General features: G+C 34.2%; 4 protein-coding genes, 1 long non-coding RNA gene and 2 pseudogenes across 12 annotated transcripts; 5 read left to right on the top strand and 2 right to left on the bottom strand.

Annotated features, from left to right (window-relative positions):
- Nucleotides 1-2,984: 2,984 nt before the first annotated feature.
- LOC114747314 (ABC transporter C family member 3-like) lies at nt 2,985-6,496 on the top strand (annotated as a pseudogene).
- On the top strand, nt 5,877-6,590 carry LOC114747419 (probable non-intrinsic ABC protein 5; annotated as a pseudogene).
- Nucleotides 6,591-9,601: 3,011 nt separating this feature from the next.
- On the top strand, nt 9,602-10,297 carry LOC114747349 (uncharacterized). The gene is made up of 2 exons (XR_003740381.1): nt 9,602-9,890; nt 9,995-10,297. It is a non-coding gene; the product is annotated as an uncharacterized LOC114747349 (long non-coding RNA).
- Nucleotides 10,298-13,617: 3,320 nt separating this feature from the next.
- Nucleotides 13,618-28,342, bottom strand: LOC114747323 (mediator of RNA polymerase II transcription subunit 19a-like). Of its 8 annotated transcripts, none has more exons than XR_003740371.1 (8): nt 28,234-28,341; nt 26,876-26,946; nt 25,503-25,792; nt 25,191-25,418; nt 24,801-24,860; nt 24,508-24,657; nt 14,161-15,590; nt 13,618-13,945 (listed from the first exon to the last, which is right to left on the bottom strand). XR_003740371.1 is itself a non-coding variant. In XM_028935647.1 (6 exons), exons 2-6 carry the CDS (start codon nt 26,904-26,906, stop codon nt 24,607-24,609), a joined length of 660 nt encoding a protein of 219 aa, XP_028791480.1. In that variant the 5' UTR covers nt 26,907-26,946; nt 28,234-28,341; the 3' UTR covers nt 24,220-24,606. The 8 variants fall into 8 exon arrangements, 1 of the variants encoding a protein (XP_028791480.1); XR_003740373.1 differs by having other exon boundaries at nt 14,161-14,199; XR_003740379.1 differs by lacking the exon at nt 14,161-15,590.
- Nucleotides 18,225-20,120, top strand: LOC114747408 (uncharacterized). The gene has a single exon (XM_028935737.1). It carries the CDS (start codon nt 18,225-18,227, stop codon nt 20,118-20,120), a length of 1,896 nt encoding a protein of 631 aa, XP_028791570.1.
- A 34,668-nt stretch (nt 28,343-63,010) lies between the features above and the next one.
- LOC114747391 (protein FAR1-RELATED SEQUENCE 5-like) lies at nt 63,011-63,922 on the bottom strand. Its single transcript, XM_028935716.1, has one exon. It carries the CDS (start codon nt 63,920-63,922, stop codon nt 63,011-63,013), a length of 912 nt encoding a protein of 303 aa, XP_028791549.1.
- Nucleotides 63,923-66,050: 2,128 nt separating this feature from the next.
- Nucleotides 66,051-66,599, top strand: LOC114747374 (uncharacterized). Its single transcript, XM_028935695.1, has 2 exons — nt 66,051-66,133; nt 66,203-66,599. Exons 1-2 carry the CDS (start codon nt 66,051-66,053, stop codon nt 66,597-66,599), a joined length of 480 nt encoding a protein of 159 aa, XP_028791528.1.
- The last annotated feature ends 5,490 nt before the right edge of the window (nt 66,600-72,089 follow it).

Here is a 72,089-nt window from a genome sequence, read left to right as displayed (position 1 = left end):
GATGCTCAGATGTGTTTTGTTTGTAGATTTTGAACACTTGATGAGTTGATTTTGAATTGTTGATGATAGTGTTGTTGAACACTTTTAATTGTTTATTTGTTTTTGAATGTTGAGTTTTGTATTAGGTGTTGAATTGAACAACGATTATTAACTTGTGCTTGAAAATCAGGTTTAGTCCTTGGCTTGCTTCAGTTGTGTAACAGAACAGTAGGTTTGTTTCTACAAAAAGGTATTGCCAGCGTGCACCACTTTCAACTTGTATCGCCCGAATTAACCTGTATCTGCATCACTAACCCGCTTTACCAGGTCTAAATTATGGATCACCAAAACTCGCGAATGATCACTTAAAAAATCTTGCAAATGACAACAAAAACAAAATTATGTAAGGGTACTTTTGTCGCGTGTTAAGTTGTCCTTTTGATATTGTAAAATAACTTTAATTTGTAGATAAGTTCTTCAACATAATTCTTCCTTTTTTTTAATACCAGCAAATAATTAATATACAACTTGAGTGATTAAACAAAGGGACAAAAGTCGGTTTCTTTGTGGATTACACCTCCACAAAGTCTATTCTACATTACTATAATGTTGGGGTGGTTAGTTTCAAAACAATTATGTACGTATGGCACTAGCAACCAATGTGTTGTTTGATATACGATAAAACATTTCTCATATAACAGGACTTCTCTATTATGTACTAAAAGCGAGATTTGATTTTGTTGACCGTGAAATACAATTTGGTTATCGTTTATCAACTGCAATAAAAAAAAAAAAGAGAGATTTACATTTTATTAACGATCTGACACTAAATGGAAGAACTAATTAAAGAGTTGATTTTGATTTTAAATGTAAGGCCCTAATTTATTTTTCTCTCATATTTATTATTTTTTTAAAACTAATTTATCTAACTTATATATTACCACTTATTCTTAATATAAGATCTATTTAAGAATTAAATTTAATACTAAATATAAGATTTAATTTACTTTATCTCTTAGATTTATCATTTTTTTCAAAACTAATTTACTTAATTAATAAACTTATATATGTGCTAATATTATACAGGTGTATTTTATGAAGATTATGTCATATTTATTATAATTAACTAATATATTTAACTTCTTTAATTTTCACACAATTGTTAAATGGTTCTTATATTAAGGACAAAAACTAGTGTAATTTAAGGTTATCTAGGAATATCTACAGAAATCAAGCCATATTTATTAAAATTAAGTAATTCTTTAGCTTATTTAATTTACTCAAATTAATTAAGTAATTCTTAAAGCCAAAGAATATTATTTAAACTATAAGATAATTTAAGTTTTAGGTAGAAAGACGTAAAGATATCTCAAAATATGAAAATCATAATTTAGGACTTCAAAATGGCCTGATCATTGTGAGGTTCTGCTGGTTAGTCTAGAATTAAATTTTGGAGCAAAATCATCTAAATACCCTTAATTGGAAATCTGAAAAATGAAAAAAAAAAATGACAAAAGTTTAACAAGTAATAACTTTAACTTATCAAGTGACAACAACTAAGACAATAACAACTAATTTAACAAAAATTTCTTCCTAATATCAACGAAAACAATGATCTAACTTGAAATCTGAAAAATGAAAAAAAAAAAAAACAGAGAAAAGAAATGGCAACGATTTAATATGTAACAACTTTAACTTATCAAGTGACAACAACTAAGACAATGAAAACTAATTTAACAAAAGTTTTTTTCCTTCATATCAATGACAACAGTAATTTTACGAGTAATAACAATTAAGAACAAAAATTTCTCACTGAATATTAGCAACAACAATAGTTTAATAAGTTACAATTTACCTTTGCAAATGACATCAACAATTAAAACACTGAGAAATCATTTTGGGATTTACATATTTTGGTCTTGGCAGTCTTCCTACTCTCTCCCTGGTATCCATCCATATGACCCTCTAAAATAGTACTTCTTTCAGTTCTAAATATAAAAAATTACACTACAAATTGAATCTTATATTTAAGACAGATGAATAATTCATATTATTTGCATGCATGTTTAAAATATTCTGCTGATTTTTTTTTTTGACCGGAAAAATATTCTGCTGATTGAAGCGTGGAACTTGATGTTTTATAATTCCATATTCTTTGACCAAAACGAATAAACGACTCCATCGTCAACAATTTATATTAAAATTAGGAGTATTTTTTAGGGAAAATTACACTCAGGTCCCACAGAGTACAATTAATATCAAAAAGGTCCCACGAAATCGCGAAATGATTCTGAAGTCCCCAGGGACCTGTGTGTAATTAATTCTAATTGTGAAATTACCTACTTACCCTTGTTAATTTTATTGCAACAATTCGTTTACAATCTCAATAGTGGCTGTTAACAATCCGAGAAGACATGATTGACAACCTCGGCAGTGCTCATGACAACTCACTTTGTGGAATACCAGGGGCGTTGTTGAGGTTATTAACCACCTCTTTTCGAGTTGTTAACAGCCACTGTTGATGTTGTAAATAGGTTCTAATTTTATTTACAATCTCAACAGTGCTGTTAACAACCCGAGAAGACGTGATTGACAACCTCGGCAGTGTTCATGACAACTCACTCTGTGGAATACCAGGGGCGTTGTTGAGGTTGTTAACCACCTCTTCTTGGGTTGTTAACAGCCACTGTTGAGGTTGTAAATAGGTTCAAATTAACAAGGGTAACTACGTAATTTCACAATTAGAATTAATTACACATAGGTTCCTGGGGACTTCAGAATCATTTCGCGATTTCGAGGGACTTTTTTGATATTAATTGTGTTTTGTGGGACCTGAGTGTAATTTTTCCTATTTTTTAATTCACCAACCATTGATGGGAGCATATGCCAAACATCTCTAAATCGTTCATCCCATATTCTCTCCAATTCCCAGTCAGCAGCATACACATTGAGGTTTTACTTAATTCTCAACGAAGCTCTCTGTTTCAGAATCTCGTCCCTTTCCAGGAAATTAGCTTCACCTGTCTTCATGCTTCTCCCTTGGGATCACGTTAACTTATCCCCAAGACATCTGATCTAAACTTTCACTCTCTCTTTCTCACCTCCCTCTCCTTTTAAGCTGGAAATTTCCATTTTTCGATGTTGTAGAACCAGAAATTGGATCCACTACTGAACCCTCTGGCCCAGAAAGCTCCTTATTTGACGGTTAGTTTATTCCAGCTCATCAAGTAAGCTATGTCGTTCGCTTTGGCGGATCATCTCCTAAAACCCATTTTCTTCCATTTGTTGTCTGCTTCTCTCCATTCAGTATTGTTACTTGCGTTTTTCGGTTTATGGATGCCGAACAAGATTGCAGAAGGTGCTGGAGATGGTGCCAAACAGAGAGTTAGAAGCACTCTGCATAAGAGAACTCTGTTTAGTACTTTGGGTGCTTCAGCATTTAATCTTGCCATGTGTCAATTGTTTTACTTCTATTGGCATAGAAACGGTTGCTCGGATGAGATGTTTGTGACCCTTTTGGATGTGGCGCTCAAAATAGTTGCTTCCAGTGTTATTTTCACTTGCTTGCGCACAGCATTTTTCGGTTCAGGTTATATGAAGTTTCCATTCTTCTTCAGAACTTGGTGCGCTTTATCTCTTCTTAGTTCCTGTTATTGTTTTATGCTGGATGTTTTTTTTTCCTCCACAGAAAAGACGTTCAGTTAACCATCCAGTACTTGATTTCTGATGTTGTCTCCTTAATTGTGAGTGCATTCATTTGTTACTTGGGATTGTCTGAGAAAAATGAGGGTGGAGATAGTATTCTTCGGGAGCCTCTTTTGAAGGATAACACTGATCTTAATACTACGTCAGAGTCAAAGAAAACCAAAGGGGCAGAAACTGTTACCCCTTACTCAAATGCTGGAATTTTCAGCATTCTTACCTTCTCTTGGATGGGCCATTTAATTGTGGGAGAAAGAAGATTTTAGACCTTGAGGATGTTCCACAACTAGCTAGTTGTGACAGTACAGTTGGAGCTTTTTCTGCTTTCAGAAATAAAATTGAGGCTGAATGTGGCACCATAAAGAGAGTGACCACAATTAAGCTGGTGAAGTCGTTAATTGACTCAGCTTGGAAAGAGATTATTGTTACAGCTATTCTTGTTCTTTTAAACACGTTGGCTTCTTGCGTTGGTCCATATCTCATTGACTCCTTAGTTCAATACCTCAATGGCAAAGAAACTTCTGAAAATGAAGGTCTTCTTTTGGTGGTAGCATTTTTTATTGCAAAGCTTATAGAGTGCCTGTCACAAAGGCAAAGGGTCTTTAGGTTACAGGAAATTGGAATCCGGATCCGAGCACTGCTTGTGACAATGATTTACAGTAAAGCTTTGACTCTTTCATGCCAATCCAAGCAGGGCCGCACTACTGGGGAAATGATCAATTTCATTTCCGTTGATGCTGAAAGAGTTGGTGACTTCTGCGGTACATGCATCATTTCTGGATGGTTATTCTGGAAATTGTGTTGGCCTTGTTTATTTTGTATAAGAATCTTGGGCTAGCTTCCATTTCAGCTTTTATCGCAACTGTTATTGTAATGCTCACAAATGTTCCTTTGGGAACATTGCAAAAAAGATTTCAAGGCAAGTTGACCGAAGCAAAAGATAGAAGAATGAAGGCCACCTCTGAGATTTTGAGGAACATGAGGATTCTGAAACTACTAAGGCGGGAAATGAAGTTTCTATCTAAGGTTATTGAGTTGAGGAAAAAAGAGGAAAGCTGGTTAAGGAAATATGTTTCTACAACTGCTATTACCACTTTTGTCTTTTGGGTTGCACCCACATTTGTATCCGTCGTTACTTTTGGTACTTGTATACTTAGAGGGATCTCACTTGAATCTGGGAAGGTCTTATCTACACTTGCAACATTTCAAATGCTTCAACAATCTATTTATAGTCTTCCGGACACAATGTCAATGATAGCACAAACTAAGGTATCTCTAGATAGGAGTGCATCATTCCTTTGTCTCGATGACTTGCAGTCAGATGCTATAGAGAAGCTTCCAGAAGGTAGTTCTGACATAGCAATTGAAGCAATTAACAAAAATTTCTCTTGGGATTTATTTTCACCTAATATGACACTGAAAAACATAAACCTTAAATTCTTTAAAGGCACTAGAGTTGCTGTTTGTGGTACTGTTGGTTCAGGCAAGTCTAATCTACTTTCTTCTTTTTTAGGAGAAGTGACAATGACATCTGGAATATTGAGAATATGTGGATCAAAAGCCTTTGTTGCTCAATCTCCATGGATTCAAAGTGGCAAGATTGAAGAGAATATACTATTTGGCTAGGAGATGAATAGGGAAATATATGACAAGGTCCTTAAAGCATGCTGCTTGGAGAAGGACTTGGAGATTCTGCCATTTGGGGATCAGACAATTGTTGGAGAGAGAGGAATCAATTTAAGTGGTGGGCAAAAGCAGAGAATACAAATTGCTTGAGCTCTTTACTAAGATTCTGATATATATCTATTTGACGATCCATTTAGTGCTCTAGATACTCATACGAGGTCAAACCTCTTTAAGGTAGTAGTGACAATTTTGTTTACTATATGCAATATGGATTTGGCTATTCTAACTTGTATAGTATTCTATGCTTACTCGTATGTTCTTCAAATGATGATCCTTACATTGGCATCACACTTGTTAAAATATTATAGTGATTAGCTCTTTTATTACTTCTATATGGAAGGAATGTTTGCTGGGCCTTTTAAGTTCAAAGATGGTCATTTATATCACTCATCAAGTAGAGTTCTTACCTGCTGCTGACCTTACCTTAGTGAGTGATTCTCAAAATTGTATCCTTATAAAATCAAAGAGGAATTACCATGTCTTGTATCCTTTGATCTTTTCATATCATATCTAATGTTTAGGTGATGAAAGAAGGTGAAATTACTCAATGTGGAAAGTACAATGATTTACTTAACTCAGGAACTGACGTTATGAAATTTATTGGTGCCTATAGAAAAGCTTTATCTGCCCTTGATTCATTAGATGGGAGGGAAGTATTTGATAAATTAAGCACAGCAGAAGAGGTAAATATCTCTAGTGCAAAAGTTGAAGAAAAAGAGGTAGAAAAAGATACACGATATGGAAAAACAAATGATGTAATTGAACCAAAAGGCGAGCTTGTTCATGAGGAAGAAAGAGAAAAAGGTAAGGTTGGGCTCTCATTCTATAGGAAATTTATTACAACAGCATATGGAGGGGCTCTTGTACCATGTTTATTGTTGGCACAAATTCTATTTCAACTTTTTCAAATTGGTAGCAACCATTAGAGGGTATGTGCAACTCCCACTTCATCAGATGTGAAATCACCAGTCACAACTTATTCTCTTATTACTACCTATGTTGCTATATTAGTAGGAAGTTCTCTTTTTATCCTCGCCACAGCAATACTTCTTTCTATTGCTGGTTACAACACTGCAGCTATGCTCTTTAGTGAAAGGCACTTATGCATTTTTTGTGCCCCTGTGTCATTTTTTGATGTCATTCCTAGTGGAAGAATCATTAATAGAGTAAGTATAAACCTAGAATTTCCAATTTTCTATTTCTTGTTTTCTTATCTAGGCTAAATCGTAACAAAATATCATAGTTCATGTATTTTAGATAACTTTCTCCTTTAAATTGATTGTCCCTCTCATCTCGTTGGTTTTTTTTTTATTGTCAACTATATATCAAGAACAATCTACTGAGTCATTAACAATCTTTCATTTTCATTTTTATTTTCTTGTAGGCTTCTATAGACCAAATTGCCGTGGGTTTAAGCGTTCCCTATCAAGTAAGGCCATTTGCCTATACTATAATCCAGCTCCTAGGTAATATAATAGCAATGTCTCAAGTTGCATGGCAGGTTTTCATCATCTTTATACCTGTGATATCAATCAGCATTTGGTATCAGGTATTTTGCTTTAAGCATGTAATCTTACATTATATAAGCTTTCACATATTTCTTGTGTGTACATCATTTGCTTTCCTACATTGGCTTTACGGCTCTGCCAACAAAGATTATGCACTTATTTGACAAATTTATGTTACATATGATCAATACTTTACCATGTTGCATGTTTGACAAACTATGCCTTACAATCTTGTCATTCTGAAGCAATATTTTATACCAGTTGCTTGAGAACTATTGCGATTAGTTGGAATATGTAAAGCTCCAATCATCCAACACTTTGCTGAAACCATTTCAGGGTCAACCACCATAAGGGGGTTTGACCAACAATCAAGATTTTCAAAAATAAACATGAAATTAATGGATAAGTATTCTCAGCTGATGTTCAATATGGCGCTATGGAATGATTGTGCTTCCGCTTGGACATGTTGTCTTCTATCACTTTTGCCTTCTCCTTGGTATGTTTGGTATTTATGCCAAATGGCACTATAAATCCAGGTATCTAATTCAATTCTGTTAGCTTAACAGATTGACAAATACTATGCTTGCATAAAGGAGGTATGGAGGGAAATTATTAACCTTCTATTTTGTTTCTTATTTCTAAAGGTATTGTGGTTTAGTTGTTACATATGGACTTAATCTGAACTTGCTACAAGCTTCATTGATGACATCTTTATGCAAGATGGAGAACAAAATGATATCAGTAGAAAGAATACTTCAATATAGTTGCATTCCAAGTGAACCTCCTCTTAAAATAGAAGAAAATCAACTAGATTATTCTTGGCCAGCACACAGAGAAGTTGATATTTGTGATCTACAGGTAGTGTGATCTAGTGATGAATTCAACTCCAAGTCCATATCTGAATCATATGTTGCATGTTAGGATCTTGTTTTCTGGTTATTTTGTGGCAAATAGTTTATAACACTTAAGTTTTCCATCTATTGAGGTTTGGAACATATCTTCAAAAAGCTATGGTTATGCTGATAAAAAGATCCATTACATCCAATCCTCAATATAAGAGCTAATTAGGAGGTTAGATTCATTCCTAAATATAAGATCTCAATCCACTTTGTCTTCCATCTTTTCCCAAAATATCTCTATTGAATGCCAAGGGTTTCCACCAAGGGATAATTCTAATCATACAATGCATATGATTGAAGATGATAGTTTAGAGAGATCAACACACATTTGTGACAAATAACCAACTTCTTTTAATATTCCAAAATTAGTAATCTAGCTTTTTATATTACGGACTAGAGGTAGTACTTTTTTAATGCTTTTATCATTACATGTTAATAATATAAGTATGCATGCATATGATGAAAGTTCATTATGCCCCACATTTGCCACTTTTGTTGCATGGCATGGCATGTAAATTTCGTGGAGGACAAAAAGCTGGCATTGTAGGGAGAACAGGAAGTGGTAAAACATCTCTCATACAAATACTTTTTCGGATCATTGTGCCAACTTTTGGAAAAATTATAATTGATGGCATCAACATCTCATTACTTGGACTTCATGATTTAAGGTCTAGACTTGGTATTATTCCTCAAGAGCCAACAATGTTTGGAGGGACAGTGTGAAGTAACCTAGACCCATTGGATGAGTACGATGATGAACAAATTTGGGAGGTAAGAATGCTTTTATTTGATAAAAACATGCATACAAGGAAATATTTATGTTTGTTTCTTAATGTGGTTTTGCCTTTTATGGATTGACACACTTTTAGGCTTTGGATAAGTGTCAACTTGGAGATGTAGTTCGAAAGAAAGAAGGAATGCTAAACTCTGCAGGTTGGTCTTTTATTTTATTTTATTTTTTTGAGAAAACAATTGATACGCAAATTCTTGAAATTTCATATCATTCTTAATTAAATCTTTTGAGGTTTTTTTTTTTTAATTACGCCCTTGTAGTTTCCTCAATTTATAGGTGTTTTTCCTATACTTGCAATTTGTTAGTTTCTAATAAAAACCTCATCAGTAGCTAATGACTAGGTTCTCACTCTCCATACGCTTGAATTAATTTTGCCACATGGATAATAAAATAAAAATCAACTAGATTATAGATTATGTAGTGTAAAGAGATGATTACAAGCATAGTAATTTCTTATTCTTATGTTAATAATAAATAAATCTTATTCTATCGTTTTGTTTTCAAGAGAACCTCTTTTTTATCTTGTATATTGTGACAACTTATGTGTCACTTAGTCAGCAATCACATAAGCCCCAATTAATACTACCTTCGATGTTTAATATAAGATTTAGTTGACTAATTTGAAGAAACTAAGGAAAAAGTTAAGTTACTTATTTATAATAAATAAGTGTTGTTTTTCTTAGAATGTCCTTGCTAATTATGTGAATTAGCTAAAATTACTATTTGATAGAACTTTTTTTTTTGGGTGAAGTACTATTTGATAGAACTTTTAACATATTCAACTACTACAAAGACTATTTTGAAAAAAATAAAATAAAAGACAAAGCGTATTGAGTTCTTGTATTTATGACCAAATTGAAAGTCAAACTCACTTTTATATTAAAAATCGGAGTACTAAATTGCTAGCATGGTGATTAATGCCTATGATTGAGTAAACTATAAGATCTAATTAAATTAAAAGAACTATGGGGATTTGGTTAAAAATTAGGTGAAACTACAAGAAATGATGAATTAATTTTCTGTTTTTTCTTTTCATGAACAAAAACATATAATGTTGCTCTTGACCAAAGAACTGAAACTTTATTGCTTTTGTGAAAATGGTAAGAATTGGAGCATGGGTCGGAGGCAATTGATTTGTCTTGGTAGGGTACTACTTAAGAGAAGGTGTTAGTGCTTGATGAAGCTACTGCATCAGTTGATACTGCCACAGATAATTCGATCAGCAAACTCTTCGGCAACACTTCTCTGACTGTACAGTCATTACCATTGCACATAGAATAACTTCTATTCTTGATAGTGATATGTTTCTTCTTCTCAATCAAGGTTAGTTGAGATTCTTTTTTTACTCTTCTTTGAACTTTATTCGTTTCTGTACTTTGTGATGTGCCTTTTCAATTTACATACAATTTCCATGGACATTGATGCAGGAATGGTTGAGGGGTGTGACTTACCCTCAAGATTGTTAGAGAACAAATCATCGTCTTTTGCCCAACTTGTAGTAGAGTATACCATGAGATCCAAATCCAGTTTAGACTAAGGAGCTTCTCACTGATTATTTAGTGAAATAACATAAGATGGTTTCTAAGATGATGAGAAGAATTTAGGGAAATCTTCCCTCTGTGACATAAAAATCCTACACAGTTACTATGTTTCACCTCATGATCATTTGTTTGTATACACTGAAATCACTTGTTGATTTTGTGTTATTCTTAAAGCAGGTGCTCTCAAAATCTGACATGAGAAGTTAAAAATTTTCTAGCTCAAATCATTAAAAATATGGCGATTCAATCTTTTAATTTAAAAAAATATGAAATATATACTAACATTGCTTATTAGATTTAGAGAAAAAGTTAACATTGCTGAGAAAAAATGATTTGTTAAGTACTCTTCTAGTCTTATTTATAGGTTACTTCCAACATGTTTCACACAAATAAAAAAAAACCTTAAACTTCATTAACTCTCATTTAAAATTCAACAATTTTTCAACTTTATCTCTATTTAATATATATTATATTTCATATAAATAAAGTCAACATGATAATAAATTAATGATAAAATTGTACATCCATATAAATATAAATGAAAGATAAATAGGACCAAAAAATAGGACCAGAAAAGTAACGTCTAGATACTTGCACATATAAATAGTGAGCATTAAGTCAATTAACAGTAATCTTTGCGTTCTTTAAAATCATAACTCACTCATTAATACTCATCTTTTTCTGAACCCTTTTTAAGGCCAATCATTCAATATCGATAAATATGAACATTAAATAAACTGTGAGCCAATTAGAGAAGTTTTCCCAATGTGGTTTAGGACAAAGCCAGGCTGAAATCCAACTAATTTGAATTCAAATTCAAACTAGGTCAAATTATTAACGGAGATTGTCTTCCAATGATATTTTCTACATTTACATGGATTCAAACTCAGGACGTCAGTGTTTAAACAACTCCAACCTCTTCCGCTGGGATCATGGTTAAAAGATGTTGAATTTCTGAATCCTCTATTTGATCCAACTGTCATTGGTTATATTTTACTTTTGGTTATCAATTTACATATCAATTACAGTAAGAAAAATATGGAAGAAAAAGAACTATATTTTAAAAATAAAGAAATCTCTGAGGAGAATTTGAACCCCGATTTCAAAGGACTGAAAAATAAGATAAATTTTCTTAGGATTATAGTAGTTATTTGATATCCACATCATTCAGCTTTACTTTGGATGAATAAATTAACATAAATTTGTGTCCCCAAAGAATATGATGGAATAACTCCGACCAGCACTAGGAGAGATAAATGGAAGTGTTGCTTGAATTGGAAATTTGTTACAAACACCCATAATTCGTAAACTAGCAATTTACTCCCTCCTTAAAGTTTTATCAATTGTTTTTCAAAGAAGTTGTTTCTATTTATTTGTCATTTTTAAAATTTAAGACTTAATTTCTTTTCTTCTTTTTTTTTTCCTTTTCAATTATATACCCTTATCTTTGATCAGACAATTCTCAACCAAAGAGCTCCCTTCTTCCATGATAAATGCATGAACCAGTAGAAATGTTTATTTTAATGCTAAATATAAAATTTCAATTCACTTTATTTTTCAAATTTATAATTTTTTTTGTCAAGAACAAAGCTTTCCATTAATGAATATTTTTAATGCAAATAACTAAGACGAACCATTTTAGAAAAATCACTAGAATTTTTTAACAAACAACCAACATTGAAGAAAGTTTAATTGTATTCTGTGGACACTCGAATGCATTGGCGAATAGCATGCTCGCTTAGCTTGGTGAATTGTGCAAATTTTTTCTTGACCAGCGCGTGGATTGTGCAATTGAAAACTTGCTAAAAATAGTTTTATACTACCCCTATCCTAAATATAAAAACTAGTTAACTAATCTAAATAAATTAAGAACAAAAATTAAGCTAAGTATTTATAATCATAGGTATTATCTTTCCTAAAATATCTTTATTAATAAAATGTATTGGATAAAACTATCATTATTAGAAAAACTATCTTTAAAAAAATATAAATACGAGAGATAAAATAAATTGAGATTATATATTTAGGACTAAAATAATAATCAAACAAAACCTTATATCAAAAACCAGAGGCGATATACAAATTTTATTTGATGAATCATTCTCCATTGCAAAATACCACACCCTCCTTGATACTACTTCAGTTCTTAATATAAAACTCAATTCATTAATTTAGAAAGATTAAAAATGTTACTAATTTACTTTAAAATATTTAGGATTGTCATTTTTTTAAACTAAATTGCATTACTTATATATATATATATATATATTCTAATAATACACATAATATTTAAAAGATTACAAAACATAAGCTATAATTATGTAATTCAGTAAGGAATAAGATGCTTAAATACCCTACAAATATCCACTCAATTTTTTTTTAAAACTTTCATATGCCCTTAAAGCTTTCCTTCACAACATTTTTTTCCCATAATTGTTATCCATCATTAAATTCGCCATTAAATTTGATCATTTAAAAAACCAATCAGACCACATATTTTTGCTACAAAAATGAACTTCCAGTACATAAAAAAGCAAAAAAAAAAAAAAAAAACTTTCAGGTACTAAATACTCCCTCTACTCACAAGGTATTTAAGCATCTTACCTCAATTTAGTAACTTTTTTAATCTCTCCAAATTAATCAACTATGTCTTGTATTAAGGATTCAAGCTAATGTAAGAGTTAGATAACTAATTTAGTACCTAAATAATCATCTACAAATGATTTAAATTATAATATTAAAAAAAAAAGAAAAGAAACAGCGTGAATTAAGCTGTAACCAAACCCTCTATTAGTTTTTGCACAAAACACCCGAGGTAATACTATCAGATTATTTTTAAGACCCTATTTACGTTGACATGCTTATACATGCATATACGAGGGTTGAATCATTACCAGAGGTCCCTTAAAGTAGCCAAAAGTGCAGCAAACATCTCAATTTCACTCTATTCCGGCGATATGGAACAAGTGGGACAAAGCAATGTCTCATTTACATGGAGAACCCCAAGATCTATGGTTTATGTTACCTTCTAATTATAAAAACTCATTATGTATATTATATACGAGGTGTTATAAAGATCTTATAATTAGAACTAGTAATATTATTTTTAAGAGATCCTACAGATAAATTGCTTTGGCACAAAATGAAAAATAGTCCAGTACCAAATGATAGGGAATCCACATTCTCATCAATCTTTGGTAAAATGAAGTCCACCACAAACATTCATAAACCGCTTTCCCATAATTCTTAGCAAATAAACCCAGATTTGATTTTTTTTTTTTTCCTTTTTTGCCAACAAACCAAGATTTGATTTAATTATACATTCCAATCAATTTATCTCTCTCAACTTCATTTCCGTGAAGCAGACTTTGGAAAGTTTTAGAACAACGGATTTGCAAATCCTCCATACATAAAATTGTTAAATCCATCTTTATAGTTTATACCAATTATTCCATGACTAGTCCCTGTAAATGTCAGCAAAACAATCCTCCAAAATACTGACAATAACATTTCATGAGACAAGACAAGAACAATATAACTCATTTTGTAAACTCCATATAATATGCTGGACGGGTGTTATGCTTTAAAAACTAAAAATTAATAAATAATACTCCTCTTGTCCTAAATGTAAAACCTATTTTGTAGTGTAACGAATCTCACATTTAGGACCAGATAAGTAATAATTACAAGAATAACAGAATATAATAGACAGAGCAGAACTGTTGCCTTCTTTTTTCTTTTTCTTTCTTTTTTAATTTCCCTTTTCATTGACAAACTAAACATGCTCCTAAAATTCCATAATTTTTGAATGAGAAATCATCCGCAGTACCCACCCCCCTGAAAACATTAGAGGGAAGAAAATCTTTGCATGATATTTCTATCGCTACTTCAAAAGCAGAAAATCTACAGTGGAGATCAAGATTATTATACAGAGATATCCAAGGTCAAAACTGGGAACTACAAGGAAGACGAAGGCTACAGTTTTGCAAAAATTAGTGAAATTATATCAAATAATCAATCTACAAAAATAGTTCAATTTCAGCAAATTTTACCTTGCATCCAACTTTTCGTCAATCAACAGCTAAATTCACCTTCAGGATAATATTTGGTCAATTCAGTACCAATTCTGTATATAAAATTGGAAATATCATGCATACTACGACCATCAAGATCCAAAAGTTCTTATGATGAACTAAACTATGAACAAAGTCAATCATTGCTAGCAATCAAAAACTGACAGTAACAATGGGGCATAGATTAAATGCCAGACACAGTAAAGAAATTTATACCACTCGTGAACAGAATAAAAGGTGAGGATATCAAGATGGCAATTTTATAACTACCATTTTACTACACCTAATGCTTCCCAAAAGAACCAAACCCATGTTGAGGATTTCTCACCAAGCTTGATTCATTTGCGTATACCACAAGATTTTAGGGAATGAATGAAAACATTCTATGTTGAAAAGTCGATTATTTATGGGGTTTTTGCAGAGGTAAAAGGCACCCCTTAAGGGATTTTGATAAAGAAAAATCAGTGTTATATGTCTCATAAGTAAGAAGATTGCTACAACAAAAGCAACTCCTGCCACTTGGCTTTAAAAGGTTTTAAAAGGTTTGGACGTTCATAATACAATCCCTTGAATTTGCTCGACCAGGTTTGACAAGGTAAAAGCATGTTTTTAAAGCTCATAGCCCCAGAAACGAAGCAAAGCATTTTCCCCAGAACACTGTAACTTGTATGAGAAGGAAAAAGAGCTAAAGCCAAGAATTTTCAAGTTCATAGCCACAGAAACATTGATATGCTAACTCTCAGGGACAAAGGCCTCCCTTAGTAGCAAGCCCCTCAGATCTTATTTTAACTTGTTAATAATTTGCAATTAATACGCATACTCTCGTCAAATACCATACAGAACTCCTCTTGCAATTCAGCCATCGCTTTTCTTAACCATACTGCTTCAAAACCTCTAAAGAATATGTCTCCAAGTATCTTATATCACCATGGCAATGCAATATTAAAAACAGGCGCGTTAATTTGAAACACTAATATCACAATATTCCTAGAGCAACTAATTTGTTGTTATAACGACTGTCCTACTGGAACCAAATTGTAATCCCAATAAACTGATATTACTGGATCCAGCAATGTATACATATTAAGAAAAGGCCCGTTACAATATGCTTTTTACTTGCCAAACACGTAAGAAGAAAGAATGGGATCAGGGACGAGAACTGAAAAACCAGCCTGGCTCTGTCCTCATCCCTGCCCAAAACTGTTGATGAACAAGAAGCCATAACAGCTACCCATGTTAGAAATCATGCCATTAATGACTCATAGTGATGTGCTTCTCCTTTTAACAAGGTGAAACAGCCCCTCCACTGGTTATGACAGATCATGATCATTTCCTATTACTCTTCTCTATTTCCATCTTTTATGTAATCTATTTCTTTCCTTCCTGCTGTAATTTTCTTTCCTTCTTTGCTGCAGACAAACAGCCAATTCTTAGCAACTGCTTCAGTAATTTGGGACTTGTTTGGATTTACGTTTACAAAATTGACTACTAGCCCAACTTCATTTTGCAAAATGAAGGCAAGGCAAAAGTCAATTGGTGCAATTTTGGATAAGCTTTTCTTAAGAGTCAATTTGACAAATCAAACTTGCTTGGATGTTATAATCAAAATGTATGTTTGGATGTGAAATGACTAAAAAGAACATCAGTTTTATAAAATATATTTACGTGTGTTGGTTATAACTTTAAGATAGAAATTAAACTAATGTATTATTTAGAGAAACATTTGTAAATGCTAACTTGATATATTTCATAGATAAAAATGTATGTGTATATATATATATATTACAAAACAAAAGAATGTCAAGTTTTTCTAAACAATATTCGATAACTAGTTGGATTTCATATGCTCAGTAAGTTGATCTCTAATAACGTCATGAATACGATTCATTTGTCTTGAAAATGATATAGTTCAATTTGACAAGGATACCTCACCAACTTAATTATTCTCTTGTTCAACTATATATTCATTTCCAACTTCTATAACTTCCACATCAATTTCAAGATTTCTCCCGTTAAATTATTGACTGCCATTGTTGCACAGATTATGTGAACCTCAGCACAAGCTGTGAGATTGCAAACTTCTTCCAAACCCCAAACGTCATTTTTATAGTGCAAATCTCAATTCTCACCTCAAGTCTGAAAGGTGATAGCACTCACATTTGTTCTCAATAGGTGTTGGATAGATAGCATTAACCAAATAATATTTTGCTAATAAACAATGAAAGTATTTGACAACAAGTGTGAAATTAATGCAAATATAAAATGAACTGAAGCCAGAAGAAATAAACTTTAGGTGAATGGAAAAAATTCATAGATGAAATCAAGATAGTAATATCAAGCACACGAGCATCATGTGCAGTACCTTCTTATCCCGCTAACATGAAAGTAAAGCACCTACCCTAATCACAGACAGTCATGATGTTCTATGTCGCATATCCATTTATTTCAATAAATTTTGGCTACACAGAAAGACTAACCACACATCATATCATATGTGAGTGCCACCAGTTGCTCCTATTGATCCCAAAAAAATGGCCAATATTGTGAATCATTTCTTATTTTTGCATGACATCAAAAAACACAGGATCACGTAGCTTGATGTTTTCCTTAGATAAAGGTAAGCACCTAGCATAGCATGAAATTACCTACTTACAGTTTTTCCTTAATGTTGAACTCTTTCTTGTATCATTCTATTATCTATTCCATGTCTAACAACATTGAAACCATTTTTTCAGCTCCCATGTGCTTAAAACCTTATAACCCATGTTCAGTCAGTTTGAAATATAACTAATTGAATATTTGTTTTTCCATCTAAAATATTTTATGACAACATCATAGATGCCCTAATAAAATTTCTTCGGCACACATAAAGTATCACATATTAACACAGTAAGCACACCTCCTACATGTGATGCCTTATTTGCACCTTGTGCGCACAAAGAGCCACGTAGAACTAGTGAACAAACAGGTAGTCACATGTCAATAAATTTTACAAGCGCATCCATTATACTGTCATGAAATGTTTCAAATGAACAAACATATTTTCAACTAGTTATGCTCTAAAATGGTTGAACATGGTTACAGAACTCTAAGTACAAGAGAGTTGAAGAAATGGTGCAATGTCATTGAACATGGTTAAACATGGAATAGGTAATAGAATGATACAAGAAAGATTTCAACATTTGAGAAAAACTATAAATAAGCAATTTCACATCACATTAGACACTTACACTATCTAAAAAAAATATATTAAGCCACATAATCCTACGTTTCATGAATACCATGCAAAAATAAGAGATATTTATTATATTGACCATATTTCAAAGATGCAATAGAAACAATTGATGGCACTCACATATCATGTGCTTCTAGTCTTTTTGTGCAGCCAAAGTTTATCTTGTGCAGCCAAAGTTTATCGGTGAAAAAACATATGCAAAACAGAATGTTGTGGCTTTATGTGATTGAGTATGTACATTACTTCCATATTAACTGGCTGGGAAGGAACTGCACATGAAAATGACACTCATTTATTTGACAATGCTATCCCAACTCTATTCATGAGTTTTCCCCATCAACCTCAGGCTTCCTTCAACTTCAATTTATTTTATATTTGCATTGTTTCACATTAATTGTTACAATAATTCGAATATTTATTAGTAAAATATTATTTGGCCAATGCTAGCCACCAATATCTATGTTCGTAAGGATACAAACTGTTATGTAATTATAATTCGTGTTATATAAGTAAGGGTAGTTAGGACATTTTAATATAGCCGTTAGATTATCATTTTCCGAGACTACGTTAGTTAGTTAGTTAGTTTCCTTCTATAAAAGGATGATTCCAGGATCAAACCGAGATGTACTGACTTTGAGTGAATTCCAGGATTATCCACCAAACTCCCCTGTTCTTGTTTCTCTCTTCTCTCTCTCTCTGTCACTCTTTTCCCTCTTTCTCCTTTTCTATCCTCCTAAAATTCAAGAACGTACCAAGTGGCATCAGAGCCACAGGTTCTCGGCCTATCCCTGCCAACCTCTGATTCTGTATGCCGGAGACACGATCGAAATCCAGCAACAAGGTTATGGACGAACGACTTCAAGCAGTTGAACAGCAATTGACTACGGTAACGACACTGCAAGAATCGGTCTTCCACATGACAACGCAACTTCAGGCAATGGCGCGAAATTTAGAAGAGGTCACCACTGTTCTCCAGAACCCAGAACAGCCTCGGCTTACCGGCAGACCAAATGGGAACAACAATGGACGATCGCGCGCAACCCAGTTTACCAAGATGGAGTTCCCAAGGTTTTCAAGGACAGACGTAGTGGCTTGGATTCTAAAGTGCGAACGATTTTTCGAACTGGATGAAACGGCAGCCGACGCGAAGGTTAAAATCGCCAGCCTACATCTTGATGATCGCGCTTTTCAGTGGCATATAGCGTGCGAAAAACAATGGGCAGGAAACCCACCGTCATGGGAGGAGTATGTCGCGCTTCTCAAAGATTGTTTTGGACCGGCTTACGAGTCTCCAATTGGCGATCTTCTGCGACTGCGTCACAAGGGAACTCTCGCCGATTTCAATGAGGAATTCGATTTAGTCTCGGCTAAGGTGGGGTTCAACGAAACTCAATTAGTCGACGCCTACTTAAACTTGATTAAAGAAGAAATCGCTGGCCCAGTCCGAATGTTCAAGCCCAAGTCCATGCGAGAAGCCAAGAGTCTTGCAAGAATGCAAGAACTCACGAATGAACGCCTCGGTGAGAAGAAGCCGTGGGATAAGGGACCCAAGATCGCAACACCTGTGAATTGGGTGGCACCAGCGTCACGTAACACGTCCTCTTGGAGTAAGGAGGGACATGCAAACAGTGGGCCCCATCCGAAGGGAAATTTCAATTCGGCCACGACTAAACCCCAATCTTTTGCCATCAAGAATTCTCCCAGGGTGTCCAAAGCATCGACCGCGGAAGAAGAGGCTGAGCACCGACAGAAAAACCTTTGTTTTTATTGCCATGATAAATTCTCCAAGGATCACAAATGTCCCCAGCGAAGGAGGATGCTTCTGCACTTTATTGAATATGAAGAAGCAGAAGTGGAAAATGACCCCGACCTAGAGCTAGTAGCAAAAGATGACGAGGTCACTCCTACCATCTCATTGCATGCTATCAGTGGGGTTGATGATGCAGATTCAATGAGACTACAAGGCTACGTTGGGAGACGTCCTATACAGATTTTAATAGACAATGGGAGTACACACGACTTCCTTGATCTAACTATAGCTCAAAAATTGGGTTGGAAAACTGATTATGTACATAATTCACATGTACAGGTTGCAGGAGGCAAGATGTTGAAGGTTCACGGACTCTGGAGGGACTTCAAGTGGAAGATGCAAGGATTGGACTTCACCTTTGACTTTAGGATATTGGACTTACATACCTATGATATGGTGCTGGGCGTGAAATGGCTAAAAAGCATCAAAAATGCCTTTTGGGACTACGAAAGGATGGTCATGTATTTCTGGAAAAATGACCAGATATGCAAATTGCAAGCGAATCCTCCCAATACGTGGCAGATCATCCAATCTCAGAAGGCTGAATTGAATTTTCTACAGCACAGCCAAAAATTTCTGGTGCATCTAGTTCAGGCTAATAACAGGGAGTTGGAGTGTTTTTCAGTTTCTAGTATTGATGAAAATGCCACTGCTCTAATTCAAAAAACGTTAGATGGTTTTCAGGACATATTCAGAGAGCCAAGGGAGCTTCCACCCCTTAGAGAGGGTCATAACCACCCTATTATATTACAGGAGGGCACAGATCCTATCAGCATTAAGCCATATAGATATCCAGCTGCGCAAAAGGATGTCATAGAGAAGCTGATTACAGAACTACTCCATCAGGGGTTTTGCAAGAGAGTTCTTCTCCTTTCTCAACACCAATTGTCCTAGTAAAGAAAAAGGATGGCTCGTGGCGTATGTGCATTGACTACCGAGCCTTGAACAAAAAGACTGTCAAAAACCAGTACCCGATTCCACTTGTAGAGGACCTACTTGATGAGCTTAGTGCAGCTCGCTGGTTCACCAAGCTAGACCTAAGAGCAGGCTACCATCAAATCAGAATGGAGCCCAATGACGTTTACAAGACAGCTTTCAAAACTCATTCTGGGCATTATGAGTGGCTGGTTATGCCCTTTGGCTTAACCAATGCTCCAGCCACATTTCAGGGAGCTATGAATGCTATTTTCAGACCTTACCTTCGTAAATTTGTACTAGTCTTTTTTGATGACATATTGATTTATAGTGCTACTTTTGCAGAACACCAATCTCATGTCAAGGTGGTGCTGCAAATACTAAGAGACAACACCTATTATGTGAAGAAGGAGAAATGTACCTTTGCAGCTACTTCTGTGGAGTATTTAGGACATATTATTGGCAATGGGAAAGTCTCCACAGATCCAAAAAAGATTCAAGCAGTCAAGGATTGGCCTGAACCCACAAATGTCAAGCAATTGCGTGGATTCCTTGGCTTGGCAGGCTATTACAGACGTTTTATAAAAAATTACGGCTCTATTGCTAGACCTCTCACTAATTTGTTGAAGAAGAATGGGTTTCAGTGGTCACCAGCTGCTAGTGGAGCTTTCCAACAGCTTCAAGATGCTCTCACTTCCGCTCCAGTGCTTACTTTGCCTGATTTTTCTAAACAATTCGTGGTGGAGGCAGACGCATGTGGATTAGGCATTGGGGCAGTGCTTATGCAACAGGGGCAACCTATTGCATTTTTCAGCAAGGGTCTGTCTCCACAGCATCAAAAGCTCTCGGTTTATGAAAAGGAACTAATGGCAGTGGTTATGGCTGTCTTACAATGGCATCAATACTTAGAAAGAAGGAAATTTATTATTAAGACTGACCAGCAGAGTCTTAAATACTTACTAGGACAGCAACTCAACACTCCTTTTCAACGATTTTGGGTAGCTAAACTTGCTGGGTTTGATTATGAAATTCTCTACAAAAAGGGGAATGATAACTCAGCAGCAGATGCTCTTTCTAGGGTACCACGGCAGCAACTACTGCAGATGGCATTTGATACATCTTCCCCTGAACTTCTGAATAAAATCAAAGCTAGTTGGACTCAGGATGATGCTGTTTCAGCCATTAAACAGCGGGTTGAGGAGCAAGACGGTCAGTGGAGCCATTTTTCTTGGGATGGTGACTTATTAAGGAGGAAAGGCAAGCTGTTTATAGGGGCTGATCAGGCTCTAAGACAACAGATTCTGGAATGGCTGCACACTAGTCCCCAAGGAGGGCATTCTGGTATTCAAGCTACCTACCAGCGTGTTAAAAGCCTTTTTTGGTGGAAGAAGATGATCCATGATATTGCAGATTTTGTTAAACACTGTGACACATGTGCACGGTGCAAATATGAGACCACTGCTTCTCCTGGATTACTACAGCCATTACCTATTCCTAGTAGGATTTGGGAAAGCATTGCAATGGATTTTATTGATGGTCTTCCTAAATCTCATGGGAAGGATGCTATATGGGTCATTATTGATAGAATGAGTAAATATGCTCATTTTATTCCCCTTTCTCATCCATATTCTGCATCTAGCTTGGCCCAATTATTCATGGATCATGTGTTTAAACTACATGGAGCTCCAGCAGAGATCATTAGTGATCGGGACCCCTTATTTGTGAGTAATTTTTGGAAGGAGTTTTTAAAAGTGATGGGAGTAGATCAGAAATTATCTTCTTCATACCATCCCCAAACGGATGGCCAATCCGAAGTCCTTAACCGGTGTTTGGAGACTTATTTAAGATGTATGTCTTGGGAAAAACCTAAAGAGTGGTGCAGATGGTTATCTCAAGCAGAATGGTGGTACAACACCAATTTTCACTCATCTACAAAGGCCTCTCCCTACGAATTACTGTATGGACAAAAGCCTCCTGTTCATTCCCCTTACCTACCTCATAATTCGGTACTAGAAGCTGTAGACAGAAGTTTTTCAGCAAGAGAAGAGATGTTAGCTATCCTCAAACATCATTTACACCGGGCTGCAAATATAATGAAACAAAAAGCTGACTCTCACAGGATTGACAGAGAATTTACTGTAGGACAATGGGTTTTCCTAAAATTACAGCCTTATAGGCAAATTTCTGCAGCCTCAAGAAGTTCTCAAAAGCTGGCTCCTAGGTATTTTGGGCCTTACAAAATCCTAGAGAGAATCGGGAAGGTTGCGTACAGACTGGATCTTCCTCCTGAAACCAGAATCCATTCTGTTTTTCACATTTCCATGCTTAAATTGTGTCCTGACCCCACTGTTAGACCCCGACATCCACCAGTTGATTTTCCTGAGTTACCTATCGTTCAGGAACCTGAGCAGATCTTAAACAAAAGAATGGGCAGAAGGAAGCAGCGCATAATCACTGAGGTTCTAGTCCAGTGGAAGGGGAAACCTGATGAAGAAGCTTCATGGATGCCTCTTTTTCAGTTTCAACAGCAATTTCCTAATTTTGTAATTCCAGATCCTTGAGGGCAAGGATCTTTTGAAGGGGAGGGCATTGTTATGTAATTATAATTCGTGTTATATAAGTAAGGGTAGTTAGGACATTTTAATATAGCCGTTAGATTATCATTTTCCGAGACTACGTTAGTTAGTTAGTTAGTTTCCTTCTATAAAAGGATGATTCTAGGATCAAACCGAGATGTACTGACTTTGAGTGAATTCCAGGATTATCCACCAAACTCCCCTGTTCTTGTTTCTCTCTTCTCTCTCTCTCTGTCACTCTTTTCCCTCTTTCTCCTTTTCTATCCTCCTAAAATTCAAGAACGTACCACAAACACTATCAACTAATTGGCAAATGATAGCAAGATTTTAATTATTATCATTCAAGGTGCACTATAGACAAATCTTTAGAATTTGAAAAAATAGGTTTCTAATCTTATGATATATGCATAATTCAAGTGTCAAGCACAAATACATAAAAAATTTGTGCAACAATGACTATACATGATTTTATTAAAAAAAAATTCTGGAACTGAGGTGTAATTCATATAAGTTGACGATGAAAGTAAAATTGAGCCAGAGAATAATTGTCAAGTAGGTGAAGCATCCTTAACAAATTTAGCTAAATCATCTTTAAGACAGATAAATTATGTTTGCAACATAATTAGAGACCAAATAGCACGATATCTAATTAATTATATAATATCATTTGGTTAATTTCACATTATTATGATTTGTGACTTGTATACATTTGCATCCATTAAATATATCTATTAATATTTCAGTATTAACATTTTTTTCCAATAATACATTAACTCTCTTATCTTTATAATTTTAATATCCTCTTAAAGTTATCAAATTATCCACATGATACATATTATAAAACTCATGCTTCTCAATTATTTTACATCTAAACTTGCTTTTCAATTACATCATCCCAAAAAAAAAAAAATTCCATTTTTGTCAAACTAACACTTTTTAAAAGTGCATTCAAACATAAATTGCATTACACTAATTGACTTCTATCCCAACTTAAGTTTGCAAAATACAATTGGGAAAAAGCCAGTTTTACAGTCATTAATCTAAATAAGCCCATAATTTTTGGGCTCAAATTGGCTTTGAAGCTTTTAAAGTTGCTTTTGGGATAACAAAAGTCAACCCGAAGCTCCTATTCTCTCCCTCCTTTTTGCTGTAATTATCTGTCAAGGAGTCTAAGCTTTTATTTTTCAACCTATATTCCGATTTATACCAGCTGAACTCTATCAAAATCAAACAAAAGAGTACTCTATATTATTTTTTCCCTCTTCTGCCCTAAGATGCTGAAATGCCTAACAGTACAAGCTCTATGCAAAACAACCAGACCACCCGATTCTAAGATGCATACCATTTTTTTCTCACTCGTACTCAATGGGAAGAATGAGTCAATAAATCATGTCTTAGAATCACGACAGGGAAAGTTAAATTTATGCTGAAATTTTCCGTAAATGATGATTCATGATTGCAAATCCATTCTCCACTTTCCATTGTTTCAAAGTACCAAAAAATGGTAAATCTTGCTGCTAGGTTCACAAATTTTGTCCACTACACAACCATGATAATTATACAACTACAATCAGGAATTCAATGAATAGCTGAAAAGATAAGCAATTTCTTTCTCAAAACAAATGGCGTACATAATAAACAAAGTTAATGCTTTGAAACCCAAAGGAAAAGAGAATTGAAGATGAATAATCAACTGCCACCATTCCTAAAACAAAAGGCAACTCTGAAAGCCACTAAAGCACATAAACAGCATAAAGAAAAATTGAGATTGTGGCAAATATAATAAGTACCTCAAGAAATTTGATAATTTCTAGCCAAAGACGCCTCCAGACTTTAGAGAAGACAATAACCGTATGAGGAAAAGAAGTGAACTACAGCATGTGACCATTCTAGCCGGCTACCTTTATTGCCCCCAATTCGCTGATTTTCGAGCTCTTGTGCTGCAATAAAATTTTTAAAAAAATGAAAAGAAAAATTCAATAAAGAAACAAGGAGAAGCCACAAGAAAATAGTATTGATGTACAAAGAAGGAAAAGCACCAAATAAACAGAAGGAAATGCTACAAAGGTTTTCACTTCATTACCTTACTTTTTTTGTGTTTGTGTACATCAATAATATCTTCATCTCCATCATGCTTCCTTTTCTGTAATCATACGGACGGAAAAAAACAATTGTACAGAACAATGTTTTCCCATAATTTTGAAACACAATAAAACAAATCCTCTTATTTCCTCTTCAAATGATGACATCAAACCAAACCCACGTCCTAAATTAGATCTTTATTCACAAGCAACTAAGGGTTGACGATATCAATAAAACTTAAAATTCATAGATAACCAAAACGCACAAATTTCATAAGATATTCAATGAAGAAACTAATTCATTTAATCATAATGTGAAATGACAGCATCAAGATCTAATACTTCAGAATTCTGAAAGAGAAAAAAGTATCAGCAGAGAAAAATTCCTCAACCTTTTCATGGTGCTTCTTGCCATGATCAGCACTGGAATCATGATGATCACTCTTATCCTTCTTTTTTTCCTTGTCTTTATCTTTGCTTCGGTCTTTATGACGATGCTTGTGCTTCTTATGCTCCTTGTCCTTCTCTTTGTCCCTGTCCTTGTGCTTTTTATGCTTCTTCTCCTTGTCTTTAGACTCAATTTTTGATTTTCCAACAGTGGTGGGAACCCCCTTCTCGGCCTATGAATAAGATGACAAGAACAATAGTCTATGAGGTATATAGAACAATCATGTAATGGCAAAATGAAGTTCAAAGTTTCTTACCGGAGGCAAATCAATGGAACCTGTTTCCCTTAGTTGAAAGGCTTCCTTTAGAACATCTAAGTCAAAAGGCCGTATACAAGCACTTGTATCTCTAGAAAAGGATGAATTTTGAATAAGCTGATCCAACTGCAAATTATCTCCTCTTCTAATTTCTGTGTCTCCCACGACATTGTAAAGATAATGTGAGTCCAAAATTGACTCAGGAAGTGACCTTTTGCAGAAAAAGTCATAGTGGGGTAGTAATTTGAAATGATTTACAAGATCTGCAGCCCCTGTCAATTCCCTCGGTCCTAATTGTTGAAATAACATTGTACGAATTCAATGAGAAATACGTTAACCAAAGAAAAAGCTGTAGGTGATTTCACCCATAAATTGTTAAAAGAAGTCAGATCAAGAATATTAGAAGGGTCCAATTCAAATTGGAAAAGCCAACACAATTAAAATGAAACAATGGATTTTAAGCAAAATGGAGAGGACTCATTAGACTAAGATAGGATTTAGCTTTGGCTGAAATTCCCAAAACAGATTCTTATGGCGTTCTATATTTACAATTTCCTAGAGTCTTCAAACAAAATATTCAAAAGAAGAATACAAAACATGAGAAAAAATACAGAACAATAATGATAAAATGTATTTCATGACCCAAAAAAATTGAGGAATTTCATTTATTATAAACATGCGTCACACAAAAATGCTTCAGTCCACTCATACTGTCAATTACGCAGTAAACTTGATAAGAAGAGCATCACATGCATAACCTACACACATTAATATGAAATTTTATGCTGAAAGTAAAAGGATTATGATGTACCTCTACAAGCTTCTACTTTATTTATGATATAAAAACAGATATTAAATAATAAGTAAATTAGAAAATAACTGACTAGATCCTAACCAGCATTGACTCAATAATAAACAAATCCTAATTGAGATATTTATAAATAACATCTTTATTATTTGTAACAGAAAATAAATTAACAACTCCTCAAAATTATGCTACACTAATTTCACCCACAATGCTATATTATATGGTACTCTATCAAAGGCTTCAAGAAAACTAAAAGCCTATCATACTCATTATAGCCAAGATATCCCCAATGTCCTCATAAACCACTTACGGCTGGATCAACTTCAAGTGAAGGGACGTAAGGATCTCTAATAGATCACACGAACAGCCTATTATCCCTCAAAAAACTTATTTACAATAAAAAGATCCTGTTCAAAATAAATCAACTAAAAGAATATTGAAAAGAAGAAAAAACAATTCAGGACAGCCAAAGCATCATCATACATATAAATTCAGACAATAAGAATCAAAACAAGATGCATTAAAGTACACACACGAAGCAAAGCACAGTATGACAAATGATTACCTCCTCCAAACTTCTTGCCTTCTGGATCCATGTGTCATCCTTTCATGATATGTACCATTATCAACTGCACTCTGTCATAAAATATTGTTCTTGGTCCATTAATTTTGGATTGCAAAAATAATGATAATAATCAGTTTCAGGATGTTTAAATATTAACACAAACAGATGTTATGAAGCAGAAGGAAAAAAAGAAGAAAGTAAATCTGTGGATTTGAAAGTAAATTCTAGTCTTGAAAACTACTTGATTCCTTCATCTGAGATTAATAGTCAGTTTTGCAACTGACATTAGGACAGTGAATATTCTTCTTTAAAAACAATGCTCTAATTGGTAGCTAGTCTGTTATGGACCTATCTTTTACTCTTTTGGTGTCAGTCTGTTGAATATAATATACATACAAATACATGCAAATTCTGACAGATAGTCCCCACGGGGGGGTCGGGAATGAGAGAATTTTCCGAATAGTACATCAGATATTACTCAAAGCATAAGCATCTATGTTATGTATTCATAATGCGTATTACCCATGCAAGGGTATATTAGACATTAGAGGTTAGTCATTAATTAGCTGTTAGGGTTAGTTAGTTTAGTTAGTTAATAGCCGTTGTATTTTCTCTTAATTCCTCTATAAAAGGAGTAATCCTCTGACACAGTGACTGCACTGCAATATTGAATGAAGTCAGGAATTATTCAGCAATTCTATCTCCCTGGTACACCCCTTCCATTCAATTGATTTTCACCCATTCATATACACATTGAAGATCTTTTAGAGAATATTAGTGATACGAAAAGAAATTTAAGACAAACAATTAATTTGTTTTGCAATTTTATAGGTAGCTTATAATGAACATCTTTATTTTACCTCTGGCGTGCTTGTTTAAAATGACATTTATTAGTTATTAAATTGTTGAATACACAAATCAGGTCTGTGGAAAGGAGTGGAGAACAAATTACCTACTTGAAGAATAAAGGCCCTCAAGATTGCCAAAAAGAAAAAAGAAATTTGCGCTAAACTGATAAAGGATCCCAACTTAGATTACAATATTCCATCCACTTAAACACACAGTGAGAGCCGATGGCCTAAAATTCAGAAAACACACACTGGGAGAGCCCAGACTTCCCAGAACGAGAACAGACGATTAAGCTGACTAAAACTAAGTTTTGCTGGTCCCCAAAATAAAAGCTAAAATTAAGTTTCATTGTCAGACAGCTAGAAAAAAATAATGAATCAAAATCCGAAATTGATTTCACCCGACTCAACATATGGCTGAAGAATAGCAAAGAACAAGAATAACAAAGAAGCCACGCGGAAAAGAATCCAAAATGGGTAGCGAAAGCGACAAAAAAAAAAAAACCTTACCAGAAGAAGTTTGAAGAGGAGGAGAATAAAAGTGACGCGGCGAAGAATGGGGGCGACCAGCTGCTGGCGGTGGCTAGGGTCCGAAGTCAGAGAGGAGAATAAAATACATTCAACAAATGCCGAGTCGATCGACTGGAATCAGCAATCAGTAATTCAATAATCAATAAATCATTTTTCCCTCTCTTTCTTTTCCCCCTGAAGCAGCACCATGAATTATATACTCATAATGATTTTTTTCTTACGGGTACTTATTTTGAATTTCTTAAAATCACTTTTATGCCATACACACTTTTATAATGCGTTTCATTAAAAACAATGGTGCTCTCCACCTCAGGTCCTAATTATAAGAGCCAGTTAACTAATTTAAAAAGATTAAAGAAGTAAGTTGAGTTAGTTATTTGTTCTAAATAGGTGTTGTCTTTCCTAAAATATCCTTGCTAATCAAGTGTATTGACTAGAACTATCATTGTTAGAAGGACTACTTTAGAAAAAAATGTATAAATTGTTAATGGGCATGCTAAAACAAAATCTAAAGTGTGCACCAGTTCTTAATATAAAAGTTAATTAACTAATTTAAATAAATTAAAAAAATTATTTAAATTAATCATTTATAATAAATAGTTGTTTTTCTATAAAATATCATTGTTAATCAAGTATATTGATTAGAAATATAATTATTACAAGGACTACCTCAGAATAAATAAATAAATATAAAAAATAAAGTGAATTAGGAGTCTTATATTTAGATATATTAAGGGTGTGTTTGGATGAAACCAAACCGTGGTTTGGAAAAGTGATTCTGGAGAATAGATTCTGAGGAGAATAGATTCTGTGAAGAATAGATTTTGTAAAAAAGTGATTCTGAGAAGTGAAAGTGTTTGGATAGTTGTTATCAGAAGCACTTTTTATATATACAAATTACTAAAAAAAAGACATAAGTTAATATGATAATTACAGAAAAATAGATTTTATGATATATTTTAATTTGAAGGAATAAAATTGTTAATAATATATTTTTTACCAACATAATTAATAATACATAAGATAATATAATTAATAAATAATTAATATGTATATATATTTATAAATATAAGATTAAATATGTTTTATAAAAAAATAACAGATACATATCATATAGACTCTCACACTTTCCCTTTTTTCTCCAAAAGCAAAAATTTTTTGCTTTTTCCAAAACTATGGTTTTGGTTTTTGGGGGGTGTTTGGGTGATTTATTCCCCAAACCATGGTTTGGGGTGTCACCCAAACACACCCTTATGAATAGAAGGTAGTATTAAAATTGGAGTAATGTCGTCCTCCATGACTATTATTTTGACTATTAATTGATCAAAAAAATTATTAAAAAAAGTATCAGAAATATATAAATGAAGAACCTTATGAAAAAATTAACATGCTTAAGTCCCTAAAATTATAAATAAATGCTAAGAGGTTTCATTGCCAGCAACAACACTATTAAGTAATTAAAAATATTATATTTTTGTAATAATATATCATTAAAATAGCAACACTTTAATATTTAACAATTTATATATTATTATTTAGGAATCAAATTTTAACATTTACCAATCCTCCAAAGGACTTTCAAATTTTGGATTAAGACTTATAAATTATTTTAATAATTTTTGGATAAAGATTTATCAATATTTGATAAGAACTTATGGGATAAAGGTTTGTCCAACACCCCCGATCTTTTTTCTTAAGTGCATATGGCACCATGATAATGTTTATGATAAATCTAACACCTTAATCTTTTTTTTTTTTTTACATCTAGCACCCTTATCTTATTTTTTTGGTACATTTTTTATGTTTATTTTTGCACAACTAGCAAATGCACCAAAAATAAGATTAGGGTGCTAGATATATCAAAAAGATAAAATCAAGGTGTTGGATTCACCATAAAAAAGTCCAATACTTGAAAAATAAGATCAGGGTAGAGACCTTTACCCAAACTTATAAATTATCACATTTTCTAACATTTTTGTTTGGATGGAAAGAAAATGAAAGAGGAGAGAAAGTGAAGAATAAAAATACACAGAGAAATAAGTTTACTCAATCATATAAGGGAAGAAGAGCAGGAGAAAGGAAAAATGGCAAAAAAATTTCTCCATAGGTGGAGAGATTTGGAGAGGTAAATGGTTATATTACATTTACTAGAAATAAAAATAGGCTAAGCAACCTGTCAGAGACCTGTGACGTGGCCTATATTTGGCTTGGCCAAACCTATTTAGAAATAGGAATAGGCCTAGGCTTTTCTAAAGACATGTTTTTCTTAAGAAGCCAAACCTAGACTCTTTTAAGCCTATCAGATGGCCTAGGTTTGTTATAATTTTTTTTGTATAGGTTATAATTTTGAAGCATTGTTTAGCGACATAATTATGTTTGAGGGTAAGATCCTTTTATGTTAGATCTGATTACAACGGTAAATATTTGCAACTTATTTTCTTAAAAATTTTGTTGGAGGCTTGACTACTTTTTACAGTAGACCACAATGGCTGTCTCAACCCCTATCTATTTTTTTTGTCAAATTAATTTAGAGTTGGATTAAGGGAGTAAAGTATTGATTATATATGAGCACCCATAGGCTGTGCTTTCACATGATGAAAAAGTGATGTGTTTTAATTTGTACCTCTCAACTCCATCTCAAATATTTTTTTTTTCTTTCACGGTTCCAGTGAAGTGAAAATATAGAGTCATATAGCTTTTGACTATCTTAGCTTTTTAAGGTGCTTTGAGGAGCATCATTACATGCCAGAGCAATCGGTAGATCCTTGTACCATTTCTTCAGTTGTTGCAAGTTCAAGAACTTGCAGGAAACTAGAGAATTCCTATGCCTTCATTTGCTTTGGGAGTTTAAGGTGGTGACACTATTATTCTTCTACTTGTTGATTGGGGTCTACGAAACTGTGCTTTACTTCCCAAGATCAACTTTCTGTCTCCAAGAAGGAGTGTTGCTTTTCAAGGAAGCGCCCACGGGGCGAGCATCCTACTAATGTTCATTGGTTATTGGGTGTATCTTGCTAGGAATTTTTTTTAATACCCCATGGGGCACCTATGCATGAGCTTCATCTCTTAGTGACACAATTCAATGCTTTTGTTCTGCATGTTAGTAAGTGCAAATGATGCTTATGATCATTGGATTTCTCTAAAGTGTAATGGATGGTAGTTACTTAGCTGCTGTGAGCTATAGCTCATACTTTGGTTTTGTGTCCTAGACTTTGCAACATGAGGTCAATGTTGTAGGATGTGTTGCTGCATGATTTCTTTTTATAATCTGTTTCTACTATTAGTTTTTTGATTTTGTTGGTTGTTGTTTTGTCTGTTTGTTTATTGTTTCAGATTGTCAAGAGAATTGGGTTTATACATAAAAAGCCCACTAAGAAGTCCAAGCCCAAGTCTATAACATATTAGGTTAATATTGCTTTGTACATTTGTATTGTAACAGTACACATGTAATTTTTCTCCTTGTCCTAGGGTTTCACCAACCCTCTATTTATAGCTGCCTCCTATACACTATTAGTGCGTGAAATATAATATACAATTCTCAAATCCCTAGAATTTTGTCTTGGTATCAGGGGAAATAGGCTCGCCGCCACCATGTCTAGTTCACCGAATGAAGGTTCCCGTGGATCCCAAGTCACCACGACAGAAACCAACAGCAGTGGAACCAGTTCTGGCCTTTCTGCTTCTTTCCTTGCTAGGCTCACCGAAAAATCAAGTCCTCTTTCTCAAGGGTGTTCTGTCAAGTTGGACAGAACAAACTATTCTATCTGGCTTATGCATGTCTTGCCAATCACCAAAGGCTACAAGCTTGAGGGCTTCATTAATGGCACCAAGCCTTGCCCGCCACAATTTATTACAAAGAATGATGTCTCCAAACTGAATCGACGTTCGAAGACTGGGAGTCTGCTAACCAGTTGCTATTCGGCTGGCTCCTGAATACTATGACTCTAGATATTTCCTTTGAGATGACTGGTGTATCCACCTCTGACGGCCTCTGGAATGCTGCAAAGCTGCTTGCTGGAGCACAGATGAAGTCATGTCTGCTCATGCTGCAGTCCGAACTGCAACACACCAAAAAAGGAAACATGAAAATGGCAAAATACTTGACCAATCTAAAGAGCATTGCTGGTCAACTGAAACTTGTAGGGAGTCCTATCTCTGTACCTAACCTTATTATTCAGGCACTTGCTGGCCTTGATGCAGATTATAATCCTGTGGTGGTCTAGTTGTCAAATCAAGCTAATGAAATCACTTGGATTGAGCTCCAAGCCTCTTTGGTCACCTTTGAGAGCCGACTAGATCAGCTCAACCAAATAGCAAACCTGTCATTAAATAGCAATTATGTCAGTCTTACCTAAATAGACAATGGGTCCAACTACCAAAACAGCTGGTGTGGAGGAAGAAACAATAGAGGCCGCCGTGGCAGAGGAAGGAGCTACAGAGGAGGTCATGGTTTCTTTGGTAATGACAACAACCATGAAAAACCTAAATGTCAACTATGTCAGAGGTTTGGTCATGTTATTGAAGACTGCTTCTATAGATATGATAAATCTTTTCTTCTTGGTTCAGGTAATAGAAGACAGAGTAATGGTCCCAGAAACAGTGACTATTCTGAGTTTGACAGTGCTTACTGAGCTACACCTAAGACTATGAATGATGATGCTTGGTATCTTGACAGTGGTGCCACTAGTCACGTGACAAATGATCCAAGTAAGCTTGATAAATTGACTGAAACTAGTGGTAAGGTTAATGTGATTGTAGGTGATGGTTTTAAACTTGGTGTAGAGAAAATTGGTGATTCTACCATATAGAATGTGCCTGATTAGAAAATTAAACTTAAAAGAATTCTATATGCTCCTAATATTAAGAAGAATCTGTTAAGTGTTTACAAAGTGGCATGTGATAATCATGTTGATGTGATATTTAATGCTAGTGGCGTCTTTGTGAAGGATCAACAAACAGGGAAGACAATGTTGGAAGGAACTCCAAATAAAAGTGGCATGTTCCGGGTGCATGAACAGAAGACAAATGGCAATACTAATATAGTTTTTGTTGCTGAAGAAACTAGAGACCCAGTATGTAGGAGTAGAATTTTTAGTAAAAATTTGTGGCATTGTAGACTTAGGCATCCAAGCCTAAAAGTATTGAATCAAATTATTGGTGATTGTAATTTGAAGACTATTTCTAGTAATGAAAATGAGCTTCTGTTCTGTGAATCTTGCAAGTTTGGTAAAATGCACTCACTAACTTCTAAAGTCTCTATGTCACGAGCATCTAAACCACTAGAGCTGATAGATACAGACCTATGGGGCTTATCTCCAATTGGCTTTATGAATGGTTATAGACATTAAATATTATTTTTGGATGATTACAGTAGGTATTCTTGGATTTTTCCACTCAAAACTAAAGATGAAGCACTATCAATGTTCATTTAGTTTAAAAATCTCATTGAAAAACAATTTGAATGCAGTATTAAATGAAGGGAATTGAAAAACGCGCAACGGAAAATAAACTTTAAAGATTTCAATCCCTTGCCCGGATCTACCAATCGTGTTTAAGTCAGGTAGTAAGAAGCATTACCTTCGATGTTCGATTTCTTGGTGGCTCGGTGATTCCGCCGTTCAGGATGCCTCTGCTCGCCTCCTTTGTCGCTCGAAGTCGACAACTCCGGTCGGCTTCCTCTACCGGTATCCACACGAGCAGCTCTCCAGTCACGAATGACATGCTAGCGCCTCTTTGTCCGTCTAGGGTTTTTCAAAGAATCCGCCCTCCTTCTCTATTTTTTGGCCGTCTCTTATCTGCAAGTGTTTTCACTCTCTCTCTCAAAACCCTAGCTCCTAATATCAAATATATAGGATGCTATAGGTATTATGAATGATATTTAATTTCGAAATTAATCCTAAATTAATTCTGAAATTAATACAATATCAAATATTGCCTAATCAGATAAGAGAACAATTAAATAAATATGGTTTATATTAAATCTATCTCACAGATTTAATTCACCTATTTATTTAATTCAAAATAAAGATATGACGGAATTAATTTATATAGATTTAATTTATCTTTATAAATTAAATCTAACAATTAATATCTCTTATATTTATATAATATGTATATATAGACGAATATATATATATACACGTCCACCCTATATTATTCATTGAATCTAGACATATCTTAGATTCAATGAATCTGGACATCATAACTCGTGTTGGGCTATTTTGTGTGCGACCCTGTAGGCCCATATGAAGTTGGCAGTGGGCAATTAACTATAATGACTCACAAGTCGTAAGCGGTCTTTAGCAAGACATCACGACTACCCAAATCATATGAGGATCGTTGAATGATGTAACCTTTCTTACAACCATATCACGTCCCTTTTGTCACATGACATTTTGGTCATGGATGAGGCATGGAGAACGTCATCCTCCTATTCATGACCGTTACTTTCTCGATCCCTGAGTAGTTTGAGTATAGAAATGGAACTACCTTTCCATTATAGTATGGCCATACATTTCTCAGACTCACTTATTGAGGGGCCCAGTAATATCTCTCTACGATTGTGAGGGACAAATTCCATCTTGACCATTCACATTCCTCCGCATGAAAAACCACTAAGCCTGAACATAGTCTTTATGATCACTCGGTCAAAAGTGACTTTTGACTAGGTTAAAGCTGAGCGTTTCTCATGTAGGAATCCATGATGATCTCAGGTCAAAGGGCACAGTGACATGGTTTGTATATGAGAGAAGCTTATGACTTAACCCATGCAGCTCTCTCATAGCGGGTCGGTCCAACACCTTGTACTCTTACATGTGCCTATGACTTTGATTTATATCTCTATATATCTTCAAAGTCATACTGGTCTTATTTCATCTATGCTCCCACATAGATGACCGACCAGGGACATTTAGGATAAACCATAAGTTATCCAAGGATAGTCATCACAGTAAACATGCAAATAATATGATAACATAATTAATAAATTCATAAATGAACAATGTTCATAACACAATGATTGGCCCCTAGGGCACAATTTCCAACATTAAAACAGTCCAGAGTGACTGGGGGTGTGAATACAGAAGTTTCAGCAAATTGCTAAGTGATTTTGGGATTCATTTTCACTATTCATGCCCTTATACCTCTCCTCAAAATGGGAGAGATGAAAGAAAACATAGACATAACGTAGAAGTTGGACTCACACTATTAGCTCAGGCCAAAATGCCTCTCCTCTACTGGTGGGAACCTTTTCATACAGCTACTGAACTTATTAACAGACTACCTATTGCTGTAATTGGAGGAGCCTCACTTTTTTTTAACACTATATGGTAAATATCTTGATTATGAGGCTCTAAGGATTTTTGGTTCCGCACGTTACCCCTGTCTACGGCCCTATAATGACCATAAGCTACAATTTCGCACAGTGAAGTGTGTTTTTATTGGCTACAGCAACGCACATAAGGGTTATAAATGTTTAAACTTTGCTAGAAGAATCTACATCTCTAGACACGTGGTATTCAATGAAAATGATTTTCCTTTTGCTGCAGGTTTCATTAATAAAAGAAATGCACCAGAAGAGATTGTTCACCCAAAGGTCTTTTTTAAGCCTTTTCTTTTAGCATTGCCATCTTCCTGCCCAAGTGAACTCGGCTCTCCAGCTTGTTCTAAAGAATCTCTAGCTCCTAGTGCTAACAACAACTCCTTTCTTGAAGCTGCACAAACAATATCACATCAGCAAAACAGTGCCTATTTATCCTCATCTAATGAAACATTACATGAAGGTGAAAGTATCAACCTAAATGATATTGTTCAAGAAGCAAAACCACAGTCAAAGCAACATTTTCCAACACCAATTTAGCATCACATAGTCACAAGAAGCAAGGCAGGTATTCATAAACCGAAAGTTCCCTACATTGGTGTTATCACAACTAGTATCAAGTCTGAAATAGAACCTAGTAATGTTACAGAGGCACTGAAATCAAACTCTAGGAGAAAGGCCATGCTTGATTAGTATAATGCCCTTATTAGAAATCAAACTTGGGTACTTGTCCCTTTCTGTGGTAACAAAAAATTAATTGACTACAAATGGGTGTTCAAACTCAAAACTAGTGCAGATGGTTAGATCCATAAACCCAAAGCCAGACTTGTAATGAAGTTGTTTCAACAACACCCTGGAATTGATTTTGATAAAAATATTATCCCTGTTGTAAAAACCTCCACACTTAGATTCATTCTCTCACTCGCGGTTACCTTTGGATGGCACATAAGACAGCTACATATTAATAATGCGTTCCTAAATAGTGATTTATAGGATTTTGTGCTTATGAAACAGCCAAAAGGTTTTGTGTCCAAGACTTATCCTAATCATGTGTGCTTGTTAAAGAAAGCTCTATGCGGACTTAAATAGGCTCTTAGAGCTTGGATTGACAAATTGGGAATCACTCTGTTGAGCTGGGGTTTTTTCACTCTAAATGTGATACTTCATTATTCTTCATAAGACATAAAGAGTTTGTTCTCTGTGTTCTCATCTATGTAGATGACATAATTATCACTGGAAATTCTTCTAAAATGTTGAGTGTATTCATCAAGCAGCTAAATTCTTGATTTGCTCTCAAGGATCTCAGCCAATTACATCACTTCCTAGGAATAGAAGCCTATCGGGATGAAATAGGGCTATATCTTAAGTAGGAAAAATACATTCTTAATCTCCTGGAAAGGTTCAGGATGGATAGATCATCCCCGGTTCCTACACCCATGGTGACAAACCGATATTTTTCCAAAGATGATGGCACTGCTCTGTCTAATCTAACAAGATACAGACAAGCAATCGGAGCTCTACAATATTTAACCAACACAAGACCAGACATTCTGTTTGTTGTAAATACACTCAGTCCATTTTTAAATTGCCCCTCCGATGTCCATTGGCAAGCATTAAAACGGGTTTTTCAATATCTTAAGGGAACACCAGATCTAGCCCTACACGTTAAACCAAGTACTCACCTCATGTTTCAGGGCTTTTCCAATGCTGATTGGGCTATCTGTCCCCATGATCACCGGTCAGTGTGAGGATACTGTGTCTTCCTCTGTGATTTACTGATTTCTTGGTTTGCTAAGAAACAAAATATGGTCTCTCGCTCTAGCTCCGAATCAGAATACCATCTCTGGCAAATCTTACTGCAGAGCTTGCCTAGATCCAGTCGTTGGTTAGAGAACTAAGAGCTCGACTCGAATATTCTCCAGTTGCGTGTTGTGATAATCTCAGTGCTACCGCCTTAGCCTCAAACCTAGTCTACCATGCTAGATCTAAACATATCAAACTTGATGTTCATTTCATCATAGATAGAGTAATTGCTTGCCAGCTATCTGTCATATATGTACCCTTATCAGAACGAGCTACTGATATTTTTACAAAGGCTTTGACTCACTCCAAGTTCTGGATTTTTCGAGGTAAACTTGGTCTCATTCGGTCACTAAGCCCAAGTTTTGGGGGGGATGTTAGGAGAATTGCATTTATACACAAAAAGCCTAATAAGAAGTCTAAGCCCAAGTTTATAACATATTAGGTTAATATTGCTCTGTACATTTGTATTGTAATAGTACACGTGTAATTTTTCTCCTTGTCCTAAGGTTTCACCGACCCTCTATTTATTGTTGCCTCCTGTACACTATCAGTGCGTGAAATATAATATACAATTCTCAAATGCCTAGAATTTTGTCTCAGATATTTTGAGCTAGCATTCTCCTTTTGTCCATTTGGACTTTGCACAAATTGATCGAATTTGATTGGCTAGCCTTCCTTTATGTATTTGTTTTACATTTGTTGAAAGAGATTGCACTTTTTTTTTTATATAAAAAAACATGGGATTTTCTTCTTGTTCTCTTGAGGATGATGAAACCAAAGCCCTATGACCACCCTTTTGTCTGCCTCTAAGATCCAATGAATTAGAGAAAACAAGCATCATATACCAAAAATCTTACATACTTCTCATGCATATATAGCCGGATGTTGAAACATTAATGTCTTTTTGAAGAGTATTATGTGTTTGTGTGTCTGTGAATTTCAGAAAATTTATGTTTGTATTTTAGACAATTTGAATTGAATTATTGTAATTCTGGCTTGATTTATGTATACTTAAAATTTTTTTTAGAAATCTAGGTTTTTTAACAGGCTTTAGATTAGGTTCAACCTTTATAAAGGTTAGCTTAGAGTAAGAAAAAGCATGTAACAAGCCGCAAGCTAAACTCAAACCAATGGCTTCAAGACAAGCCTAACCTATTGAGAGTGAAGCCTAACCTGGCTTGTTCCTAACGTCTACCCTTACCCTTATTAGACCACCTCTAAAACTTACCTGAGCAGTCTTCCTTCTTCCCTCTATTGTTTTGTTTCCAATTATCCCTCCCTTCCATTATGTGTCACTTTTGAGATTGACAATTCAAACTAGTATTGTGGGTAAACAATTGAGATATCTTAGAATTTCCCTTCCTGTTCTAAGCATCAGTAGTGGGTCTTTCTATTATTACTCCTCCAATTTTGTGGTCTCTATTATTTCTTGCAAAGAGGTGTCTATCATCATTTGTAACTTTTGGATCGATGTATCTAAACCCATTTGCTCTTTCAATTCAGATGTGCATAAATAGCCATATGTTTGGTTTGAATTTTTCAATGTGCAATTTGATAATCTTGGATCTAAAAGACTTTTCTCAATAGTTGAAGATTACTTTCTATCATCAATTGCATATAGATGGTCATTCTTACCTTCTTAAGAGGATTATCATTCTCTTAAGCATCATTTGGAGAAAGAGGAATATAGCCTTGCATGGAAAAATTGTTTCTGATCCTCTCGCAATTGTAAGGGAGGTTTGAGAATTTTTTTGTTTGTTTTCACATCTCTTTCTTTTATAGAAAGCCATATTGTTCAAAAACTGCCTTAAAATTTGTCCATGGCATCTTTGATTTGTAATGTTAACAACAAAGGGCGGACTATAGCTCTTCATAGGATTAATTTGCGATAGGGAAAAATGAGAGTATGTTATTCATGAATTTTTGTAACATCCTAAATTTTATTTTCAAATTGGAGCAGTAAAAAAATAATTATAAATAATTGAAATTTAAAAATAATATAAAATATAATAATATTTTATTAATAAAATAATAATATTTTATTATTATATTTATATTTTTAAAAAAAGAGCGTTAAAGTCGGTGAAAATTTATTAGGGGAAGTGTCCCCTAATAAATATGTAAGGGGTATTAAATATACCCCCACAATTCACTTTCTCGCTTCGTTCGGCAAGAGTGGGGGGAGACAAAGTGAAAAGCAGGCAATAACATTACAATTAACTATTTGTAAAGGAGCAGACAAGCTTTAGGGATAATTTAAGTATATAAAATTGTCTCTTTTTATCAAACTTTTTTTATGAATATTTGTTATATATTTTAAGTTTTCTAATGGCAGTATCATTATAGTGATTAGAGAAAATTTTGGGAGTTAAATATAGAGCAATTATTAAGTTTTGACAATAAATGACGATAGAAATTTAAAAGTAAATGAGTAGTTAATTTTAATATGTTTAGATTTGTTCATTTGTTACTTTTAGTATTTAAAATTAAATTTTAGTTGAAAATCTTTTATTTATGACATATATCATCCTTGTGTAGATTAAAATTAAATAAAATAATTTATTTGGGTTGTTTGACATATTATTGAGCTTTTAATCAATTTAAAATGCGAAATAGGTTAAGGATATATTATTGGAAAAATTTTGAAACTAAAAACTTAAATTGAAAATTGAAAATTTCACACAATTAAATAAAATCAATATTTATTTATAATTTGAATGAGTTGTTTAGGTGGAGGAAAATGTCAATTGAAGTTAGAATTTTTGGGTAGTAAATATAATAATAATAATAATAATAATAATAATATATTATTATTATTATTATTATTATTATTAAATTCTATGTAATTAAGTTATTTATTTGTATGTACATTAAATTGTATCTATATTATTTATAGATTATCTTATACTTTGAAGTCTGTAATTTATGATCTTATTCCTCAAGCTTGGAGTAGAGGTAACCAAGGTTTATTTATTTTATATGCATGCTTGTGGATTACAAGTTTTTCTTAAACTTTTATACTTAACTAAACTGTGAAAGATGTGTTTATTTTTTAAAATATGTATTTTGATATATTGTAATTGATGAAGTGGGAAGTATGTTAACTCAAATATTATTGGTTTGTCTTGCTTTAATATTTGTATCATATTAAAAAGTAGAATTGATGTTATGTGATGAATTGTGAGATATATGTGTTAATTAAGATTGTTATATCGTGATTATGCATTAGTGTCATAAATGAAGATTGGGGTTTTGTTATGGGAAGGATCATTGTTCTTGAAGCTCATGATCATAGTGGTTGGCTCTGTTGTCAAACCCTTGTAGTTCTTTCTCCTCAGCCAAGAATTGAGAATGAGCTCTTAGGTAGACACCTCTTGCATCATAGTCCATTTTTAAGCAGTGTGGGGCATAAGAGGGGGTCCATTGACTTGATATGAGTGGGATGACTTTAGTCAAGTTACTCAACAAAAAAGGTTGGGTCCTTGTCATGGAGTTACAAGGAAGAGTATGGTGGATGGGATAGGCATTTATATAGTTATGTGTTTATTGCATTTGTAGCTGCAAATTTTTACCACTTAAAAATTTATGTATAAGCATCACTTCAATGACTTATAATTCTGCTTGCATATGTTGTAAATTGAAAAAAGCCATCTAGTTTAGCCCAATACAAAAGGAAGCAACTAGAGACATAGACGAATATAACCTAGTAGTCCTCTTTTGGTTTAGACATGTAATGTTATGCATATTGCCATCTTAGAGCCGTATTTTTGTTTGATTGTTGAATGATTATATTTGATTGAGTGTTGTTAGAATGACTGGAGGCCATAGAACATTGTTGTATGTGTTACTCTTATGGATTAAATATGTTTATGACTTACGGGCCGGACTGAGCACTTTTTGTTTCTTGTACCCTAAGTCTTTATGGGATGGATGTTTATGTTGGACTTGTGGGTGATTACTATGCCACGGGTCCTTATTGTATTTGTTTTTAAACTTATAGGTTTTTTGTGTATCCTAAGTCTCTTTGGATGTTTTCAAAATAAGACAAACTTTTTATAATCATAGTGGTGTTTTAATACATCAGTCCAATTATTTTTCTACCATGGTCACCTTCTTAAAAATTATTTTATAATTTTGTATTAAGAAAATGGTCTTTTTAAGTTTCATTTCAAAGTCATCCTCTTCAATCTTTTCAATAGATTTAAAAAAATTGGAGATGCATTCTTCAACTGTAAATGTTTACAGTACACTCTTAACCGGATTGAGAACTCTTTTCTTCTCTTGCACTTCTCCGATCACAATCATGGTCACTATAAAAGCAATTTACTCACCTTACAAGTATAGCAGCTGGATTAGGAAATATCATCATAATATAAAGTTAGAACACATGTTGGAAAACTTGATATAATAATATAAACAATTTAGAGAAAATGACACTTGAACTTGGAAATGCCAAAATGGTAATTTGAATTTGCAAAATCCCAATTGAGGCACAAGTGATTAGTTTGACATTTATAAATTTACCAAAATGACTATATTACCCTTTATTTTATTTATTATTTTTTAAAAAACCAAATGCCACCACTGCCCAACCGGTCGCCAGAGCTCTAGTGCCAAAGCTTAGGTGGCCACCGTTACCAGAGCTTTGGCAGTAGCCACCAATCGGTCACTGGAGCTTCAGAGGCCAACAACAATTTTTTTGAAAATTTTTACAACTTTAGCAAAACAGTTAACAAGTTTTGTAACATTATGAACAAGTTTAGTATAATAGTTAACAATAGGTTTTCCAGAAAATTCAAAAAGTAGCATTTTCACAATTTCAATACTACCATTAACAAGTTCTGTAACTCTATTAACAACTTCAATATAGTATTTAACAACAGATTTTTGAAAAATTCAAAAAGTGGTATTTTAACAACTTTAGTAATGCGGTTAACAAGTCATGTAACAATATTAACAACCCTCATAACCATAATGGCTATCTAATAAGTGAAAAAATTTTGTTGTACAACTTTCATAGGGAGCTAATATCAAAAACATCAACCTTTATGGCTGCCTGATAAGTGAAAAAATTTTGTTGTGCAACTTTCATAGGGAGCTAATATAAAAAAACATCAACCTTTATGGCTGCCTGATAAGTGAAAAAATTTTGTTGTGCAACTTTCATAGGGAGCTAATATAAAAAATATCAACCTTTATGAGAGTTGTTAATATCATTACATGACTTGTTAGTCGTGATACTAAAATTGTAAAAATACCACTTTTTGTATTTCCCATAAAACCTATTGTTAAATACTATACAAAACTTGTTAATAGAGTTATGGAACTTGTTAACGATAGTACTGATATTGTAAAAATGCTACTTTTTGAATTTCCTGGAAAACTGTTGTTAACTGTTATACTGAACTTGTTAATAATGTTACAAAACATGTTAACCATTTTACTGAAATTGTAAAAAAAATTTTAAAAAATAGTTACTAAGGTTGTAAAACTACCTTTTTTTTTAATTTTTCAGAAAACTTATTGTTAAATGTTATACCGAACTTGTTAATAGAGTTACAGAACTTGTTAATGGCATTATTAAAGTTGTAAAAATGCTACTTTTTAAATTTCCTGAAAAACTTATTGTTAACTGCTATACTAAACTTGTTAATAGCATTACAAAACTTGTTAATTGTTTTACTGAAATTGTAAAAAATTTTTTAAAAAAAGTAGTTACTAAAGTTGTAAAAATGCCATTTTTTTTAATTTTCCAGAAAACCTACTATTAAATGCTATACCGAAATTGTTAATAGAGTTACGAAACTTGTTAATGGTTATTGAAGTTGTAAAAATGCTACTTTTTTAATTTTTTGAAAAACCTGTTGTTAACTGCTATACTGAACTTATTAATAGTATTATGATAACTTATTAACAATTTTATTGAAATTGCAAAAATTTTCAAAAAAAATTGTTGCTGACTGCTAGAGCTCCAATGACAACGGCCACCTAAGCTCCAACACCAGAGCTCTGACGATCAGCCAGCCAGTTGGGGCATTTTATTTTTTAAAAAATAACAAATAAAATAAAGGGCAATATGGTTATTTCAGAAAATTTATAAATGTCAAATTGGTCACTTGTGCCTAAATTGGGATTTTGCAAATTCAAGTGACCATTTTGGTGTTTCCAAGTTCAAGTCTCATTTTTGTGTCATTTTCCGAAAAACTTAACCTAAGTATTTTTCATAAAATAAACTCAGTGATAAATTATCTAAAACCTCATTTTCATTTCTAATAATGATAAATGAATAAGGGTGTTCAAGGAACGAGATGAGATTGCCTATTAGGATGAAATGACCTTTATGTCTTGTGTTCTATCCCATTCGGGATAAACATAACTGGGATGGGAAAAGGACGTTTGGTTTTTATTTATTTTTTTGATTTTTTATTTCAAAATCAAATCAATTTAGAGAACAAAAACTCATAATAAAAAATATATAAAGAAAATAGATAAAAACTCACTAAAGAAATTGAAAGTAATAGAAAATTAACAAAGAAAAATGTTTTGTATAGGAGCTTTGTTCTGAAACCTCAGGCTTCTGGTGGTTTAGGACTATTGAATTTAAAAAATATGAATTTGGCTTGTTTTATGAAACTAGCATGGAGTTTAAAAGTGAACAATCATGGATTGGGGGAGATGTCCTTCGACAAAAGTATAATAAAAGGAAGAAGTTTGGCAAGGAACTTCATATACTTGGAAATGCTTCTAGGTTATGGAAAGACTTATGTGAAGTTTGGCGGACACTAAATGGTAATTTATGGAAAGGTGTAATTGACAAAAGTTCTACTAGTTTTTGGAAGGATGAGTGGGTGGAGAGAAGCTTGATTCTAGGGGATCATTAGGTCTGTGATTTGGAGGAGGAAGTTAGGAGTTGGAAAGTTTATGAGGTAGTTACAACTAGTGGAGATTAGGATTAGTCAAAATTAGATCCCTTGTTGCCTTTTCATGTCAAATTAAGAATTTAAGCTTTCGTGCCATTGTACTATGGAGAAGGGGAAGAATCAATGGCTATGGAAAGGAGAAAGTAGAGGCTTGTACACGGTAAGAAGTGGGCATAGATTTTTGAGAGGTGATAAGGTGGGGGTTTAGGGGAAAGGTTTGAGAATTAATTTGGATTTGGAAAGGACCAGAAAGAATTTGTCTATTTCTTTGGCTAATGGCTCAGGATTGATTGCATATAAGAGATCTGAGAAATAAAAGGGGGGCGGTAGATACTGATTGTGATTTATGTGGTGGCAAAGAAACTACTTGCCATGTGATGAGAGACTACGGATTTGCTAAAAGCATTTGTATTCGGTTGGGAATGTCAGATCAAGAGTTTATATGTGGTAATCAAACTTCAGACGCAAGCGAAGTTTTGCAAACATGAATCCAGAGAAATTTAAAAGATAATAAAAGGTCAAAGGACATACCTTCATATACTCTTTTTGAGGTTACTTGTTGGACCATTTGGGAGATGAGAAATGCTAGGTTATCTTGATATAAGCCTTAAGATGAATGAAGTACCATTAAGGTATCAAACTTAGAAAGCAGGGAAGATTGATCTTTGGAAGGAGAGCAAAATCCCAAATGTTAGTCGTAACGTGTAGAAGAAGCTGAGGGATGGGTGAAGATCAACTCAAATAATGCTTGCAGAGGGAATCTCAGTTTGTCTCGATGCGGCGAAGTGTTTCGGAATGAGGCCGGGAGATTGGATATGAGGTTTCGCGGAGAAAGCTGTGAGACGTAGTTAGAGGAAATTTAGTGGTGTAATTAAGTAGTATTTTAAAATTTATAGTTTGTTATGAATATAATAATATCTTTGTAGATGTCCATATATCTCCTATATCTCCCATAATCTCTAATATCTCCCATTATCCTTATATCTAACAATTATCTCTTATTATTATGTAATCTGTAGATTCTATCAAAGGTATAAAACTGTGCCTATAAATAGAGGCAATGTATTATGCATTGAGTTACTCTTGAATGAAATGAAAAATATTCTCTTTTGTTGATCCTCTCTTTTTCTCTATTTCTTCTTTATTTATAACATGTTATCAGCATGAAGCTCTAGCCAATATTCAAATGAAAATATCTCAAACATTGTATACATGGTGTTTTGAAGTATTCATATCTATAATCGATCTTCTAGGATAATCTAAGCCATTATATAAAATTGAAAAGATTTTTTTACCGTTGCTTTATATATTAGGTTCCATGGTTAAGATTGGAAATTTCTTTTTACATTTTAGCGTTACAATTTAATTTTAATATAGATATTATACCTTTCGAACTAATTGTGATGGGAGGAATTTTCCCCCCTCTATTTCTCAGTGAATTATCATCACTATTTCGATGGAACCTGAAGTTTCAATGAATACTTGCAATATCCTTAAAGGGTTTACCATCTAAAATTAAATGCCTAAAAGCCATATAACTCTAATTTTTCATCTCATTGAGATTAAATGGCTTAAAGCCATATGATTTTGATTTTCTATATTATGGTTAAAAACCATACAACTTTGACTTTTTATTTTATGGGCAGAAGCCATATATATTTAATTCTCTATTTTATTAAATGGCTTGAAGCCATACATATTTGATATTTTATCTTATTAAATAACTAGAAGTCATTAAGGTATAGTTTTTCCTCTTATAGCCAGAAGTCATATATATTTGATTTTTTTTATCTTATTAAATGGCTAAAATCCATATAACTTGGATTTTCTATTTTATGGCCAGAAGCCATATATATATAATTTTTCTTTATCTTATTAAATGGCTAGTAGCCATATAACTTTAGTTTTGTTATGAATATAATATCTTTATGGATGTCCATGTATCTATCATTATCACCACACAAAAATAGCTGATTAGCAACAGAAACAAATTCCATCGCTAATTTCTAACGGAATTGCGAGGGAAATTCTGTTGCTAATTTTTTTGATGTATTAGCGACGGAATTTTTTCATCACTAATATTAGCGACAAATTAGTGATTGAATTTCTGTCCGTTGCTAATCCTTCGGAAAATCCGTAAGTAAATATTTAGCGACGGAAATTTCTGTCACTAATTCCGTTGCTAAATCGTTTGTCACAAAAGTTTTTGTCACTAATTCTGTTGCTAATTCTATTCCGTCGTAATTCCATTGCTAATCCGTCACTAATTTTAAATTTCATTATTTTAAATTATAATCTTACAAAAATTATATAATAACAATTAAGAATATAATGATTTAAAAATATTTTTAATTATAAAATAAATTGATATACTTGTGGAGTTGGTATTAATGAAGATATCGTCATCATTCATGTCATCATTATGTATATACTGAAAATAGAAAGACAATTTCGTAGAAAACTTGTTTATATTTTGTTAAAATAAATTCCTCTTAATTATTAATAATAACTAAAAAATATAATAAGAATATTAATAACTTTCTTACACATACAAACTGATATAAGAAAGAAATAATTTTATCATATGTAAAATATATTGAAATATATAATATATGATAGAAATTCAAAATCAAAAAATAAATTTATATGAATGCAAATTAATATTGAAGTGAATTTTGAATTTCAATCATTAAACAATAAAATTTAATCACGATATAATTAATACCCATGATATAAATTGATTTTGGTCTTCAATACAAAAACAAATGGTATATACAAAGAATTTTAAGAGAATAAATTACATAGGCTATATACACAAGTAGGAGAATATTGTTTATCATAATCTATTCAAATCATTTAATTTTTTTATATAGAATAATTTATTAGATTTTATTATAGTAGTTATTTTTTGAATAACAAGATTTTTTGACTAATTGTAAATGATTTTCTTCAAATATATAAAACACATATAGATAATATAATATAATGCAATATAATACATATATCATTAAATTGTATATCTTATCAATGTTAATTAAAAAATAAATTTAAAAAATATTTATAAAAAAATTATTTATGATTTAAAATTCAAAATTAGTGTTGTTAGAAATTAAAATTATATTAAAATATTTTTTTAAAAATAAAACATTATAAAACAAATATTTAAAAATTATTTGTTTATTAAAATAGTTATGATTAAAATTATCATATAGTATATTTTTAGTTTTTAATAATATATATGTATATATAATTGTTTGTGTAAAATAATATTATATATATTTAATTTTACATAATAAGTCAACAGGTTCATTGCAGCTCAACTGGTAAAGCTGCACGCGTGCATAGGGAAGGTCTTGGGTTTGAGCCATGGAGAAATCACTTGGAGGAGGGAATTATGTGGTGGTGACACTTGGCAGGCAAAGGTGACATGTGAAGTGGCAGCAGAGGTGAGGTGATAGCACACGTAGCAGGCAGAGGTGAGGTGGTAGCGACACGTGGAGGTAGTCCCCAGTGATGATGTGGCAATTAGTAGAGGTGCCACGTGGCATTTTATTTTATTTTTAAAAAGATCAAGTTAGCGATGGATTAGCGACGGAATTTTTTCGTCGCTAATTTGCAAGGAAATTTTCTGTCAAGAATTAGTGACAGAAAATTCCGTCACTAGTCAGAATTTTCCGTCGCTAATCCATTGCTAATTAGCAAATTCCGTTGCTAATCAATTAGCGACAAAGGAATTAGTGACGGAACAAATTCCGTTGCTAATTCCGTATCGCTAATCCGTTTCCGTTACTAATTCCGTCGCTAAATAAAAAATTCCATCACTAAAAGCATGTTTTTTTTGTAGTGTATCTCCCTTATCTCTCATATCTTTAATATCTCCTATTATCTCCATTATCTGCAATTATCTTTTATTATTATATATGTAGATTCTATCAACGATGTAAAGCCGTGCCTATAAATAGATGCCATGTATAATGTATTGAGCACCCTTGAATAGAATGAGAAATACTCTCTCTTATTGATATTCTTTTCCTCTCTACTGTTATTCTTTATTCCTAACATGTTATTAGCACGTGTGCTCTAACGAAGGCATAATATTCTTATCTTCTTATTGTTACTATGTATTATGTTTCATGATTTATCGTCTATCCTCTATACTCTTCGACACAGAGTATTTTTTTTTCCTTTCTTTTCCTAAATGGCTTGAAGCCATATGGTTTAGATTTTCTATTTTATGGCCAGAAACCATAAAACTTTATTTTCTACTTTATAGCCAGAAGCCATACAACTTTATTATTCTTTCTAATGGCCAGAAGCCGTAAAACTTTGTTATTCTTTCTTATGGCCAGAAGCCGTAAAACTTTGTTATTCTTTCTTATGGCCAGAAGCCATAAAAACTTTATTTTCTACTTTATGGCCAGAAGCCATAAAACTTTGTTTTCTTTCTTATGGCCAGAAGTCATAATTTTGATTTTTCTATTTTAATGACTAGAAGTCATAATTTTGATTTTTTTATTTTAATGATTAGAAGTCATAATTTTGATTTTCTAACATATGGCTAGAAGCCATATAATTTTTTAACTCATGATCAGAAGTCATTTAAATTTGATTTTATCTGATTAAATGGCTAGAAACTATGTATATATTTATTTTGGAGAAACATTTATTGTTTATTTGTTAATTTGTTTTGATTTGATAGATATGGTTTTAAAATGCTTATATCCGCAAAGACAATATACCAAATTTTGTCTCTTTCTAATTTAATTTTCTTTTCATTTGTTTCCTTTTGATAATTTATAATTCTTTTTTTTCCTTCTCATTAACGAAGACCAATGTCATTTCCATACATGGCAATTTTTTTTAATATTATATTCTTTTGTGGTAGTGCCATCATATCAAACCTTATAAAACTTGAGTTTGTAGCTCTTGACATTATTGGTAAGAACTACTTATCTCGAGTACGAGATGTGAAAATTTACCTAAATGCTAATAGTCTGGGAGACACAATTAAGGCAGAAAATAAGGCATCTAATCAAGAAAAGACTAAAGCTATGATCTTTTTACGCCATCATTTACATGAAGGACTAAAAATGGAATATTTGACCATTAAAGACCCACTCATTCTTTGGAATAGTTTGAAAGAAAGATATGACCACCAGAAAAACTATCATTCTCCCAAAAGCTCATTATGAATGGATGCACTTGCGCCTACAAGATTTTAAATCTGTTAGTGAGTATAATTCTACGATATTTAGAATCAGTTCTCAACTAAAATTATGTGGAGAAAAAGTCATTGATGAAGACATGTTAGAGAAAACATTATCCACATTTCATGTATCCAATGTGCTCTTGCAGCAGCAATACTGTGAAAAGGGCTTCATAAAGTATTCTGAACTAATTTCTTGCCTGCTTGTAGCTGAGCAAAATAATGAGCTTTTAATGAAAAATCATGAATCCCGTCCAACCGACTCCACTCCATTCCCATAAGCGAATGTAGTATTAAATGGACCAACATGTGGTCGTGGACGAGGACATGGACGTGCACGAGGCCGTTGCATTGACCATCGACATGGTCATGGTTATAATCGAGGTGGTTCAAATTCCTACTCAAAGAGGACAAAGAATGATGAGAATCGCAAAAGAAAGACTAGTGGAAGTAATAACCACTCTGAAGATTGTGTTATCGTTGTGGTGGGAATGGTCATTGGTCACGTACCTGTCATACATCGAAACATTTGGTTAACCTTTATCAAGAATTACTTAAAAATAAAAGTAAAGGCAACAACAAAATGCCAAGGGTAGAAACCAATTTTGTTGATGAAGAAGGCGATTCTAATTATGGGAACATAAATGTCACTCATTTGGATATTGCTGATTTCTTTGCTAATCCTAATGGAAAGATTGATCACCTGATTGGTGATGAGAATGTTCAACAATAAATTACTTTAGTGAAGTTAAATTTCTATGATTTTTTTTCTTTTTCATCTTCTTTTATAAAGTTTCTATTTTCAATGTTGTTATCTTTCCAAATTAATAAAATTATGAGTATTTTCTTTTTATTAATTTTGTTTCCCCCCTCTCTTGACTATGTTCCTTGTAACGAAGAATGGCTCCTATTAACATCAATCATGAAGATTTATGCCTTGTTGATAGTGCAACAACTCATACAATACTTAGAAATAAGAAGTATTTCTCTTCTTTTGTAATGTAAGAAGCCAACATTTAGACTATATCTGGAAGTGCAAAACTGATTGAAGGCTTCGGAAGAGCCAATATATTGTTACATGGAGGAATAACATTATACATTGATAATGCATTTTACTCAACTAAGTCTAAAAGAAATTTCTTGAGTTTTAAGGATATCCATAAGAATGGATACCATATCAAAACAACAATTAAGGAAAATCAAGAATATCTTGCCATTACAAAGTCAACCTCAGGTAAAAAATGCACACTAGAAAGATTGCCTGCATTTTCTTCTGGCTTGTACTACACAATTATTAGTACAATTGAAGTACACATCATTATAAACCAGCAGTTTATAAATGATAACAAATTTAATGTTTGGCATGACCGGTTAGGCCATCCCGAGACAATTATTATGCGAAAAATAATTGAGAATTCATGTGGACATTCATTGAAAAGTCAACAAATATCACAATCTAATGTTTTCTCATGTAATGTGTAACATTCCAGACTTTTTTTTAATTATTTTGAGTTATGGTTGTGATTAATTAATAGTAATTAGAAGTATGTTACTATTTGAGTAAGGAGTCATATAGAATAAAATTTATTCTTAATGACTTAAATGACAAACTATATAATTTCAAGAGAAAGAGAAAATAAATCAAGTTATGTTGAAAAAAAAATTGTTAATATTAATAATTTAAAAATAATTAAAATAATTAAATAAGTAATATATATTATAAAATAAATTAAGTGGGTGGCACGTGGCCACCCACTATTACCGGAGAGGGAAGGGAGTCTCGTGACCCTCTCACCTTTAGTTTATATATATATATATATATATATATATATAAAACATAGTGGCAATGTTGTTTTATTCGTGGGGCTCGTGTGTACCCCACTTTCAAACCTTTCCCTCCCCTGTTGCTATTTCGTTCCTTCTCCCTTGGTCTGTGTCCTCGCCACCGCCGCGACAGTGAGTGAGTGTGAGAGGAAGATTGAGTGGGTGAGAAAGGAAGGACTCTACTTGGGTACATATAAAATATTTAGGTAAGTTATTTTCATCCTATTATTTTTATTTAGCTTTTTATTTTTATTTTTATAAGTTTATGGCAGAAAATAAAGTTTATTAGGGCTTGTTAGATTTTTAGTTTTTAAGGTTTCTAATTTACTATTAGGATATTAATGGAGCTTATGTGGTTAGAATAAGAGTCTTATGACTTAGATTTTAGTTGGATGGTTGATTTGAGACAATATAAGTTAGGGTTTGGTTGGGAAATTGTGATTTGTGTTAATGATGATATTGATTTCGAAATTTATCTCTTAGTTGAGTTCATTTGAGGTTATATTGAGGATCCAATGCTTAAATTTTGAGGATTGTTGTTGAAATAATAATGTTAATGATTCTTGGAGAGACTTTAATTAGTGGAAGTTGGGTGTTTGGAGTAAATTGAGGAAAATATTATAAGTTATTAATTCTAATGAATGGGAAATGATTAATGGAAGAAGGGAATGGGATTTTAATAATGATTGAAGGCATAGTTGACATATGGTTATTTTTCTAAGAGTTAAAGTAAGCGCTTTTTGAAGGTTTTTAGATGATTTGAAGGGATTATTCTTATTAATAATGTGAATGAGAGAAATAGAGTTGGGAAGCACTAGAAATTGTCACTTGGAAGAATAGATGAATTATTATTTTTCCTATAGATAATTTTTTTAAGGTAAGCCAATTATGGGGATTTAGTTAATAAAATATTCTAATGCTATATTAATTAGCCTTTTTATATTAATATATGTTTATCAATTTATTATTGTAGAGTGAGCTTGGTTTGGGCTCTTGGGTTTGAATCCTTCGACTTTTAGTTCTTGTGTCAAGAACTTGAGGTAACCACTTTCTAATTTACCTTGTATGCTTGTTGATGTGATTATAAGCATGTGTTGATATTATAAATGTTATCATTATATGTTATAGTGGTTTATGTATAAAAAGTGATATACATATCTATCAAAATGTATGTTTTGATAAATTTATTAGTTAAGTGGGCATAAATTATTTTATGAATATTTTGTTGATGTTGAACAAATTTGACTATTGAATCTGAGAATACGTTATGAGTATTGGATTATGTGGAATTGGATGGTTGAGTTGTGCTGTATTGGGTGGTGATGAAATGAAATTGTGGGAGGTTTGATTATTTATACCATGTGGTATAGCTGCCACTTGGTGCTCAGTGGTTGGCATTAACATTCTTAGGACTCTCGGTATCACCCTTCTTTTGGCCGGGTTAAGGGTCAGCCCAAGGGACATGACACCTTTCCATATTCTAAGGAAAGGGAACCCATGGTCTGATATGATCTCTGTAACTTTTGGCCGAGTTACATCTCATTATTGGAGAGCTTGGTGCAGTCTTGTAAAAGAGACGAATCCTGTTATGTGTGAATAGCCCATGGGTTTTGTCAGAGGTTACAAGGAGGTTATAAGGATGGATGATGAAGTTCTGGGCATGCAGGTTACTTTTTGAATTATTATATATTGTTTTCTGTAAAGATGTTTAACTTATATGTTATTTGAAATTGTACTTCGCCTGTTTAACTATCTTGTAATCACTCCCTGTATACTTGTTGAATTGGAATTGTGGTTACTGGGTCAATTTGACACACCCCGTGGTTATTTAACATTTTTTCAGGCGAGGGTTCAGGTCTTGGTCCTAAGGGGAAGGTGTCCGAGGCTTGAGTTTTCCTGTCCACTCTGTATAGCCTTTGCTTTGGTATACATGTTTTGACTGATGTATATTGCCAAACTTTAGGGCCTTTTTGTTATAGTTAACATAATCATAGCCTTTCCGCTGCATTCTAGACTTGTACTATTGGGCGGAGCCCTTTTTGGACATATGTGATTGTTATTTTGATTGCAATTGATAATGGGCAGCAGTGGTAGTTGTTTTGGTGGACTTCAAATGCCCTAGCCCATTTACAATTGGTCTTAATTGTATTTGAGATTCCAGAGTATTGTTGATGGATTTGATATATACATGAAAAGTCAAATGTTGATCCTTTCTTATTTGATTAACTATCCTTACTATTCTAGAACAGTAGCTACTACTTTGTTACAGATTTGGATTATTATTGACTATGGTATATTTCTATTTGATTAGGTTTGTCCTTCCTATCATGGTTAGCCCTTTTAAAGTAATTATCATTTTGAAAATGTTTATTTACCATGAATTACGGGGGTTGAAATAAAAGCTTTAGGAAGAATAAATATGAATAAGTAACATCCATTATGTAGATAAGTTACATCCATTATATGTTTCAATAGTTGTAAGATCTTTAGATATGGACCAAAGATTGATTTAGACCTCCAGAAAGTGATAAATAAACACTTGATCCAAAAGTACCATATCTTAGTGTCACTAAAGTACTTATATATCTATCTAGCTACATAAAACTTGATATATTATTTGCTAATTAGCATGGTATAGTTTTTTTATCAACATGAAGATGTTGGAATGAAATTAAAAATGTTCTTTGATACTTTAAGGGTAATTTGGAAGTAATATTATTTTATTTGAAAGAACCCAATGAAACATCCTTCCTTTAACCCCTTAGAGTACGCATTTTGTAACGTCCTGAGCTTTATTAGCCCTTTAACCCTTTTTTTTTAAGGATAATTGGTGTTTAAACTTGAATCTTGGTGCCTAGTTTGGGATCAAAGTGAGTTGGAGGAACAAGTGAACAAATCCCTCTCAGGATTTGTTTGCCTCAGCGAAGTGAAACTTCATCATGGCGAAGCAGAGTTTTGGGAGAGCTTCCTTTCAGGAATAGGTTTTCGTCATGACTAAGCTAAGAGGGAGTCGCGACGAAAGGTGTAAGTTGAGCAAGAGTTGCTCTCAGGAAAAAGTTATCACCACGACGAAATGGGCCTTTGGCCATGATGAACGTGGGTCTCAGTTAGAAAATTCATCTCGGGATTAGTTAGTCACGACTAATTACTAGGTTCATTGCGACGAAAATGTCGCGTCTTTAAATCCGAAGAAAGGGTTTGATATGTGTAAATTAGAAAATCTGAAGGAAGAGAGAAAGGCTCTAATAGGGTTTCGGTGTTTTGGCTTGGAGAAGGTGTTTCTAAGGGTCCAATACCTCAAGTAAGTAAATCTAACCTCTAATCTACTTTCTTTCTTGGAATTTTTGAGGATTTATGGTAAAACCCTAGAGTTTTCTATTTTTTGGCGGAATTGAGGTTTTTGACCGATTGTTTTGAGTTAAATGATTGTTATGGGCTATTTTAAGTAGTTAATCAATGTGGTTTTCTTGAATTTGGAGATTTGAAAGTTTTGGGAATTTCGGGTTTGTGAAATGGAGGTTTATGATTGAGGATGATAATATAGTGGTTGAAATTGAGTTTTGTGAATTGGGTTATGTTAAGGAAGGTTAATTGGATGTTTAATCAGTTTAGAATGTTAGTAGGACTTGATTTTGTTCTAATTGGATGTTTGGGTGATGAATTTCTAGAGTGGGATTTGAGTTTCTGAATTCAATTGAGGTTTTGGAAAGGAAGCTAGAGTATTAATGGTCTCTTGTGGTTTTGGAGTGTTATCGTGATGATTTTGGCCCTTGTGAGTTGGGTAGAGTTTTGGTTGAGGTTAAGAATTTTGAGTCCCGAAGTGTTGTGTTGACCATTTTATTAGTTTGAAAGTTAATATGTGGTGGTTGTGTGTTTTATGTGCTTGTGTAGACCTATTGTGAGTATTTGTTGGTGCACGGGCATCGTGGTGTTTTTGTTATTCCTTGCTCAGGCGAGAGGTAACCACTTTCCAATCCTTTGTACATGTTGTTATGGTATTATGAGCGAATTTATGTTTTGTGCGTCGAGTAATTGGTGTTCTAAATGTATTTTTGTATATAAAAAAAGGAGAGTTGTCTTGTGGGGTTGTTGTACAATACTGAATGCATTGGGAATTATTTAAAAGATATGCCACTGATTGAAATTACTTATGGAATGGTATATTTATTCTTCAGTAAAGATGTTGAGCATGATGTATGTGTTGGGATTGGTGAGAGATTGCATTATTACTACCACGTGGTAAGGCCTCCATTAATGCATGATGGTTGGCTCTTTACGTCCCCCATAGTGAGGGATAGGCCCTTGTGGCTCCCTATGTCCCCCACAGTGAGAGATAGGTCGGGTTCGCCTCTTTGAAATCCCCCAAAATGAGGGATATGTTGATGGGTTGCATCATTACACTTGCATGGTTCTTTGTGGCTATCACTTATAGTTTTATATGTAACTGCCGCCACTTGACACCTCACCAGCACCTATTCATCTCTACTCTGTATTGGAATGTTGGTTACTGGGACTTTTGTCTCACCCCTGGTTATAATGTTTTCAGGTGAAAGTTTTAGGCATACGTCTTCGGGAAGGGACGCGGAGGCTTGAGCTTGGTTAAGCTGTAATGCCTTTAGCCTGTGGTATATGTATGACCAGTGTATATTGCCACATTTAGGGTCTTTTTGAAATATTTTGATTGCATGGCCTTATTGTAAACTGGTGAAAGTGTCATCTCCTTATTTTTATTGGTCGGAGGCCATTCTTATTTTTGTATAAAATTCTGAATTTATGTCCATGTGGACAGTTGGATGGGCTTTTGTGTGATTCTCTGTTTACCTGAGCCTGCGCCTGGAAGCCCAATTGAATGAACTTGGTGATTGATTGTATGAAAGATCTTTGGTTGCATGCAACTTGTTTGGGTTTCTACCCACAGTTTAATTGTCAGTTTTGAAAATAATTCACAAGTTTTCTTTTTCTACCATAGTAATGGGTTATATGTTAAGCTCTTTATGTGTTGAGGGAAGGAGTTTTTACAAATTGGTAATAAGAGCCATTTTTTTTCCTTGTAATTTGTTTCTTTTCCTAGTGGCAATATACATACTTCATGCATACCTTCCTGTTTGTTTTGTGTTTCCTTTCTTTTCTTTACTAATGAGGGTTTCCATCCTTAGTTGGGGAGAGGAAGGATAGTACAGACACGTCAGACAAACCCAGCCAGTAACGGGCTGCCTCAAGAAAATGAGGCCTTTTTGAGGCAAATGAGGGAGATGATAACATTAGTGGTAGACGAGAGATTATGAAAGTTTGAAGATGACTTCACGATAAAGCAGCAAGAGTTAGTCAATCAGGAGGATTGAGGGAACGAGATGACTATAGAGACATGAGGAGAAGGTGAAAGGGGGCTTAAAGGTGGTGACCGAGTTGGAGACATACCTCATAGGGAGGAGTATCAGGAGGTAAGTCAGGGAGGAGATATTTCAGGGGGAGTGATCTACCCTCCGCTACTGAATGACATCACCAAGGTATGGAGAGAGGTGCATCGTCATGATCCTCCACAGTTTAAGGGAAGTTTGAAACCGTCAAATGTAGAGAAATGGATTGAGCAGATAGAGACAATCTTTACTGTCGTCCCTTGGCTTCCCCCATTGATGGTGCAAGTAGCGGTCACTTACCTTGTGGAACAAGTGAGACATTGGTGGATTAGTGCAAGGCCCGTAGATATATCTCAACTAGATTGGGATACCTTCAAATAGATGTTCTACGATCACTTCTTCCCAAAAGAGTTACAGATGGAAAAGCAGTTCCTGTTTTACTCCTTGAAGCAGGGCGACTTGCATGAGGATCAGTTTATTACAAGGTTTATTGATTTGGCCAAGTATGTGCTGAGACAAGAAGAAGATCATTCTTTCTGGTTAGCTCAATAGTTGATGAACTACGCAAGGCCAGAGTTGAAGCAGCAATTGGCCTTGTTGGAGGTTAATACCTTTGAAGAGATGTGTGTAAAGTTGCAAGTTGTAGTTAGAAGGACAAAAGAGGTGACAGAGGCAAGGAGGGCTGAGAACCAAGCTAGAGTAGCACGTTACTCTAGACCTACCAGAGGAGTGGGAAAAAGAAATCAATACTGTTCTGGGAGCTCAGGTAGCTCAGGGAGGAACAGAAATCAATGGTAGAATTAGAGGTTGAATGCTCAAAGGGGCTTTATGCAAAGGCATCAGAATTCGAACAGTCAAGCTAGAGGGGACAGAGCTCCTACCAAGATTCATTAGTGACCACCCCAAGTGTTACTGGATCGTGCCTTACGTGTGGAGGTAGGCATGCGGGGCAGTGTTGGGAGTGCTTCCGGTGCCACAGATGGGGTCATATTGCTAGAAACTGTCCAGAGAGCCAACCAACACCTCAAACTAGCCGTTCCACTATTCTGGGATGTGTTTATGCCATGACAAATGAAGAGGCTTATGCATCTCCAAACTTGATTCGAGGTAACATCTTACTTCAAGGACATGTTATTTCTGCTTTATTTGACTCGGGTGCTACGCATGCCTTTATTTCTGTGGATTGTGTTTAGAAGTTGAGTTTTCCTGTGGTTGAGCTACCTTACAATTTGAGAGTATTTACTCCTGCAGGGGTCACTGTCATAACTGGAAGGGCGTGTCTAAGGCTTGCACTTCGTTTTGCGAATCGAGATTCTATAATAGATTTGTTTTGTCTACCTTTGAAAGGTATTGATGTGATTATTGGCATGAATTGGTTGATGGCTAATAGTGCAATTCTCGACTGTAAACAGAGTTTAGTGACTATTCTGGTAGGTGCATTATGTACTGAGTTGCTTGGTGGCCCAGTTCTTTTGTTAGCTACACAAGTGGATAAGGCGGTGAAGAAGGGGTGTCAGGCCTTCGTTGTATTCTTCTCCATCAATAGGAGTGAAGCAGGCGAATTTGAGCAAATAGATATGGTAAGGGAGTACCCAGAGGTGTTTCCAGACGAGGTTGCGGGACTACCTCCAGAGCGGGAAGTAGAGTTCTCCATAGAATTGGTTCTAGGAACCACCCCAATTTCAAAGGCTCCATATAGAATGTCTCCTTTAGAATTGGTCGGATTTATTGGAAAAGGGATTTATCAGACCAAGTGTGTTGCCATAGGGATCACCGGTTTTGTTTGTGAGGAAGAAAGATGGTAGCTTGAGGCTGTGTATTGACTACCGACAATTAAACAAGGTCATAATCAAGAACAAGTACCTGTTACCTAAAAATCGACGACTTGTTGGACCAATTAGTTAGAGCATCAGTTTTCTCTAAGATTGATCTGAGGTTAGGATACCATCAGCTGAGGATATGGGCAGAGGACATTCCAAAAACGGCCTTTTGAACTCGTTATGGGCACTATGAGTTTTTGGTGATGCCTTTTAGACTAACAAATGCTCCAACCGTCTTTATGGACTACATGAATCGGATCTTCCGACCTTATTTGGACAAATTTGTGGTAGTGTTCATTGATGATATACTGATTTATTCTAAGAGCGAGGAAGAACATCAAGAACATCTCCACATCGCACTACGAATTTTGAGGGACCATCAGTTGTATGCTAAACTATCAAAGTGTGAGTTCTAGTTGAAAGAAGTAAATTTTTTAGGTCACGCTGTATCTGCTTAGGGAGTGGTAGTGGATTCTAACAAGGTAGATGCAGTACTAAAGTGGGCGGTTCCCAGATCAATAATCGAGGTGCGAAGTTTTGTGGGATTAGTTGGCTACTATTGGAGATTCATTCAAGGCTTTTCTCAGATTGCAATGCCATTGACTAAGTTAACCAAGAAGGATCAACCATTTGTTTGGACGGAGAAATGTGAAGCAGTGTTCCAAGAGTTGAAGACCAGGTTGACTACAGCTCTGGTGCTTACTCTTCCAACCCTTGGAGTACCGTATGTTCTATACACTGACGCTTCAGTAAGGGATCGGTTTCTCTCCACTTCCTTCTAGTTCGCTTCCCATTCACTACCTTCGACGATGTTGTTTCACACTAACAATCTTAACCGTCCATTTCCTCACTCCATCTCAGTCATTCAGTAGGTTCATCAACTTCTGTTTCTCTTCCTTGACGACGGTTTATTCAGCTGTTCTTACCTTCAGACGCAAACACAACGAAAGCGAGAGAGGAGAGAGGGATAACGTGACAATGGCCGCTGGAGTTGCCAGCGCCGTCGCCGGAGATCGCACTCCGGAGCTCATTGGTATAGTTCATGACATTATTGGAATTTACGGTGGAGTTGGGGATCCTCTTCTGCTACTACCTCTGAAGCCGATGCTATGTTCAAGAAGGACAACACTGATCTGGTTCATCAGATCTCTTTACTTATGTATTTGTTTGAGGAGATTAGGGACTCAAAGAAGGCCGCCATTGATTCTGGAAACTCGGATGCTTCTACTTCGTCCACTGGCTCTGCATCTTCTTGGTCCTCTGATCTAGTGCTCACTCTCTAGTCAGCTAAGCGCCTTATTTCAGTCACGAGGAACTTCCGTTCTAATTCATCTTCTGTCAGTTGTTCGATCTACCTTAATTTTCCCAATTTACTCTATTTTTAATAATTTACTCTATGCTGGGTTTCATTGACAAGGAATCAATTTTGGAATGTTTGTGCAATCCGTTTGCAGTCTTCGGATATAGGAAATAGCTGAAACCTCTTGATACATATGATGTTATTGCTAATTGAGCATGAGTCATGCTTTTATTTAGAATGTTTTTTAACTTTTGGAATCTTCTTTGTATACAACCGATGAATTAACAAGGCGAATTCTGGGATACATGTTTGCCTAATTGTGTGCGAACATGTTAGATATATTATGCTTTGAGATCAGGCTTATGAGGTAGGTTATTACTTCACTGGCATTGTAAAATAATATATAAGCAATAAGGATATAGGCTTCAAGTTTGGCTGGTTGTTATTTTTTGACTAATTAACATAAGATGGTAGGGTATCAAGCTTTAGCTTGCTAAAATTGTTTTCTTGGGTGATATTTTAGTTTATATTTTTGGAACCTTCCTAGCTAAGGTAGTCTAATTATGTCTAAATAGATTACCAAGTTTCAATCCTTATCCTTTGACTCCTTCCAATTTCATTCCTACGAATCATGTCTTGAGTATTTGTTGTCATTTTCATGTAGTTACTAAGTTCTATTTAATCAGGCATTCAAGCCAAGTTGATCCTGGGCACAATTATAAGGAGAGAAAGTAAAAATGCCAATATTTATCAAGATTATTTGGAAGATAGGGTAAGTTTTAGTGAAGATAAGCTGATGAACTCTAATAGCAAGGCTGTCATGATGGCTTAGGAGAAGCCATTGATGGAGGCTCATGCTAAAGCTATTTGTTCAGGAGGTGGTCACATATTGAATATTGGATTTGGAATGGGTCTTGTGGATATAGCCATTCAACAATATGCACCTGCGACACACACCATTTTTTATTTGCAATATCATGTCTTAGCAGCATACTTGCACAATTTTAGTTGATGAAACTGTCTTTATGTTTGATGCTTATAGATCAGTATAACTAACGTTTTGTGAGGACTGTTATTTCTGAACATCATAATCGGTCATCAATCTTGCTATTCAAATGCTATACTTCTCAGTGGTTTAAAATGCTATGAGAAATATTGCTACATACCAAATAACATCTATGATTGTTTCATGACAGATTACACAAATGATGAGCAATCTTCATCATAAAATAAAGCCTACTCAAATTACATGAGTTAAGAAGACATGAAAATGCTGGAAGAACGAGCTTGCTTGAACAAAAAAGAGGGCAGCCCGGAAATATGAAAGGAGGAGCTTTCTTGATCCAAAAAGAGAGTAGCCCAGAAGTATAAAAGGATGAGCTTGCTTGACCAAAAAAAAGAGCAGCCCATAAGAAGCTAGATGCTGTATAAACGATCTAGATAAAAAGAGCTGAAATGGAGACTTCATGCAGGAGGATCTAAGTCAATCATTGAACCTGTATTTGTAACATAGTCAAAATTTGTATTGTTAATCAATATGTAACAAGAGGCTTCAAATTGTCAATTATCTTCAGATGAGACAATGCTGTGTAAAAAATTCAAATTTCAATAAAAGTGACTAATTTTTCCCTTCAATTATCATTATTCTTTATGGTTACCATCATTATATGTTTGGCTAAAATCTAGTTCTTCAAAGGAAGTCATGTTGCAGTCAAGTGATGCCTACAGTCAAGAAATAAGAAGAATGTCTCAATTAACATGTCTTAGATAAAGAAACTAGTTTGATTATGTTGTCCAACATTATATGACATACCGTCAACAAATCTGTGAAAGTCATTTGAATTGGCTGAGAGTTATCCAACATCATATGATTATGTTGTACTTGAGTTGATGAGCTAGATTTTTGAAGTTGACTATCTTGTCCCTAAAACATATTCAAAAAGAAACAATAAAAATATAAGAAGCCTCTATATGAAATTAAATTGATCAAGAATTAAATTGACCATAAATATACCTGCGAAGTTTTCACTAAATGTGAAGCTTGAAGAGGTTTCTTAGAGGTTCTTCGTTTCTTTGGACGAGTTTCAACACAGCTCTTTATCTGTTTACTTGTCTTTTTACCGTATCTCTTTTTAAACCCAACAACTTTTCTACAATCATTATCACCATCATGATTCTCCACATGATCCTTGCTACTATTGTTGCCATCTGAAAGATATTTTATATGTATCTCAGTTACTTTCTTACTAAGTTCCAACACAGCTTCATGGACAAGAGAGAATGGCTCTGGACTTTCTGACGCATCACTTGCTAATTTAACAAGCAAGGGGCATAATTGTCTATATCGATTTGATCTTTGCATTTTAGGATCAACTTCAATCTGATTTCCCTTAATATCATACACTACACTACATCGTGCTTCTCTTGTCCACCTCTTTACAATATATTTTTGAGGGAGTAATTTGACATCACGTTCATTCAATACCCTCAATGCGTGACAACATAATATGCCCACTCTTTCAAAATTTTTGCAACTACAGCTGATCGTCTCTGTTGAAGGATCAAATGTTAAATTAAACTCCCTTTTCTTATCATACATGGTGATAACATAATTAAACACGATGACACTGTCCTCCTCATCTTCATTTTTCTTTCTTTCTTTTCTCTCTTTTATACATGTGGCTTCACATTGATCATATTGGTGTTGGAACAAGTCAAAAATAGGTCGAGTATAGACATCAGAAAGTTGATGAAGCATGCATGAACTCTGCAATATCAATCTTGGCACCTTGTCACGTGCCTCAAAATCACTTTTCAATTCATTGTAGCGTTTCTCCTCTAAAACTTGTTCAAATTGATGCAAGAATCGATTGATATCCAATAAAACATTGGTACATTTTTTAACAAATGCATTAACACTTTCACTAATTTGTGTGCTTCTCATACCAAGTGTCTTTATGTTCTTCATATAACATGCTGCCCATTTCTCTTTTATCTGGTACATAGATATCAACCATGAGTTTTCTGTCATACTTTCTTTTGATAATAATATTTTCCAAGCTTCTTCAAATTCTATTTCATCCCAACAATGATACATGCACTTGTTGAAATCACTAACCATTGAATTTGGAAGATGCTTCATTGCATTTCTTGAAATATGCCACGTGCACAAAGCATGCTTTACATCTGGCATCACTTCTTGTAATGCTTATGCCATGGCAGCATCTTGGTCAGTGAAAACTATTAAAGGCTTTAAATTCTTATGTGCACATAGAAAAGTCTCGAAGAGCCATTTAAATGTCTCGATGGTCTCATCATATAACAATGCCACTCCAAAAATCACCCCTGCTTTGTAGTGGTTAAAGCCAAAGAAAATTGCAAGAGGTCTGTGATTACTATTCGTGCAATAAGTTGTATCAAGTGAAATTACTTCTCCAAAGCAAGCATAGTCAATCAACATGCGTGCATCAGCCCAAAACACATTTGTGACTCGCTCCTCTGAGTCCATTTGGTAAGCATGGAAAAAGGATGGATTTTCTGTCAATTGTTGCTCAAAATAACGAAATATACATCCAGCATCACCATATTTCATAGCTCGTTGCCTTCTTGAGTTAAGATAATTTTTAACATCATCTCTTGTATATCCCAAATTATCTTGACCTCCTGCATACTGGCTTTGTAAATTGAATGCCAATTTTTGATTAATCCCAGCTTTTTCAGCAGTTTCTAATTCATGTTGTTGAGCCGGTGTTATCCTTCGATGTGATGCAAATAGATGAACAGCTTTGGGGGGCTGAAGAGGATGATTATGATATAGAACAACTTCAATAATTTTGTATTTTCCATCTACCAGCTTAACTTTCATTCTAGCTTCGCATCCTGTTCTTGTCTCATCTCTGGGCTTCCTAGTTCGCACATCTCGTTTATTTGGTTTTCTGACCCCTTCTTTATTACAAACATATAGATAAGAAGAATATATTGACTTATCATTTTTAGTTTTGTTAAACTTCTGCTTTCGAACACCAAAGCCAGTTCTTCTCCCATATGCATTCCAAAATTCCCATGATTCTTTTATATCATCAAATTCAAGATTAAGTCTAGGAATCAAATTTGTAGTCATGGTATAAGGTCCTGCAAAATTGCAACGTATATACCCAGTATAAATTGATTTGTAAAATAATTGGCTATTTACCACACTTTTATTGTCAAAATTTAATAATGCATGAGGTGGTCAGAAATGATTTTTTTCCTAAAGTATTATCTAAACTTTATTTCACTTCCATCTACAAAATTATTTTATTTATTACATTTTAATAACAAATGAATTTTCCTGCAAATAGTTAGAATAAAATAAACAACATGTTTATACATTTGCAAGGAGTGAATGAAATCCTTGTTGAAATAAACAATATGCATGAATATATAAAGACCACATACACATGTTGCCTCATGACCCATAGAACATTGTGCGTGAATATATACATGCTGCCTCACAAAAACATAAATGAAATCAGAAATAATTTATTAATAGACATAATATAAATTGGTTCATTTTCCCACCAGTATGCTCTGCTCCTTTCATGATCCATGGCGTCAAATGCAAGGTAATGGAGCTCAAGAAAGAGTTGCAGAAACTGAAATCAACTGTTGGTATTTTGTAAAAATTGTTTACTCACCAATTTTTAATATTCACCATCCATTCCTTCCTAGAACTCTGCGTCGAAACCTTTTGCCCCCAATAACTTCGACTTTCCCGCACTGCTCATGGAAGAGAAACGGAAGCTGGTGATATTAAACATTAAACCCACTGAACGATTAAGATGGAGTGAGGAAATGGACGGTTAAGATTTTTAGTGTAAAACGACGTCGTCGAAGGTAGTGAACTGGAAGTGAACAGGAAGGAAGTGGAGAGAAACCGATCCCTTTCAGTAAAGGGTTTGGGATGTGTGCTCATGCAAAACAATAAGGTAGTGGCTTACGATTCCAGGCAGTTGAGGCCACATGAAGAAAACTACCCAACCCATGACTTAGAGCTAGCGGCAGTAGTTTTTGCACTAAAGATCTGGAGGCATTATCTATATGATTCCTAGTTCGAGGTCTTCAGTAACCATAAAAGTTTGAAATACTTGGTGAATCAGAAAGAGTTGAACAACTGGCAATGCCTTTGGATGGAGTTCCTGAAGGACTATGATTTTGAGATTAATTACTATCTTGGAAAGGCCAATGTAGTAGCTGAGGCTTTGAGCAGAAAGGCAGTGCATGTGTTCTGTATGAGTTTAAAGGAACAATTCTTACTCGAGGAATTATTGGAGATTCCAATGGTGCCGTCAGGGTAGGCTGCTCTATGTGCAGTGCTCGGAGATTATGAATTCTATCAAGACTTATGAGTATCTCAGTAGGAGGATGATCAACTAGCAAGGATTTGGGTTGAATTGGAGAATGGCCCAGTGTAGGACTATGAGTTTAAAGATATGGGCATCCTAAAGTATAAGAACCGGATTTGTGTTCCCCATGATGAGGAGATTAAGAGAACTATCCTAGAGGAGGCTCACTGCAGCCGTTATGCCATCTACCCTGGTGCCACCAAGATGTACCATGACTTGAAGCAGCAGTACTGGTGGCCTAACATGAAGAAGGAAGTGACTGACTTTGTACTTCGATGTTTGACTTGTTAGAAAGTCAAGATAGAGCATCAAAGTCCTAGAGATTTATTGCAAGTGTTAGAAATCCCTCAATGGAAATAGGACAGTATCTCTATGGATTTCATAGTGGGTTTACCAAGGACACCCAAAGGTTATGATGCTATATGGGTGGTGGTGGATAGATTGATGAAATCTGCTCACTTTCTACCATATAAGGTCAATTATACCTTGGAAAGAATGGCCAAGTTGTACATGGATGAAATCGTTCGGCTTCATAGTGTTCCGTCAAGTATAGTTTTGGATCGAGATCCGCATTTTACTTCTAACTTTTGGAAAGCAGTAAATGCGGCTTTGGGTACTAAGTTGAAGTTCAGTACAGCATATCACCCGTAGACCGATGGACAGATCGAGCAAACAATTCAGACACTGGAGGATATGTTAAGGGCTTGTGCCATTGAATTCAAGGGGAGTTGGATTAATCACCTACCTTTTGCTAAGTTTGCCTACAACAACAGCTACCATGCCAGCATCCAAATGGCCCCTTATAAAGCACTCTATGATCGGAAGTGTTGATCACCCCTCTGCTGGACGGAACTGAGTGAAAGAATGGTTTTAGGACCAGACTTGGTAGATGCCACCACGGAGAAGATTAAGGTCATCAAACAGAAGTTACTGACAGCTAAGAGTCGGTAAAAGACTTATACCGATAAGAGAAGGAGACTGTTGGAATTTTGTGAGGGTAACCATGTGTTTTTTAGGGTCACGCCGACTACTGGCGTTGGGAGGTCCATTAAAGCAAAGAAGTTATCTCCTAGATTTCTTGGTCCCTTTGAGATTTTAGAGAAAATTGCAGAAGTAGCTTATCGGATTGCCTTACCACCGCACTTATCCAATGTTCATGATATGTTCCATGTGTCCCAACTCAAGAAATACCATCCTGATCCGTCTCACATCCTAGAACCTGAGGAGGTGGAGCTGCATGATAATCTGACGTACAAGGCGGAATCGGAAAGAGTTCTTGATGTAAAGGATGAACAGTTGAGAAATAAAACCATTCAGTTGGTGAAGGTGTTTTGGAAGGGCATGAATTCGGGCGATGCCACCTGGGAGATGGAAGAACAGATGCAGCACGAGTACCCTCTTTTGTTTTCTTAGTAAGTGTTTTGTGGTTGTTTGTGTGTTGCGCGTTATGTGATTGCTTGAATTTTAGGGACAAAATTCCTTAGTTAGGGAGATTTGTAACGTCTTGAGTTTTAATAGCCCTTTAACCCTGCTTTTTTTTTATAGGATAATTGGTGTTTAAACTTGAATCTTGGTGTCTAGTTTGGGATCAAAGTGAGTTGGAGGAGCAGAGAGTATTGGGAGAGCTTCCTTTCACGACTAAGTTAAGGGAGAGTCGCGACGAAAGGTGTCAGGTGAGCAAGAGTTCCTCCTGAGAAAAAGTTATCGCCGCAACGAAATGGTCCTTTGGCTACGATGAACTTGGGTCTCAGTTAGAAAATCCCTATCAGAATTAGTTAGTCGCGACCAATTACTGGGTTCGCCATGACGAAAAGGTCACATCTTTAAATCTGGAGGAGGGGTTTGATATGCAAAAATTAGAAAATCTGAAGGAAGAGAGAGAGGTTCTGCTAGGGTTTTGGTGTTTTGGCTTGGAGAAGGTGTTTCTAAGGGTCCAATACCTCAAGTAAGTAAATCTAACCTCTAATCTACTTTCTTTCTTGGAATTTTTGAGGATTTATGGTAAAACCCTAGAGTTTTCTATTTTCTGATGGAATTGAGGTTTTTGACCGATTGTTTTGAGTTTAAATGATTGTTATGGACTAGTTTAAGTAGTTAATCGGTGTGGTTTTCTTGAATTTGGAGATTTGGAAGTTTTGGGAATTTCGGGTTTGTGAAATGGAGGTTTATGATTGAGGATGATAATATAGTGGTTGAAATTGAGTTTTTGTGAATTGGGTTATGTTAAGGAAGGTTAAATTGGATGTTTAATCAGTTTAGAATGTTAGTAGGACTTGATTTTGTTCTAATTGGATGTTTGGGTGATGAATTTCTAGAGTGGGATTTGAGTTTCTGAATTCAATTAAGGTTTTGGAAAGGAAGCTAGAGTATTAATGGTCTCTTGTGGTTTTAGAGTGTTATCGTGATGATTTTGACCCTTTTGAGTTGGGTAGAGTTTTGGTTGAGGTTAAGAATTTTGAGTCTCCAAGTGTTGTGTTGACCATTTTATTAGTTTGAAAGCTAATATGTGGTGGTTGTGTGTTTATGTGCTTGTGTAGACCTATTGTGAGTATTTATTGGTGCACGGGGCATCGTGGTGTTTTTGTTATTCCTTGCTCAGGCGAGAGGTAACCACTTTCCAATCCTTTGTACATGCTGTTATGATACTGTGAGCGGATTTATGTTTTGTGCGTCGAGTAATAACTGGTGTTCTAAATGTATTTTTGTATATAAAAAAAGGAGAGTTGTCTTGTGGGGTTGTTGTACAATACTGAATGCATTGGGAATTATCTTAAAGATATGTCACTGATTGAAATTACTTATGGAATGGTATATTTATTCTTCAGTAAAGATGTTGAGCATGATGCATGTGTTGGGATTGGTGAGAGATTGCATTGTTCTTACCACGTGGTAAGGCCTCTATTAATGCATGATAGTTGGCTCTTTACGTCTCCCAGAGTGAGGGATAGGCTCTTGTGGCTCCTTACGTCCCCCATAGTGAGGGATAGGTCGGGTTTGCCTCTTTGAAATCCCCCAAAATGAGGGATATGTTGATAGGTTGCATCATTACACTTGCATGGTTCTTTGTGGCTATCACTTACAGTTTTACATGTAACTTTCCCCACTTGACACCTCATGAGCACCTATTCGTCTGTACTCTATATTGGAATGTTGGTTATTGGGATTCTGTCTCACCCCCTAGTTATAATGTTTTCAGGTGAAGGTTCTAGGCGTACGTCTTCGGGAAGGGACACGGAGGCTTGAGCTTGGTTAAGCTATAATGCCTCTAGCCTATGGTATATGTATGACCAGTGTATATTGCCACATTTAGGGTCTTTTTGAAATATTTTGATTGCATGGCCTTATTGTAAACTGGTGAAAGTGTCGTCTCCTTATTTTTATTCTTGTTGTTGTATAAAATTCTGAATTTATGTCCATGTAGACAGTTGGATGGGCTTTTGTGTAATTTTCTGTTTACCCGAGCCTAAGGCCCGAAAGCCTAATTGAATGAACTTGGTGATTGATTGTATGAAAGATCTTTGGTTGCATGCAACTTGTTTGGGTTTCTACCCACACTTTAATTGTCAGTTTTGAAAATGGTTTACAAGTTTTCTTTTCTACTATGGTAGCTTGTATAACAGTTTTCCTTTTCTACCATAGTAGTGGGTTATATATTAAGCTCTTTATGTGTTGAGGGGAGGAGTTTATACATGTTTGGAAGCGTTATGGTTCAAGCAATTCACAAAACAAGCCCATAGATTGAAAATTGCACTAGGTTCTTGGGTTACTGTTCACGGATTAAATTCTAGCCCTTAACATACCATTTCTCATTTTCTGGGATTTTTCTGGGATTTTCGGGCATAATTTTTATTTTTGCCTTTACCAGCCCAAAACTTTGTAAAATTACGATTTTACCCTGGTTTGGCTTAACTTCAAAATTCACCTCATTGAGGCTTCCAACATAATCTTTAGCCTACATTTATATCCATTTCTCATTTTGGGGTCTTGAGACTTCTTCTGAGTCTCTAACTTCCTCTTTTCTCACTCCCAGAAAACTTTTTTTTTGCAATTTAGTCCCTGAGAATCCCTCTGTCCCTCCAGGGAACCTCTAGGACCTCTGCCAAAAAGGGTGTGGTAGTCTACTCATTTCAAGCTAATTCTGGTATTTCTAGGCCCAAAATTCAGGATGTGACAGATGTGACACCCAAGACTACTCTTACTAGCTATATAGATAAAATATTCTTTTTTGATCCTTATATCAAAAGATCATAGTATGATTCATATGTGTGTAAACTGCAAAGGGACTATTTGTCTTATGATTTTCAAAAGATTATGAAATTAATATTTGATATTTTTATCTCACTACAATATTTGGGAGGCTTCTTCGTTATATTATACTTTGCAGGCTTGAAGATATCAACTAATGTTGCTAAGAGGGGGAGTTGATACACACTGTGCTCTTTTCTCCTTGACTATGGTTTTGTCCCATTGGGTTTTTCTAGCCTATGGTTTTGTCCCATTAGGTTTTTCTAGCAAGGTTTTTAATGAGGTAGCATTGCACAGTGTATTAATGAATGATGTATTCTTTTTCTTTTGCTAGGTTTTTCTCGCACAAGGTTTTTCCTAGTTGAAGTTTTTTAATGAGGCATATTTATATATACTGGACATCCAAGGGGAATTGTTATGAATAGAATAATATCTTTGTGGATATTCTTATATCTCACAATTATCTCATATTATTATGTAATCTGTAGATTCTATTAAAGATGTAAAGCTGTGCCTATAAATAGAGGCCATGTATTATGTATTTAGTAACTCTTGAATGGAATGAGAAATATTCTCTTTTGTTGATCCTCTCTTCTTCTCTATTATTTTTCTCTATTTCTTCTTTATTTATAACAGTTTAATATTTAATCCTTTTAAATAATTGTAATCTTTAAGATCCTTTCTAATAAATGTAAGTTTTTCTAGGTCTTTCTTCAAATTTTCTCTATAAATTATCTAGCACTACAATTCGACTGTACAATCAAAAAACGTAGTTAAAATAATTTCTAGTTAAGGTGCATTCAGCACCTCAAAGTATTTTATTAGGTATGCCTAGTACTTTAAAGTATTTTGTGATGTGCCCAATAACCTAAAGTATTTTTTTTCAAACGCATCTAGCACCCCAAAATATATTATGGCATAATTTTACTCTTAAAGTATTAATCTTTTAAAAGCAATAGTGCTTTTAAAGTATTATTTTATGAGTTGTTTTAATTTCATTATTAGCAAACTGCCCATAAATGAATGTGCATCAAGCGCCACAAATTATTTTTTAGTATTTTTTTTAGGGTGTTAGACAAACATGAAAAAAATATTTCAAGATGGTAGGTGGACCATAAAATACTTTAAGATATTGGATACATTTGAAAAAATACTTTATTGTATAGGAAGCACCAAAAAATATTTTAAGGTACTGAGCGCACCTGACAAAATACTTCAAAATATTGGATGCACCTTAACTTAATAATTTATCACTTAATTTCTATTATTTATAACTAAACTAACAACAATTGTGAAGATTTAATTAAAAAAATTGTTAGATTTTCTTTGGTATTTTGTTTTAAGATCAACAAAAGATCTTAGTCCTTGATTGTTGATTTTAAAATTCAAAATTTTTCTTTGTTACTCTTTGGAGTTATAAATGTACGAAATAGATAAGTTAGATAAATAATTTACAAAAGTTAAGAGATATTAGTTAAATTAATTATTATAAAAATGTGTATTCATTAAATCTCTTAGATTTGGACAGTCGATAAGAATTATTTGGTGAAAATATTATTAATTTAGGAGATAAAATAGACTGTAATTTTAAATTGAATAAAGTATACATTTGCTTATATAAATTTATATCAAGTTTCATTTTAGTCCTATAAGTTAAATAAAATATATTTTTAGTCTTTTAACCTTCATATCATTAGTGTATTTTAAATAAAAATGTTGGCTAGGCAAATTTAAATGGTGACTCCGATCTACAATTACATGTTGACAAAGCATGCTCTAAATTTTAATTATTTAATATAATTATTTTATGAGAACATAATTTCCATTTGAGTGTTGGGATGATTTATTTTGTATATTTTTGCATATAAATGCATCAAGCTAATAATATATTGTGAATTTTCTCATTATAATTGGCTTTTAGTTAGGAGCTAGACATTTTCCATCTTAAAATATGCAATATCTATTATTTCACCGCAATAATGCACATAGATGAATATTAAAAGTAAGTTAGGATTAATGTTGGATAAGAACCTCTTTATTCTTATTTGTCTCTAAATGAAACAAAATAATGTTTCTAAAGGAGACTTATGGATTTGGGAGACCTACACTGCATGTTCCCCAATAGGGCGAGAAAATGTGTAGCTAAAAAAGAGAATACAGAATGTGTTTTCACTATCGAATTTAGATCCTCAAATATAGTAGTATGAACTAGAAGTTCATAAAGGATTGCATTCATAAAATATTACTAATATCTGCCAGATGTAATTACTGACCCAAATGAGAATTCTTGATTCTTACATTCCAGCTAAAAGTGTTCCTATTTTTTAAGACATGTTAAAAATATGAGAGTATGATCGGTTCCAAAAGAAAAGAAAAAGGAGCAAAGGATCATTATGATCATACTAAGGAAGCATGAATTGCAAAAGAGGTTGAGACATAATTATTTGACCCTTAAAGAGGCTTAAGTGTCTGAAAGCAATAAAAAGATTTCGATATGTTATGTCATAAGAGAAAAGGGAATTGATAAATGAATAAAATTGTCGATAATAATTTTAGTGATGATATCACTTGATCAAATGAGGATCTTATAAATAAATCTATCATGAGATATAAACAAAAAAATGGTTGGCCAATAAAAAAGAAAAGACGCAATATTAT

This window comes from Neltuma alba, unplaced genomic scaffold (genome assembly GCF_004799145.2).
Source record: "Neltuma alba isolate B1F8T4 unplaced genomic scaffold, ASM479914v2 tig00000874_pilon, whole genome shotgun sequence".
NCBI lineage: Eukaryota > Viridiplantae > Streptophyta > Magnoliopsida > Fabales > Fabaceae > Neltuma > Neltuma alba.
This window is presented reverse-complemented; position numbering and strand designations above follow the sequence as displayed.

Coding starts and splice junctions, on each gene's coding strand:
- LOC114747391 (XM_028935716.1), bottom strand. CDS start 63,922: ATGACTACAAATTTGATTCCTAGACTTAATCTTGAATTTGATGATATA.
- LOC114747408 (XM_028935737.1), top strand. CDS start 18,225: ATGCCGGAGACACGATCGAAATCCAGCAACAAGGTTATGGACGAACGA.
- LOC114747374 (XM_028935695.1), top strand. CDS start 66,051: ATGGTTTTAGGACCAGACTTGGTAGATGCCACCACGGAGAAGATTAAG. Junction 66,134..66,202: donor TTACTGACAGCTAAGAGTCG/GTAAAAGACTTA, acceptor TGTGTTTTTTAG/GGTCACGCCGACTACTGGCG.
- LOC114747323 (XM_028935647.1), bottom strand. CDS start 26,906: ATGGATCCAGAAGGCAAGAAGTTTGGAGGAG. Junction 25,793..26,875: donor AGGCAAGAAGTTTGGAGGAG/GTAATCATTTGT, acceptor TTCAACAATTAG/GACCGAGGGAATTGACAGGG. Junction 24,861..25,190: donor GCAAGAAGCACCATGAAAAG/GTTGAGGAATTT, acceptor GTATGATTACAG/AAAAGGAAGCATGATGGAGA.